Source organism: Adiantum capillus-veneris, chromosome 29 (genome assembly GCF_014529385.1).
Source record: "Adiantum capillus-veneris isolate H3 chromosome 29, ASM1452938v2, whole genome shotgun sequence".
Lineage (NCBI taxonomy): Eukaryota > Viridiplantae > Streptophyta > Polypodiopsida > Polypodiales > Pteridaceae > Adiantum > Adiantum capillus-veneris.
The window spans coordinates 41,496,627-41,568,715 of record NC_140959.1 but is presented as its reverse complement, the minus strand read 5'-3'; the positions used below and the strand labels follow the sequence as shown (position 1 = coordinate 41,568,715).

The 72,089-nt window shown below is 42.6% G+C and overlaps 1 protein-coding gene, 1 long non-coding RNA gene and 2 pseudogenes across 2 annotated transcripts; 1 reads left to right on the top strand and 3 right to left on the bottom strand.

Moving 5' to 3' along the window:
• Positions 1-32,079: 32,079 nt before the first annotated feature.
• LOC147419090 (omega-hydroxypalmitate O-feruloyl transferase-like) lies at positions 32,080-32,962 on the bottom strand (annotated as a pseudogene).
• Positions 32,963-43,212: 10,250 nt separating this feature from the next.
• LOC147419088 (uncharacterized) lies at positions 43,213-48,688 on the bottom strand. The gene is made up of 3 exons (XR_015187097.1): positions 48,600-48,688; positions 48,478-48,496; positions 43,213-43,280 (listed from the first exon to the last, which is right to left on the bottom strand). It is a non-coding gene; the product is annotated as an uncharacterized LOC147419088 (long non-coding RNA).
• Positions 46,911-48,251, top strand: LOC147419089 (secreted RxLR effector protein 161-like; annotated as a pseudogene).
• A 453-nt stretch (positions 48,689-49,141) lies between the features above and the next one.
• LOC147419087 (omega-hydroxypalmitate O-feruloyl transferase-like) lies at positions 49,142-51,042 on the bottom strand. The gene is made up of 2 exons (XM_086505494.1): positions 50,571-51,042; positions 49,142-50,464 (listed from the first exon to the last, which is right to left on the bottom strand). The coding sequence occupies exons 1-2, from the start codon at positions 51,018-51,020 to the stop codon at positions 49,523-49,525; spliced, it is 1,392 nt and encodes a 463-aa protein (XP_086361620.1). The 5' UTR covers positions 51,021-51,042; the 3' UTR covers positions 49,142-49,522.
• Positions 51,043-72,089: the final 21,047 nt, after the last annotated feature.

Here is a 72,089-nt window from a genome sequence, read left to right as displayed (position 1 = left end):
ACAACAAGTGCAAATGGCCGATGGACACAGATCATGGTTGGATGGTAAAAGTGGCAAACAATTCATCTGGTGAATTGTATGCAGCATGTCCAGGTGTGAAGGTGACAATAGGTGATGTAAAGATTGACCAAAACTTCATTGTACAGGATACATCTTCATATCATCTCATCCTTGGACAACCCTACATTGTGGGAGTTTGAATGGAAACAAAGGAAATGGACGATGGTTCAACATATGCTAGGATACGCAATAAACATGGTAAACGACCTGTCCAATTTCTCACAGTTTGTGTAAACCATGAAAGAAATCGTGACAACCTTAGAGAACATCCTCTACCAAAGGTAAGCAAAGAGTTTCATGATCATAGAGAAATGATGGGTTTTTGCCAAGTACCATTGTAAAGCAAGATTGCAGTGGTACAGAAAGAAAAAGGGTCTCGCCTGATCCAAAAATAGGTGAAATTTTTTCAACGGTCTCCTTGGTAACAAGGAATGGATCAGTATGTTTTACAAAACTTGAAGATTTGAAGAGATGTGAGAGGCAATATGTGCATAATGTACAAATAGGCATGAAAAAGAGTGGGTTTCTAGAGCCTACTGAAAATGTTTTGGGTTTGTGTGAACAAGTTTCTTTTGTAGATACTATGGGTGATCTTGATGCTATAATGGGGTCTAGTTTGCATGTTGAAAATGAAGTAGATACTATGGGTGATCTTGATGCTATAATGGGGTCTAGTTTGCATGTTGAAAATGAAGTTGTGAAAGTTTACTCTATGGAAATGTATGAAGTAATAGAAGCCTTTAAATAAAACCAAACAGTTGGCCCAGAAGTCCATGTTGAAACTAAATACAAGAGTGTAGCAAAGAAGGTAAAACCAGTAGCTTCACCCTTACCACCCAACAACAGGGAAAAGATTGAGCGAGCTTCTTTGCAACCAAGTTTAGGGAATCCTAAAAAGATCGGGCATACCTTCACAAAGGAGTCTTTTCAAGAGTTGCAGATTGGTTGCGAGGAGTTTCTAACACAGGAGGAGACAAAGTGCTTCAAAGAAATGCTTTCAAAGCATGGTAAGGCTTTTGCATTTCAGCCACATGAGATAGGATGTGTTGATTCTTTTGTTGTAACTCCTATGGTAATTTTCACAATACCTCATGTGCCTTGGAATCTCTGGCCTATTCCGGTTCCAAAGGCTCATTTGCCAAAGTTAGTAGAGCTACTGAATGAGAAGATCAAAATGGGAATTTTGGAGCCTTCTTGTGCTCCATACTCAAACAGGTGGTTTACGGTTCCAAAGAAGAATGGTTCTCTACACTTCATCCAAGATATGCAACCATTGAACAAGGTGCAATTAGAAATGTAGGTACGGGTCCAATTGTGGATGAGTTTGCAGAAGCGTTTGCAGGGAGGACAATCTACTCAATGGGGGGTCTCTACTAGGGTATGATCAATTTCAGCTTGCAATCGAAAACACAGACTTGACAACCATGAGGACACCTTTGGGTTTGGTAAGTATGTGTACCTTGCCACCACAGGGAGCAACCAACTTGGTTGCACATATGATGAATGGGATGAATAAGGTCTTACGTGACTTTATTCCTCAAATCACAATGCCTTTCATTGATGATTTGCCTATCAAACAATGTGAAGAAAGTGACAAAGATGAAGCTTTGGATCTCAGGGGATGTTGCAGGTTTGTGGTAAATCACATAAATGATTGTGATAAAAAAATTTCTAGGTTGGAGGAAGTGAATCTTACTTTGTCAGGGAAAAAATCTATGTTTGGTGTCAATGAAGTGCTCATTGTGGGGCACGTGTGCGGGCCATATGGTAGGAAACCTTGTCCAACAAAGGTAGATGCCATCCAAAGAATAAAAGAAACATGCACTAGCATCACTGAGGTTAGAAGGTTTCTGGGAGCGTGTGTCTTTTATGTTATTTGGATTCCACATTATGCTCATGTAGCTGATCCACTTTATCAACTGCTTAGAAAGAATCAAAAGTTTAAATGGACACAAGCACATGTAAAAGCCATGAGAAAGCTAAAAGAGTTTCTTCAGTCATCACCAACTTTGAGAAAGGTAGACTATGAGTGTGAAAGGCCAGTAATTGTGACAGTAGACACCATTCCTACAGGGATTAGATGGGCAATAGGGCAAGATGACAAAGAAGGACACAGGTATGTGGTAAGATTTGGAGCAAAGGTATTAAGTGCTCGCCAAAGAAACTATCCACAGATAAAGACAAAGTTATGGGGTATGGTTACAGCCTTGAAAAGTTGTAAAGAGTACCTAATTGGTGCATGTGTGGTTGTAGAAACAGATTGTCTACCACTTCTTGGGATGATTACAAGCTGCTCAACGCCAGACATTGCTATGTTGCGGTGGATTGCCTACATTAAGTCCTTAAATCCCGAGTTTAAACACATGGCAGGAAAAGACAATATAGTGGCAGATATGCTATCAATGGCAAGGTATGAAGATGAGTCACAAATGATTGACGAGGGAGATGATGTAGGCACAAAGTTCTATTCTATCTCTCATGTCAAAGGTAACAATGTTTGCATGACTAATCTACTTGAATCATTCTTGAAAGAGCTTTATGAAGGTGATTGGCTTCATATTGGAAGCTATTTGAGTACTCTAGCAAAACAGGATGATTGGCCTGAACAAGAATTTAGGAGGATACACAGGAAAGCATATGGGTACTTTTTGAGGGATGGTTACTTGTGGAAGCATCCTAAACAAGAGGGTGCTACACCACAACGGGTTATATGTAAAAAAAAGACTCAAGTAAAGCTCATGCAAGAGTTTCATGAGAGTCTATGGGCTGGACACAGGGGTGTGTGGGAAACCTTCTCCAAGTTGAAAGAAAAATATTGGTGGAAGGGTATGTATAAAGATGTATCTCAGTTTGTAGAGTCATGTGTAACTTGTCAAATGTATTCAAATGTTCGACATCGTGATGGATTAGACCCTACATATCCACTAGCCATGCACTATAAATGGGTTGTGGATCTAGTCACAATGCCTTTAGGACTCTGGCAGATGAGATATTGGTTCTTGCACGAGAGAACCTAACTAATCAGGTTGAAGGAAGAGCATTAAGAGCTAAAACCACAGAAGCTGTGTGAAAATTCCTTCTTGATGAGGTGATTTGCCGTTATGGTTGTGTGGGAAAGATCACTGCAGATAGAGGTGAGCTGGATGTTGAGGAAGCAAGGGAGTTCTTTTCCACATTAAGAATCAAGCTTTCTCTTACCACAGCTTACAACCCTGAAGTCAATGGAAAGAGTGAAAGAGGGCATCCTTCTATCATCAAAGCTTTGGCTAAGGCTTGCAAAGGAAGAGTTGGTGAGTAGCCAAAAATGTTACCATATGCTTTATGGGCTAATTGTACAACACATAGCTCAGTAACTGGCTACATGCCTGCGGAGCTAATGTATGATCAAAAGCCAGTGATGCCAATTGAAGATACAATTCCCACATGGAACGTACTACCTTGGCAAGAGGGGCTTAGCAGGGAAGATCTCCTTGCATTGCGCATAAGGCAACTAGAGAGAAGACCTGGAGACATTGAGGCTGCAAAAGAACGACTCAAAAATGCAAGATTGAAAAACAAGGACTACTTTGATAAGCGACATCGGCTCAGGAGCAAAGCAATTGACAAAGGTGACTGGGTTTTAGTATATGATAGTAGCCTTGATAACCAGCACACAATCATGCCTAAGTTCTCAAAAAGATGGTTTGGATCGTATGTTGTAAAGCATGTGAATTAAAATGCTACTTACAGCTTGTCTGAACTAGATGGTACAGAAGTAAAGATTCTCATTGCAGGAAAAAGGATCAAAATGTTTAAGAAAAGAGGAGACAATGATCCAGAAGATGTTGATGAGGAAGAAGAGCAAACCACAGGTAAAGATCAAAGTGAAGATGAAACTTTGGAATCATCCAGTGAAGAAGAAAGCAAGGAAACTGTACAAGACGGCTGATCTTTCAAAGAAATAATGTGGCACATACCGGAGGATGTGCAGGTTTAGAGGGGGTGGATGTCGTGCTGTGACACGTACATAGTGGGAACGCATGCTACAAGATCTATTTTGTAATTTTTTAGATACATAATAATATTTCCTATAATGTACATATGCATATTTAAGTATAATAATAAGCCTTCTATCTCATCCTATTATTTTTCTCAAGGGTAACCTATTCTTACTTTACCATCAAAAAATACTATGGGAAAAGCGTCAATAGCTCCGCCTCTCTAACTTGGGGCAAAAAGCATTGATTCTTTATTTCTACTATCTCATTATCATCTCACACCCTAGGTAGATCCTATATCTAGGGTAAAATCCAATATATATATATTCTATGTATTTTTCATATTTTTCTTAGATTTCTTTTTAAATGGCTACTAGGAGGGAATCAAATCCTAGTGGGACACTAGGTGGCATGATTTCAAAGATACACTTATTTTAACACATTATTGCAAGCATGATTACAAAACTTTGTCAAGGAGAAATGTCATGATTTCATATGGCATCAGGTGTCCTTTGGAATCAAATGAAAGTCTAGGCTAAGGGGACCACAGGAAGACTTTTGCTGCTAGAAATGGACCCTATTTTGATGTTTTTTTTACACAAGGTTCCAATCCGAATTGGAAAATTCATATAAAAAGGAAGTCTTAGGTAATGAGCTGAAGTCTCTGCCCATATTTTTACTTTTTTATTTGGAGCCACGGTTAAGGAGATATGATCAAAATACTGGACCCTGGTCTGTCCACATCATGCAAGGACAACACATTTCCAACTTTTCCAATTTTTGTTCACACTGGCTCCTCTCTTCTTGTGTAAACCCTTCGGGGTTCCCTTCACCTATAAAAGGGGACCTCTTCTTTCTTGAAAAAAACTCAAGCATTCAAGCCATTGATGAGAGGAATTCATGAAGGAGTGAGTAGTAATGCCAAATTGTACTTAGCCATTAACATAAGCCTAAACCTACACTTTCTCCTAGAGGAAGACTAGCCATTCTTGCATGCTATCCTTGGAAGATCAACTCTAATCAAAGAAGATCGTGGACTTGGCGTATCAATCAAAGTTGAATTCTCCCCTCTTCTTCTCTCTCCATCAATAATGGTGCCGAAGGGTTTGTCAAGTAAGATGTGTTCTACATTGATGTTTTCTTGACTTCTTGTTTTTTTCTTTTTCATCTCTAATCCAACATATATGTATATCTAATCTCATCTTCTTAACCAAACTTATCTCTCTCATTCTTAGTAATTCATCCTCTCTACAAATTCTAGGTTCTCCTTGCTACAAGTACATCTCTCCCCGCAGTATCCTTATTGCCTACGGGCAAGAATAGGGCTTGGGAGGGAAACTTCTCATCTCTTCACTTCTCTCATATCTACATTTCTCACATACTATCCTAAATGAATAACCCACATGATGGTAATTTCTATCGCTTTCACTCTGTACGATCTATTAGAATTAACGTATGGATTAGCCGTAAAATACACTTTCAACAACGTATAGTATTTCTCTTTGGTTTAGAAAGGCTCAATGAAATACTTCTATCACCAGATCCCATCATACTATCTCTCATAGACTATAACTTTTCTTTTGACGTAAGTGTAGTTATTTTGCTATGAACCAAGAGGATTTGTACACATAATTAATCCCAATCACTAGACAAAATATATATATTATGGTAAGCACAAAACTACAATTCCAAAGAACAATTCGTAGCCTATTTGGTCAACCAAGATTGAATGCTATTAACTCATCTATTAACCCTTTCATATTACCCATGATACGATATGACCATAGCCTTGATGTTTTCATCTTTGTGTTGTTTTGACACTCTCTTTTGTGTTCTTTCTTTGTGTGTGTGAGTGCAAGAGAGAAAGAGTGGGGCTTCTTTGATTGCACTTCCTTCCAAACCCTAGTCTTCATGGCATCTATGGTTTAACTCCTTCATATAGTTTTTTCTTGAGTTCTCTCACAAACTCTCACAGCCATAAGCCCGGTGCTTTCCTGGCAAGACCGCAAATTTCTCGACAATGCTACGTGAGCACCGGTGGTCGGAATCGAGTGCAGAGAAGTGCAGCGAGTTGCCCCCAACGAGAGCTACGCGCCGATACCTACATTGCGCGCGTACGGTCCGGTTTTGCGAGCTCCTTCTACGACCTTTATCTGGTGATTGGGTGAGCATACGTTGTCTGATTTTTCATTGCAGCATATCCACTCGTTCACATTGAGGAGAGCTACACATTAGGCACTTTAGATTTCAGAAATGAAGAACTGCAGATTTCGGCCAGACATCCTAGGTGATTTTCCATCGGGTGTTTTGGGTTGGGATTTTGGTTCATAGACCTTAGGGAGAGCGACGTATTAGTATTAGTAGGGTCTCCTTCAAGTTCTATGGTGTTTCGAGATTGTTTGATGGGTGTTAGACTCTAGAAAGCGTTGTAGGATGTTTCCTCTTATGCACTCTTGAAGGCTGTTACTTAGACAATTGGTAGAGACCTCTGTAGAAGTTAGTTAGAAGTCGGTCGAGTGTAGGTTGACACCTTATGCTTGCTTCCATGCGCCTGTGGGTCGAGCTTCGTCCTTAGCTGACATTATATGTTAGATGATTTCTCGCTGTGCTGACGTCCATCGCGGCGTATCCATCCAACATAGGGGGTCAGGGACCTCAGCCAGTGACTTGGATTAGACTAGTGTGGATTGGGGATCCATATGATGGCTAGGGCTAGCAGCCGGTCTACACATAGAGTGGAAGGGCGGTGAATCCAATATCATTGTCTCCTAGGTCTTATATTGGTATCAGAGCCATGGAGGAGAAGGGAGAGCTATGGAGGAGGGTAAACCTGCTTTGCATGGCTTTGCATGTGCTCTCTCTCTCTCTCTCTCTCTCTCTCTCTCTCTCTCTCTCTCTCTCTCTCTCTCTCTCTCTCTCTCTCTCTCTCTCTCTCTCTCTCTCTCTCTCTCTCTCTCTCGTATGAAGAGGCATGGCTACTCAAGTTTCTTCTCTCCCTCAAACTCATCGAGGTCTTCAAGGCAACACACGCGGGAACCAAGGCTAGGACAGGCTGAGTCTGCTCGTCTAGTAGCCGGCATCGTGGGCAACAACCCTTGTCGAAGGGGGAGGTCTAGATTTGACCTCAATGAAATCACACGCAGGTGATACCTACGGGGTCGCAGAGCCGGTGGGAGCACTTTTCGTCAAATGGCCGAAGCCTGGAATGCAAAGCAAAAATCACTGGGTCTCCATCTCTTTTCGGCACTGCAGACAAGTTTCACCATCATTTTTTCTTGCTTGGTTTTCCACTTAGGGGCCCTAGGCCGCCCACAGTCAAAGGGTGGTCACCCTTCAAATAACTTAAGGGGGATACACACCCCCATTCAAAGAGCGAAGTCGCGGATAGTCGGCATGTCCAAGAATCATGGCGGCTTGAACACACAACTCATGCAAGGCATGCCCAAGTGGGGCGCAGAAAATTGAACACCAGCCAGAAGCCCCGTATGATTCACGATTGGCCATGGTAAGGCCAACATCAACACAGGACTGGCGAAGCACGGCTTCGAATACACCATATTCCAACTGCGCTTAATTTTTTTTTCTACACGAACGGAAACAAGGTAACCTCTTCTATTTTTTTTTTAATCAAGTTGATTACCCTCATAGTTTATGCAGGGTGGCACAATTGCCTAGCAGTAATGGTCAGCCAAGATGTGACTGGTATTGCAATGACCCAGGCTCCGTACCAGGGTGCTAATGAGCAAGGCTTGTGTAGTCCAATGTTGTGTTACTGCTTTCATACTATTTGCAATTTTTCCTCGGTCCTAAATTTGCGGTCCTACATTTGATTTTTGGGTCGACAAGATTTGTCGGCAAGTGTACTCAATGAGGTACGCAATTAATTTTTGTTTATTGAAAATCTGCTTGTAAGCTATGATATGCAACAGACATGCATCCACTTTAGGAACGCAAATCACAAGCATGGCTTGTGAAAATTACTATAAGCACCAAAAACTTGATTGGGTTAAATATTGGAATCAAACATGGCTTAAGTACCAATCGCCTTGCTCCGCAGCACGGCTTCTCAGGAGTTCAATTTTGATGCACAAGCATAGCAAATTTGCAATGTTCTGGAATCTCAAGGAGATTGGCACATTCTATTGCTTGACTCGATGAAAGGGACATGCTACTCATCATGGCCGACTTCTTCTCACTGTTTCTAGAAGTTGACAGCGGATGCTTGCTCCACAGTACTGGCTAATTTTAGTAACGATGATCACGTTATGATATTTGTCATGATATTTGTATGTCAACAGCTGCATAAGTTGTCTATCAAGAAAGCTTTCTTTTTTGTGAGACAAGGCTTCAATTTATGCATTTGCATTGAGACTCCCCATGTTTGGCCTATGCTATGAGCATACAAACTTGGGAGGATTTGTCAACATGTTTGCAAGTTATTTTATTACGATAGCTCCCACTCGTGCAATAGATATGTCTATGAGCCATTTTTAAGCGATTTTTCTTCCATGGACTCTCGGGCCAACTAATTACAGCAACAACCAGGTTAGCCAATTTTACGCTCTTCTTATTTTCCATGTTTACATCGTTGATTGGAAACTATTTCTTTTGTGAAAATCAAAGTGCTTTGAGAATTTTACATGAAGCAAGGCTTCTCCCTTGTGCCAAGGTACTGCCCAAGGACTTGGCATCAAGAACAGTGGCACACAAGTTTGAAAAAACTGGCAAAATAGGGAATGTCACCTCACAGAATCCCTACCAGTTTAGATTGTGCAAGGTACTGATGGTTTTGGTCCTCACGTTTGAGGCCATAACTTTTGCCAAGGGCTTAAAATTTTGTATGCACGGCATGCTAGCTAGGTAGACTCCATTCTACCGCTTCATGAAACATGCTTCCGCTATAACACCAGACACTTTTTCAAGGACACGATAAGTTCTGGATTGTTTAACATGCTTGTTTGTTGCTGTCAACACATAACAACACTAAAAGGAACCTAAAATTTGGACTTCATTCCTAGGCAAAGTGCCAATGCTAAGTCATTCTCATACAATCACGACCCCTGCACGGTAGGTAGGTCAAGATGTGTTTGTGTTTTTTACCCTCTCTTGATGAGAGAGTCATACCAGAAAACTGTGGAATGCTTATAGGATAAGCTACAAGTCAGGCATAAGATGCATAACACACAGATTAGGCACACACTCTAGAAATTTAAGGAAAGTTCCTCAGCCCAGCATGCTCTTCTTATCTCTCTTTCTTTTTTCTCTTTAAGAATAATGAAAACTTTTTAAGAAGCTTTTGATACATGTTTTGCTCGTGAGTCAGCCTGAGCCAAGGTGCTCTAACTCTCAGCTAGTAAGTGGCCAAGATGCCACTCTAATTAGTCTTCATCGGTTTCTCGATTGAACATTAATTTGTTAGTGGCATAAGGGCTAAGAGACATTGTCAGACCTAGGGTAAGGCCCAATGCTGGTATTTCTTGGGTGATTGTTCTCCAGCTTGAACAGATCTATCCCATGGAGTTCCCATTTATGTTAATGGCCAAGCAAGAGTCTTGCCATTACAAATCTTTTGGCTGTTCTGTACGCTATACATGTTTTTAGTGTGACACTCGAATTGAGTTTCTGATAATCTTACACTCACATGAGCTGATCTCTACCACAAAGTATAGATGCAGCAATCAGTCAAGACAGCATGGCTGTCCATAAGAGCTAGGCATCTCCCTTGTGTAGATCTCTTGGTCTCTCTATAGCACTACGAGTGTCTATGGCAGCATAGTTTTGGGATAAGGCCTAGCCGGTGATTTACGTCTTTGATCTATTCCCGTTGTATTTTCAAGGAAAGAAGTCCGCAATAAACTACCAAGCAGTAGCAGACAAATTCAACTTTTTAAGTTGATTCCAATCATTCTCTACACGGTTGACTATGTTGGTTACCTTTACCTGCTCGTGGAGCGGTTTCTACAAAGGGTCTTACCAAGGGGTTGGACTACATAAATTCTAACCAATGGGTTTGAGTTGCGAAGGCAACACCCAGGGTTTCTAGTGGAATGTTTCTTGGTTTTTTCTCAAGTGGGCAACATGCTCCTCTGCATTTGAATACGGGTAAGTGACCATTAAGTTCAAATCTCCAAGTACGCCTCTATTGATTTGGTGTTACTCCATTTTTAAGTATGCTTTTCTTGGTTTCTTCAAGTCGTATAAATCTGCTTGAATATTTCTGAGCCATGCCAAGGGTATGTCGGAACAAAGTAATTTGGGCTGTAGTGTCCAATATACATTATGTTGTTATGAACCCACTTGTCGGGTTTGATTTGGCACATGTTGTTGTTGAGCTTATATGTGAAGCTACTCAATATATGGCTTCTCTATATATGGCATCCAGGTCCCCTCTATATATACATCGTCTCATGTGTGTAGTGTACACACTTTGGGGTTCTATTTCTCTGCTCTCTCTCTCTCTCAACATGGTATCAGAGCAGTACGTTTTTGTTTTTTATTTTTCTGCTAACTGAAAACAATTCTATAGAAACTACCGATTCGAAGCATCGGAATCGATGTGGCCTACAAATTTGCAGAAGAAAGTTTTTTCAAATTCTGCACCGATTTTGAGTTATCGTTCGCGGACTGCGTACATATCTGAAAAGAAAATTTCGTTTTTTGTTTTTTATTTTTTTGTTAATTGAAAACGATTTTATCAATGTGGTCTACAACTTTGCAGACAAAAGTTTTTTGAAATTATGCACCAATTTTGAGTTATCGTCCGCGGACTGCGTTCATACCTGAAAAGTAACTTTCATTTTCTGTTTTTGATTTTTCTCTTAATTGAAAACGATTTTTTAGAAACTACCCGTGGGAGGCACCGGAATTGATGTTGTCTACAACTTTGGAGAAGAAAATTTTTTCAAATTTTGCACCGATTTTGACTTATCATTCGTAGACTTCGTACATGCCTGAAAAGAAACTTCTCTTTTTGTTTTTGATTTTTCTCCTGATTGAAAACGATTTTGCAGAAGCTAGCCTCTACAGGCATCGAAATCCATGTGGTCTACAACTTTGCAGTAGAAACTTTTTCCAAATTTTGCACCGATTTTGAGTTATCATTGGCGGACTGCGTACATGTTTGAAAAGCAACTTTCGCTTTTTGTTTTTTCGATAACGATTTTGCAGAAACAATCCTCGAAGGCACTGAAATCGATGTGGTCTATAACTTTGCAGAAGAAAGTTTTTTTCAAATTCTGTACTGATTTTGAGTTATCGTTGGCGGACAGCGTACATGCCTGAAAAGCAACTTTTATTTTTTGTTTTTTGATTTTTCTCCTAATTGAGAACAATTTTGCAGAAACTATTCACTGGAGCCATCGGAATCGATGTGGTCTACAACTTCACAGAAGAAAGTTTCTCTAATTTCTGCAGCGATTTTGGGTTATCGTATCGGATTGCGAATATGTTTGAAAAGAAAAATTTTACTTTTTGCTTTTGATTTTTCTCATAATTGAAAACTTCTCAATTATATTTTTTCTTCATCTATTTGTCACTGACGTAACTTTGCTGCAGAAGCCAGTTACATATCGTTCGGATTCAGTCGAGCCGTTGATGATCGTCCAAATTCTATCGAGCTACTGTTGGTACATGATCTTTTGTTATATGATATACTCGTTCATTGATTCTCGTATAATTATTCTTCTAGAGATATAGTTTACATCATTTTATTGATAATTTCCCGTTGATAGCATAGTGATTTTGATGGTACCATGATGATGTTTTGTTAGTACTTTGGTCATGGTGATTTTCGTTGATACCATGATGATATTTCATTGATACCATGGTTATTCTCGGTGATACCATGATGATATTTCATTGATACCATGGTTATTCTCGGTGATGCCATGATGATATTTCATTGATACCATGGTTATTCTCGGTGATGCCATGATGATATTTCGTTGATTCCATGGTGATTTTCGTTGAGCCCATGATGATGTTTCGTTGATACCATGGTTATTCTCGGTGATACCATGATATTGTTTCGTTGATACCATGGTTATTCTCGGTGATGCCATGATGTTGTTTCATTGATACAATGATTATTCTTGCTGATATCATGATGTTGTTTCGTTGATACCATGGTTATTTTCGGTGATACCATGATGTTTTTTCATTGATACCATGGTTATTCTCAGTGATATCATGATGTTGTTTCGTTGATACCATGGTTATTCTCGATAATACCATGATGTTGTTTCATTGAAACAATGATTATTCTATGAGCTTTTCGTTGATACCATGATGATTTATTCATTTTTATTGATACAATGATGATATTTTGTTAATACTCTGATGATACTCATTGATATCACTACGTTGATAAATGTCGTTTTATGTAGTATATACACATGTCATTTGCATCACGTATCATGCATCTTGTACTTTTTATATTCATACTTTATATCCACTTATGTTGTCGTGCGTATATATGTCGTCAAAAGAGTGGCATCGCGAACCATCTCTTATGGCATTGTGAACCTAATTATTTCACTATAACGATGCTAATAATTTTCATGACTATGTTTTTTGAGTTTATGATCTATGTAGGATTGATTAAAGAATTGATTTCATGAAGACAAACTTGGTGACAATTAAAGATTTATGAATACATGTTTGGTGATGCCATATTGATGACAACATGAAGATATGTTTGGTGATGTGTAGTGATGACAAGCTACACAACAGATTCACGGAGACACTTCTGATTACGAGCTAAACGATAGCCTTTACACCTCTTTATTGAACCTTTGTATTCATTATTGTATTTGATAGGATAGGAGTAATGTAACTCCTCATAAAAAATTCATTGTAAAAGGAGTGATGTAGCTCCTCATAAAATATTCATTATAAAAGGAGTGATGTAGCTCCTCATGAACATTTGTATATTCAATGATTTTTATAATATAATGGTGGGTGTATATAGAGATATGGGTTTTTCCCTTGATCCCCCAAGGGTTTTTTCATCCACAGTTAGGGACCCTTATTTGAGCGGGGGTGTTGAGCTCATATGTGAAGCTACTCAATATATGGCTTCTCTATATATGGCACCCAGGTCCCCTCTATATATACATCGTCTCATGTGTGTATTCTACACACTTTTGGGGTTCTATTTCTGTGCTCTCTGTGAAGGAGTACGAGTGGAAGTGTGACGCGAGAGAGAGTGCGAGAAGAAGAGCACGACGATATGGTGAACTCGCTCTACTGTAATGTGTACATCATAGTGAGTTCTTATTAGGTTTTAACAAAAGAATATGTGTACATACCTGGCGGCCCGCCCACTTACCTGGGCGACCACATTGGGCTTTATACCCCAACAACCTCCCACTTAGAGTCCAATGTGGTACTTTAAGTGTGAGAGAAGCTACTATACAAGCTAATATACAAGAGATGTAGAGAAGTGATGTACTACCCTACACCTAACTGCTTGCGAAAATGTGCAAAGCTCTCTGAGGGAAGTCCTTTTGTAAGTAGATCTGCAGGATTTTCTATGGTGTGAACTTTGACAAGCTGAAGTTGCTTATCCTCGAGCATTTCCCTGATGAAATAATACTTCACATCCACATGCTTTGTGTTTGAGTGATAAATTGGATTGCGAGCCAATTGTATAGAACTTTGACTATCACAATATAACACAGGCATCTCTTCTTTGATTCCCAAATCTGTTACTAGTCGATTAAGCCAAATTGATTCTTTGCATGCCTCTGATGCTGCAACATATTCAGCCTCTATAGTAGACTGAGTAACACAATCTTGTAATCTAGAACGCCATGATATTGCTCCACTAGCCAATGTAAAGACATACCCTGACATAGACCTTCGGTTGTCTAAGTCACCTGCATAATCTGAGTCTGTAAAACCCTTTACGCTTAGCTCCTGAATCCCATAGCATATACGCATACTCTTTGTAGCTTTCAGGTATCTCAATATTCCTTTCACTGCCTCCCAATGTTTCTTGCCTGGGTTTGACATGTATCGACTTACTACTCCCACTGCAAATGCAATTTCTGGGCGAGTAGAAATCATTGCATACATCAAACTACCCACTGTAGATGCATATGGAATCTTATCCATTTCAACCTATTCTTCCTCAAACACAGGACAATCTTGTTTGCTAAGTTTCACATATGGTGGCAATGGAACACTCAATGCCTTTCCCTTCTCCATATTGAAACGTTGCAACACCTTGTCAATATACTCTGTTTGAGATAACTAAATCAACTTCTTTGATCTGTCTCTCTTAATGCGCATACCAAGTATATGACTTGCCTCACCCATGTCTTTCATGTCCAAACGATTTTTCCATCTTTGACTTCAAAGCTGAAATTTCTTCCAAGTGCTTGCCAGTAATCAACATGTCATCCACATACAAAATAAGGATCAGCCAACTGCCATCCTTAGCCTTCTTTGTATATAGACAGTGATCATACTCACTACGTTTGTAGCCTTGAGAAAGCATAAACTTGTGGAACTTATGGTACCATGCCCTCGGTGATTGTTTTAAGCCATAAAGACTCTTTAACAACTGGCATACCAAATCTTCCTTGCCTTTCTCAACACACCCTTCTGGCTGCTACATGTAAATTTCCACATCTAAATCACCATGCAAGAACGTTGTCTTGACATCCATTTGGTGCAACACCAAATCTAATATGGCAACCAATGCAAGAAAGCATCTCAATGTAGTCATCTTGACCACCGGAGAGAAGACTTCATCAAAGTCAATGCCTTGTTCTTGCTTAAAGCCCTTGGAAACAAGCATTGCTTTGTACTTTGGCTGACTATCATGAGCGGTGATCTTATACCTGTAAACCCATTTACAAGGTAGAGCCTTTTTGCCCTGTGGTAATTTAACTAGCTTCCATGTTTGGTTTTTATGCAGAGCTGTCATCTCTAACTGCATGGCCAATTGCCAATTCCTAGAGTCCTTCATTTGCACTGCTTCCTTGTAACACGAAGGCTCATTGCAATCAGTCAACATGACATAGTTCATAGATGGAACAAACCTATCAGGAGGTCGCGTGATACGTCTAGATCTACGCAAAATAGGTGGCTCACGCTCAGCCACAACCTGTGGTTCCACTCTATCATGTCCTTGCTCCTCTTGAGCCCTAACATTTTGTCTTGCACGTGCAGGTCCATCCTCTTGGAAGACAACTCTTCTAATCTCCTCCACCCTCTCTGGTTTAGAATGATATTTGGCTTCATTAAGTGAACATCATTGCTGCGGATAACCTTTTTGGATTCGGGATCCCAAAGTCTGTACCCCATCTCACCAGAATTACCATAGCCTAGAAAGATGCACTTTCTACTCTTTGGCTCAAGTTTGTTCCTAAATTCCTTTGGAACGTGAGTATATGCCTCACAGCCAAAGACTCTAAGATGCTTGTATGAGGGCACCTTTCCTGACCATACCATCTCTGCCACTGAATCCTTCTGCAAAACCTTGCTAGGAGATCTATTTATAAGATGAACAGCTGTTGATACAGCTTCGGCCCAAAACCCATTTGGCAGTTGTGCATTAGACAACATACTTCTGACCTTATCTTGTATGGTCCTATTCATCCTCTCAGCAACACCATTTTGAGGAGGATTGTAAGGAGCAGTAAGTTCACATTTTATACCTTTTGACTCACAAAAGTCCTGAAAGGCCTTTGAAACATACTCTCCACCATTGTCAGTGCGTAAGCATTTAAGCTTCTTGACACTCTGATTCTCCACAAGTGTCACAAACGTTTTGAAAACACTAAACGCTTCATCCTTGTGATTGAGAAACTAAACCCATACTTTCGTCGAGTAATCATCTATAAATGTCATAAAGTAAGAAGCTCCCCCTAGAGATAGGTTAGGCATAGGTCCACACAAATCACTATGAACAAGTGCCAACTGTGTATCTCTTCTACTGCTTCTATGATTATGTGGCTGCTGTGTTTGCTTACCATACAGACAATGTTCACAGAATTCAAAATCATTAAATGAAAATCCAGGCAAATAACCAGAATGAGACAAGATTTCCATTCCCTTCTTGGACATAAGTCCTAACCGGCTATGCCACAAAGAAACGTTCGGCTGCTCGGTTACATTGATTACATTTTTAGAGACATTTGATACATAAATCATGTAAAGTCCTCCAGACTTTACTCCATGTGCTACTATCATAGAACCCTTGGATATCCTCCAGATGTTCTATCCAAAAGTGGTGACGTAGCCAGCATCATCAAGTAAACGTGTGTTGATCAAGCTCTTTGTAATTGCGGGAACATGTCTCACATTCTTCAACGTGAAAGAAGAGCCATTCTGAAACTTCAATTGAACATCTCCAACACCTAAGATCTCACATGTCTGCCCATTGCCTAGCCGAACATGATTTTTAGTGGTCAGATAAGAGGTAAACCACTCCTTGTTTGGAGACACATGAAGTGATGCCCTTGAGTCTATAATCCACTCACTCAGTGCATTTCCATTAGATGTTGTAAGAAGAGCTGAGTCCATTGTATTCTTCAAGAAGTAGATGTCTCTTGACACTAGACTGTCATCCTCTGCAACAGTGTTTGTCACATTTATTTCTTGAATTATCACTGAGGACTTGTTCTTCTCACATGGTCTTCAGCTTTCTCTTTGCCTTTTTCTGCTTTCCATTCTCTGCAGTCTCTTTTCATGTGACCCTTCTTGCCACAATGGTAGCATTCTATGTCACTCTTGCCTTTAGCACTGCGGGACTTGCTACGAGACTGATTCCTCTTTCCACCTTTGTACTTTTCTTTGGTCCTTCCCCTGACAACTAAGGCTATTCCTTTGCCTTTGTCCATCGTCTTTCTGTTGGTTTCTTCAGTAAGCAGACTGCCTTCTACACCTGCTATGTTCAAACCATCTGGAGGTGCAGAATTACTCAAAGTTGTGCGAAAAGTGTCCCAACTTTCCGGCAATGTGATCAACAGGAACATAGCTCTAACAGGTTCATCAAACTTGACACCTTGAGCTGACAACTGACTGTAGATGGTGTTGAATTCATTCAGATGATTGGACATAGGTGTCCCTTCTTTCATCTTCAAGTCAACAAGCTTCTTAAGCCAGTATACATGTGAAGCTGCATTCAGATTCTCATAAAGATCACTCAGCTTTGTCCATGCTTCATAAGCCGTCGACATCTCGTCTGCTACATTGATGTAAACGCTTTCTGCCAAAGTCAACATAATGGTAGAAAGTGCCAATTCATCCATTTCGCTCCATTCATCTTCGTCCATATCTTCTGGTTTTATCCCCTTGAGCTTTATAGGTTTTATCTGCTTCTTTTGTACCAACACGTGCCAAATCTTCTTCTTCCACAATGGGAAATTGGTTCCATCCAGCTTCTTGATATTGTAAAGAGCAGTGTCTTGTGATCCAGCCATAACTACGCTTCACAGTAGTTTACTTTCCTGGGAAAAGTTCGGCAGAGTTTCCCCTGTAAACTAATCTCTGAACCAATATCAACCTGTCAAATGAACCAAGAAAGCTTCAGATTCTGCAGAACTTTTGGCAAAGTCTCCTTTGTAAAATGGCTTTGGTGTACTCAAAAAACAGACCAAAAACAACTCAAAAAACCACTGTCTCTCTAACACAGTAAGCTGTGGGTAAACCTGTCCTGCACCTGTACTGTCTCTCACTGTCCTGTCACAGTCTTGTAAGCATAGACTGCGACAATGCCTCAACGGCAGTAAAGCAAAGATGCAATCCCAACTGTCTAACTCACAGTCAATACATCCTAGCTGCCTATCTAAGGGTGCTCGAGGGATCGCTCCAAGACCAGTATCACCGAAAGGATCTCAACATTCGAGAATCCCCTAGCTCAATAAAACCTCACTCGACCCTCAACAAAGGCTACAATAAATCTGACAATACATAGACTTCCCACAAAGTCATACATCCACAAATTTCCCACTATATGCTGTAACCGTTGCGACGGTTGTTTGCTGCGTGACTCACAGCCAGCAAACCCTCAACAGACATACATCATCTCTGACAGTACATCCCATGTGGAAGTACCTGCAATGTCAGGATGAAATCTAGAATATCAAGCAGCAAACACAAGCTACCTGATGAACTAGTGGATGTCGCCTACAGTCTGTGTGTACATGCATCCGTGTCGTATGTGACACGCCTCCAAGAACTGTGAGCCGTCCTTCGATGTGTAGATAGCCACAAATCAGGACTCTGGGAGTGCCGATATCCTCAGCACTTGTAGTCGTAGGCCGAAACCCCAAATTTGCAGAGTCGGATCTGCACCCGCCAAGACCACGTAGTCGAAAATGGCCCGCGCAGAGCTTTGTCGAAGCCGAACGGTGGCCGAGATGACCTCAGAATGAAATTCTGAGAACACCGAGGCCTTCGGGCTCACCCATAGGATTTGGGGCCGTGTCTTCGCCTGTCGAATCTCACTCCAATCTGAGCAGGTGACTCTGGCTACCTGCAAATGCTGCCCCGAGCCTCGATCTGAGCTCTGATACCAGTTGAAGGAGTACGAGTGGAAGTGCAACGTGAGAGAGAGTGTGAGAAGAAGAGCATGACGATATGGTGAACTCGCTCTACTGTAATGTGTAGAGCATAGTGAGTTCTTATTAGGTTTTAACAAAAGAATATGTGTACATACCTGGCGGCCCGCCCACTTACCTGGGCGACCACATTGGGCTTTATACCCCAACACTCTCTCTCTCTCTCTCTCTCTCTCTCTCTCTCTCTCTCTCTCTCTCTCTCTCTCTCTCTCTCTCTCTCTCAACAGTTGTCACATGGGATACAACATGGTCTCGGAACTCAAGGAGTTCAGTTTGGCCAATGTGCAACAATGATAATGAGGGCCCCTCTCACTCTTGTTGTAGAGTGTTTTGTAGTTACCTCCACACACAAGTACATCTTGTACTTGATGGATGTCACTTTTTCGGCCATCCTTATTTGAGACATATTCCACACGTGGAGAATATGAGTCTCTGCAACTGACACTGTCGCCAAATTCCTAATGATGTGTCGCGACGAGGTCCCTACGTGCTGCTCGCATCTGTTTATTCGACCATTTGGAGCACACCGTATCAGGAACAATTTCATTGGCCAGAAATAGTCGAGTACTAAGTACAGACTTGTTCCGATTAGAAGTGTTGTGCAACCACCTTAACGGAGGGTTGTTTCTACATATAGCCAAGTACGCTATATTCATGAGAATGTCTCATGGTTGGTACCTACGTGTGTCTCGGTTGTCACATTCTGTTACGGTCCAAATTTTGTTGCCATGCTTTTCCGTGTGTACCGTGGAAAGTCTCATCATGGAATTGCAATTCGGATATGTTTGTGTTAAATGCATGCACACTAGGTGTTATGGGCCCTAGTGTTAATACAAATTTATTTGGAGCGGAAGGCGAATTCATGGACTTTGTTCTTCTTTTGCACTACCTGTGAAATCTCTCTTGCAGATTTAGTATGAGTTTACACCCTGCCATACAAGGTATTGGCTTAGGATAGATATCTGCGGTTCGATGGTCTAAACTCTATGAGCTTACTCCAGTTCAACCCGCTTTCAACCTAGTTGGTTGTCTCCGCTCCATATCAAATAGATGGTTGGATACTCAATGGTTGAGTCCTAGTTTATCATCAGTTGTGTAAGATTGTCTATAAGTGATTGGGGAAAAGCACCTCACTCTTATTGTTGTTATTTTTTGCTAAAGGATCTGCTACGAGCATACGTTAGCACAACGCATTTTGAATGAGCGATTCTCTCCCTATTCTAGAATTTTCTTACATAAGGTTTTCAACTTTGAACACCTGTTGTGGTGGGGTTGAATATTGTTTCCATAGTTTCATAAGTCAAGGACTTAATAGGAATGCTGACAAAGTATGTTGGCAGGTAATCTTAATTAGGGGTGAACATGTAGTTCTATGTGTTCCAAAATGTTCAGAAGTGTGACATAAAGACATACCCTATTCTACTTCTTAGTTTCTATGATCTTTTTAAGACACTCACGCAAGTTGGAAATATGGCTCACAACTTCATGGAAAGTTGTGCCAAGGTTTTCTTGCCTTATTCCAGTACCTTCAGAAGATTTGAAAACTAGTTATGCCTTTGGATAACTCTTCATTGTGGTTACTCCTTTACAGTACTCGAGTGAGCTAAAAATGGAGTTACCATTTAGACCCAAGTGCTTGCAAAAGGACAACAATGTTGAAAATCAAAGATGTTGCTCTTGGTTTCATTGAACCTCCTCACTGAATCAAGTATCAGTTGGCTCGCGTATGGGATGCTAACATGGAAAAAATTAGTGTTCTTACGAAGATACTACCACTTGAGTTTTCGAGGACGAAAACGCTTCTCCAAGGGGAAGTAATGTCTGGACAAGGATCCTAAGCCTAGGGGGTCAAGGACCTGAGCCAAGGACTCGGACTGGACCAGTGTGGACTGGGGATCCATATGATGGCTAGGGCTAGGAGCCGGTTTATACATAGGGTGGTAGGGCGGTGGATCTGGTATAATAGTCTCCTAGGTCTTATATTTGGAGCGAGTGCATTACACCTGTGGGGGTATACACAGATCAAATAGTCTCTTTTACTTTGCGTTCTTGGGCTCCTGTCAAAATCCATGGCGCTTTAGGGAGTTTTATCAATCCATTGGATGCTGTCTGCGATCAATATTGTTCTATACGATCCACATTTCTAAGGTCAACCCTGGCTCCCAAAGTATCTTTCTTGCTGGTCAGATGGTCCCATAGCAGATTACCCACATTCTTAAATGTGTGCATTCGATTGACCAAGTGATTGATCATGAGTCGGGGCCAATATGGTAACTTGTACCATAGAGAGAGTCTCTTCATCCCTGGGGACAAACCGTCATCACACATCTCCTTCTTCTCTAACCATGCTTGTTCATACATCCTCGGTGGCTCTCTTCCCAAAAATCTGTTGGAATTAGGGTTGCAGAGAAACACACACAACTTGGAGAAGACGATGGAAGCTCAAGGCACACAATAGAGAGTGTATAACTTAGTGTGCAATGGAAATATAGATAGCCCTAGAGTGATGGGCGTATATACAATGCTCGGGGGAAAAAAACCTCCTAAAGAGGGAAAAAATGCCCCGGCAGTCCTAGTGTGTTCACACACATCACTACCACATGTATATGCTAACAAATCCCCCCTGGAGTGATGCGGTGAACGAGAGCTGTCACATGAGTAAAGGGAAGTGCCATGCCCTGAGGACATGATCATCCCACAAAGGGGAGTAAGACCAAAGCTTTGCAGAAAGCTTCAAGCTTCTGACGAGACAATGCCTTTTTGAAAAGATCTGGAAGGTTGTCCTGTGTTGCCACATAAGCCAAGCTAGTCTCTCCTACTGAGAGCCTCTCCCTGACATAGTGGTAATGCACCTCAATGTGATTTGTGCGAGCATGAAAAATTGGGTTCCTCGCAACTGCCAATGCGCTCTGATTGTCAATGTAGATAGTGTTGGCAGTGTGTCCAACACCCAAATCAGCCATAAGGCGTCAGAGCCATACACACTCAACTGTAGCTGTGAAGACTGCCCTGTACTCAGCCTCACAACTCGAAGTGGACACAGTAGGTTGCTTCTTGCTCAACCATGATATACATGAACTGCCAAGCATGAAACAAAAACCACTTGTGGACACTCGCGTGTCAAAACAACCAGCCCAATCTGAGTCCGAAAAAGCATGTAAGTCTGGCGACAATGATCCCCCCTTGGGATAAAACAAGCCAAGATGTAAAGTGCCACTAAGGTAGCGGAAAATCCTCTTGACAGCCTGCCAATGCTTAAACCCTGGGCTATGCATAAATCTGCTGACCTATGAGACTGTAAACTGAATATCTGGCCTCGTGTTGCATACATAAATGAGGCAGCCAACAGTATTTTGGTAAAGAGTGACATCAGTAAGATTGCCAGCATCATGTAGAATCAACTTCAAACCTGTTTCCATGGGAGTGGCAATAGGTTTGCAATCCTCAAGTCCAAACTTACATAGCAATGTCTCTATGTAACTTTTCTGACACAAGGCAATACCACCATCACACTGCTTAAACTGTATACCCAAGTAATGATGCAACAACCCCAAATCTTTCATCTTGAAAGTAGCATTCAAATCAGCCTTAAATTCAAAAATATGTCTCTCATTTGGTCCAGTGATCAACATATCATCAACATAAAGAACCACAATGAGAAGTACATCACCCTCACGCTTTACATACAATGTGCTTTCTGTTGGACTGTTACGAAAGCCTTGTTTGACCAAATGAGAGTCAGCTTTCTCATACCAAGCAAGAGGAGATTGCTTCAACCCGTACAAAGCCTTGTTACATTTGCACACTTTGTCCTCTTGTTCTTTTATGACAAAACCGCGAGGCTGCGTTACATAAACTTCCTCAAATATGTCACCATTCAAGAAAGCAGTAACAATGTCTGATTGATGTACATCGCAACCAAAATGAGCTACCAATTCACATAGAAAACGCACAGTAGCATACGACAAGTGGGAGCAAAAGTCTCTTCATAATCTATGCCCTTTTGTTGTGCATGACGCTTTGCAACAAGTAGAGCCTTATGGCGATCGATCTCACCATCCGGCTTGCGTTTCAACTTGTAAACCCACTTCATACCAATAGCCTTTTTTCCAGGAGGCAAATCACATAACGTCCATGTGTCATTTTCTATAAGTGCATCATATTCTGATTGCATGGCAGCCATCCAATTTTCTGAATTTTGTGCTTCATCAAAAGACAGAGGCTCCTCAACATCATGTAAGCTAGACACAGCCAAAGCATAACAATCTGATGCATAAGATGCATGGCAAGAGCCTGAACGAGTACCACTAGATAAATGTGCATCCAATTTACTATCACGTAAATTGTGCACCAGCCATTTTGGCATACCTCTAGCCTTCTCATTTTCAGCCCTTTCCTCATCAAGTACATCATGTACATCTGCATCAGTAATAGGCTGATCTAGAACATTTTTAGAAACCCCCATAGGCTGTACATTTTCCTCATTGGACCTTACATTCGTATTTCCACCACTGAAAAGAGGCAACAAAGTTTCATAAATGTCCTGTGAGCTTACATTACTGTCTCTAGTACATGACAGCAAGGGCTGAACAGAATCTTCCATCTTCCACTACATCGTGAGAAACCAAAATACGTTTTGTTTTGCGGATGATACAACCTGCAACCTTTTCTTTCAGCACTATAACCAACAAAAATACATTTGACAGCCTTATCATCCAATTTTTTGTGTTGCACTTGTGGCACCAAAGCATATGCCAAACAACCAAAAACACGCATGTACTCAATAGAAGGCTTTCTATCATGCCATGCTTCATATGGAGTAATAGACCGCAAAGCTTTCGTAGGACACCTGTTAAGTATATAAGTGGCACACATGATGGCCTCAAGCCAAAAAGAATGCGACAAAGCTTGACTTTTGACCATACATCGTGCCATTTCCGTCAGTGACTTCTTTTTCCTCTCAGCAACACCATTTTGCTAAGGTGTATAAGGCACTGTACATTGGTTTTTTATCCCACGACTAGCCAGAAATGCATTAAATTATGCATGCCTAGAGTAATCATCAATGAAAGTCACGAAGTACAGGTAATTGCCCAAGGACGGAGTTTGCATGGGCCCACAAACATCACTATGCACAAGCTGCAACCTGCATGTGGCCCGAACTGAACCATCCTTTGGAAACTTAGAATGCTGCATCTTACCCAAAATACATCCTTCATAGACATGTTTGATAGGTGCTTCAAGAGGCGGCAAAGAAGCAACCATATCAAATTTCTGAAAACGCAGCAAACTGGCAAAATTCAGATGACCAAAACGTGCATGCCAAAGTTTTGCATCTGAAATACCCTTGAATCTACGACAGCATTTGCAAAATTTTGTCCACACTTGTCATACAAAGTGAGCTTATACAGCCCACGGCACAAAAGGCCACATGCAACAATTTCATCACCAAAACTGAGATCATGAACTGTACATCTGTCATCCACAAATTTCACTACAAGTCCAAGGCTGGCAAGTGCGGATACAGACAAGAGATTCTTCTTGATTCCAGGTACATAAAGTGCATCAACAAGTGTGAGAGAACTTCCATTTGCAGTAGTAAGCACAATCTTTCCAACTCCCTGAACTGGATAAGAGGCATTGTTGGCACAAGTGACTGAATTGCCATGAGGGACAAACTCAAGAGAGGTAAACAATTCACGATGTGAGGTAATGTGCTTTGTAGCACCACTGTCGAAATACCACACATGTGAATCTGTAGCAACTGACAAGCCTACATCATGGATAGCAGGATTGTAAGTTCACTTTGCACTAAAATCCCATTCTGCATCAACATCAGCATTACAGTATCCTTTTATAGAAGACTCAACAATGGCTGCATTTGTACTGGAACCAGCATTTGCAATGGAACCACCCTCTTTTCTTCTTAGCCTCTTTTGCCTTCAACTTAGGACACTGCTTCATCATGTGATCATTAGCTTTACAATAATGGCAACGCATCTTCTTTTTGCCCTTATCACCAGAATTTCCAGACGAAGTGTTGCCAGCAGAAGCATCAGGAACAGTATTTTTGCCGCTCGCAGCAGAACCATAAGAAGTGGTTGCATTGTTGTTACTACCCTTTCTTTGAGAAGCAATAAAAGCCTATTCAACTACACGCTCCCTAGTCCTGTTTTTTCTGGAAAGTGACTCTTGCAACAGCAATGTGCATAATGCATCAAACTTGACAACTTCAGGATTTTCTGGGGTCATAAGTCTCCAAGTACTAGCAAAAGTCTGGTAAGAATCTGGTAAGGCATCAAGAACAGTCTGCACAAGGAAATTGTCTGAAATGACTTCACCTGCAGAAATAAGTTTCTCATTGATATCCTTGACACTAGCAAGGAAAGTGTCCATATCATCTTCCTCATGCATAATCTTTGACTCCAGCTCTTTACGCAGCAAAGAAATTTTAGCCTCATTGCAACTTGCATATGGAATCTTAAATCCGAAACCTAAATGTAATCTAACTTAAATCTAACATAGCTAGCTAATCTTAAATCTTGCCCTAATTTTAAATCTAACATAATTTTAATCTAACGTAAATCTAAATCTAACCTAATCTTAAACTCAACATAAACATAAATCTAAATGTAATCTAACCTAATCTCTCTCTCTTTGTTTTCTCCCCTTACCTCTCTCTTTTGCCTTCTCCCTCCTCTCTCTCTTTGGTTTTTTATTTCTCTCTCTCTCTCTCTCTCTCTCTCTCTCTCTCTCTCTCTCTCTCTCTCTCTCTCTCTCTTCTCTCCCTCTCTTTCTCTTTCTATTTGTTTTCTCCTCTCTCTCTCTCTCTCTCTCAATGTGTGTGTGTATGCATTCTTTGTTTATGCATGTGTGTGTGTGTATGTGTTTTTTGTTTATGCATGTTCTCTCTCTCTCTCTCTCTCTCTCTCTCTCTCTCTCTCTTTCAAAGACACAATGTGTGTGTGTGTGTGTGTGTGTGTGTGTGTGTGTGTGTGTGAGAGAGAGAGAGAGAGAGAGAGAGAGAGGGAGGAGGGGAAGGGAACATGAGAGAGAGGAGAAGGAAGGAGCAGACTTGGCTCTCCTTCCTCTCTTTGTGTGTGTGTGTGGAAGAAAGAGAGAGAGAGAGAGAGAGAGGGGGGGGGGGGGGGACGGGTTACCTCTTTCGCTTGAGCACCGAAAACTCAGATCTGAGATCTTAACTTTTGACGCTCTCGGTTTAATTTTTACCTATGTCGATGTCGCTATGAGCGTCGCTATGGGTGTCACTATGCAACAAATAGAATAGCGATGCCCATAGCGATGTCGTGGATTTTCACTTTTGAGTGTCGCACTGCGAGCGTCGCTAATGTGAAGTACCTCTTGTAGTGAAATCACATGAAAACCACAGGTGATCATTCAAGAAATTCTCCTTGTAGTCTTCATAAATAAATAAACTTCTTGTTGTTTACCATCATTGAGAGATCAAAGTGTTTGCACCTCCTCTCTCTCTCTCTCTCTCTCTATCTATCTATCTATATATATATATATATATACATTATTATATATATATATATAGCATAAAGGAGAGCCCTTCAATGATAAAGCTATGGAATATTTACAATGATTGGGTGCTAAATGCTTCACGGCTATGGCTTAGCCATTCCAAGGTCCAAGCAAGTGAATGAGGGTCGGCATGGGAGATTTATCTTGAGGGTGAAACAGATTAATTAACTTATGGGAAATCGGGATGAGATTTTTTTTTAAAGCTCAATGGAGATCAAGATATGGTTTAAGGGAGGGCAAGAGAGTAACTAGCTATGCAAGTCGAGGGAGAGCGTATGAGAAGCTAATAATAACGGATGTGAGATGAGAGATGGCCATGACGGAGCCTGAATAAGGTTATGGGCTATCAACTTGAGTATAAGAGAGAGAAACGATGGCTATGGGAGTCTTCAGATAATGTTATGAGAGTCTATTCCTATTTTAAGGTGGACATGTCAGTGTACTTGCCATACCTCTCATCTTATCTACCTCTCCCTTGATTTGGTGCCCAACAACTCACAATAATAACGTGGAGAGAGAGATGGCCATGGGAGCCTGAATAAGGTTATGGGCTATCAACCTTGAGTATAAGAGAGAGAAACGGTGGCTATGGGAGCTTCAGATAATGTTATGAGGAGTTATCCTATTTTCTAGGTGGACATGCACTACTGCCATGCAACATCTTATCTTTGCATGGTGCCCAACACCACACATGTAGCCTTCATGGATCACGATCCATGTTTGACAGCATTTTGGCATGAAACTTGGTCAAGAGAATTCTTATGCCCTATAGAGACCAATTCTCACCTCCTTTTGGATTTGGATCTCTAAAAGTTAAAAGTCCCCAAGTTTTGGTCAAATTCCAACGTGTTTGTGTCTTTTCCCAATTTCTTGATTTTTAATGTGTTTTTAGTGTGGATTTTTCTACAAAATTGTTTGATTACTAACTAGGAACCCCCCTAGACCCAATGGTATTAGTTTCTATTCAAACAGTCATAGAGGTACGTAGATTGTGATTCATGTTTGTCCACCAAACTGGATGAAAATTCCTATATTTCTTCCCTTGGGTTGAGTTATCCCTTTTCTCCACAAAGTTTTGGGTTTTTTATCAATTTTTAAGCTCTGACCATCAAATTTTCCAGTTTCCAAAGATATGGTCTCACTTACCAAAATATGGTTTTACACAGTTTTCCCCCTGGACTATTCAACCCAGTTTGATGGTAAAGGTTGCTACTTAGCCTACTCCTAAGTGATGAAATGAATCTAAGAACAAATAAAACAATGTAAAATTGAAAGTGAAATGGATGATGGAACAATACTTTCAAAGCAACAAGAAAAATGTAGAATAAAATGCTTTTCGTATCTCCCTCACAACTCCCTATGCCCCTCAAGAGTAGATATAGCAAGTCCCCAACTTTAGCCTCTACCAAGCACCAAACCCTGTGTCTAGCTACGTGACTGCTAAAGTGTAAACAGAGTGGATAGCAAAATCTAAAGACAAGAAACCTACGGCTATGACTAGGTCACCTCACCACCTAAAGATCACTATCCCTGGAAACGGTGCCAATGTTAGCGGGTTTCCACGATCGAACGTCTGCATAATTGTTGTCTGGCACTAACATAATGTCAATCCTCAGGGAAGCGACTCGGATAGGGCATGGAGACTCTTTGAGGGTGTCAACTTCAAGAAGTGATACTACAGAACGAAGTTATCTAAACTACTAGCAAATCTATCACTCTTTACTCCGACAATTTGCCTATGTCCTGTCTCATAGCTCTATGTTGTCACACTATTTCGGCACTCAAACGAAGTCAAAATGCAATGAAACTTTAGGAGGAGGTCTAAGAGGTTGAGAAACACAATCTTACCAAATCGGGTCACATTTTGATAAGGTACCAAAATCATGCTTCATCATCACCAAGATCCTTTAAACTGCAACAAAACTATCTAGAAAGGTTTCCCTATAGTCTAGGAACACTCTCCTATCGTCAAAACATCCAAAAACAACCATTTATGCACTCAAAAGAGCAGATTTAGCTCGCAAGTGGCCGTCACGAACCACGGTGAAATTGAGAATGGTTACACTTAAATTAAAGAGCACAAGAAAAAGAACACAATGCAATTGTCAGAAACAAATTTGGATTACCAGAGCTTGAGAAAAATTGATTACCACTCAGATCTCTTAAATTGATTACCTACAAGGCTCAAATCTCATAATCAGGCATTACCACTTAGATTTACAAAAGTTGGGGTCAGTAATCACTCGGTTCAAAATTCAGAGTTTCTCTTATTTACAACCTTTTCTCACAAAAACAATGGGGAGTTCAAAATTGATGGCTTTATGAAGAGGTGACTCTAGAAGGGTGCCCATTTGGTTCATCTTCCAACAATAGCAAAGTATTCAAGTTATCCAGTCTATGTATTGTCATCCCTAGCACTAGTCCAACTTTCTTGGACAAAGCTTTCCCAAACACCACTATCAAAGGTGACCCTTCGTTCGTCTCTCCGTGCACTCTAAAATGTTGTCCATTGTTGGAAGATTCTAACAAGGATTCCATTTTATTTCACAATTTATTTCATCACTCTTGTAAATGCAATGGTAATTCCAATTGATAGTGACATCTCTTCCAAAACACGTATGTGCCACTCGTATGTAATTTTGAAGCCACAAATATAATTTCTAATGATATGCAACAAATTTAGCTTTTGTACCATAAAATCTAGAGCTAAGGTATAAAAGGTAACATTATAAGGTTTTTTGTACACAATCAGTATTATGAATGAATGAGTAGATAAGGTTTTCTCTATATGTCGTGTGTCTTCTCTTCTCTATTGTGAATTTCAATATCTCACACTACACTGCATGGTTGTTGCATTGGAATTGCTAGGGCACCATTGTGTTTATCTCTTCAAGCTCTACGTACGGATATATACTTACATTGCAAGCGTTACGCAAAAATCTAGTATCGACATCTACGACCTCCTAGGTGACATTTCTCTCTATTTGAGTGTCATTTTGAGATTTTGTCGATTGCCTAGTAGGCACATTTGAAATCCAAAAAGTCGACCTACATCTGAGTGCCAAGAGAAAAATACGTTTTTCTCACGATGCCATATTAGAAGTCTGATAGACTAGTTTTGCTTTATATATTCTCAGGGAGACACCTATTAAGTTTGGAGTCAATTGGAGTTGATTTTCTCGAGAATTTTCATGTGATTAAGTGAGAGAAGTGAAGGATATGATCGGTAATTCCAATAGATAGGATGCACCCCTCGAGTGTCAAAGTGGAGTGTGATGTGTTGAGACAAGAGATTGACCATCTCTTGGTATGCCTTTAGCCCTACACGAGTCACTTACTTCCCAGAATTGACATTTCGTATTGCTTTTGTCTCTTCTAGGAATGTGATAGGTGTTGACCCTTGTGGGCCTTGAGACATTCACCCTATTGTCGAGGATCGAGTACCTAGACTAGAGTGAACACAGTCCAATCCAATAGAATTGCCTTAAGCAGACCTTTAGGTCAGATATGTTAGGAGAGCAGATGAGGGTTTCCGTGGTCTTTGTTTTGTGTGATTGTGGTGATAATCTCGCTACAAAAGTGTTAGACAATTAAAAAAAGTGTTTTAGATAGGTTTGGAGCTTAGAGCAAAACTTCACTGACGGATAGACTGGTGAAGCTTGCACTAGTTGAGAAAAATGCAAGAAAACAAAAGGAAATTCAGAGTTTCGATGGAGAGTTATTTGTCAAGCATCGTGAACCTATTTTCAATTGATTCCTTTTGTTTTAGGTGTTGGGTAAGTAGACAAGTTTGACAAGTAGTCTCAACATCTAATTGGATCTGCATGCCATTGAAAGGATCTTTTACAAAAGCAGTGTAAGCTCAGAAAGGGATAGTGCATCCAAAAGTAGGTGATTCTCGTAGAGCGTCTACTAGGAAACATGTAAGATAGCACGTGTGAACAAAATAAGGAATTAATAATTAGGTACATTTATAAAAAAATGTATTTACATTAAGAAGAAAGTGAAAATTTTCATACGTAAAAAATTGCACACATAAGGGTACATATAATACTTGAAAATATAGAGTTAAGGGATTATTTAAATACCTTTTGGTCGCATGTGCTATCTGCAATTTTCATATAGTGGATTCCTTGGGGTGATTTTGAGCTCAATTTGCATGAACAAGAGTGTGTGAATGCTCAACGATGGTCAAAAATTCTCAAAAATCCTTTAATCAGCATTTGTGAGAGACGTGTGAAGCTAAGAGACAATTTTTTGCATGATACCTCACCAGTATCTTTGATTAGTGTCTTTAAGTATATGTGTGGAGTTTGGGTGTAAAGTAACCAACGTAAGGTCTTAGGTGAGAAAGAGCCAAAAAGGAGGTTGTCAAGAATACTAACTGCTTATTAGTACCTCCCTACAATGTCAAAACAAGATACAGACTGATAGTAGAGAGTAAAAGAGGGCTTCAAAGACCTTAGACGGTGAAATCAGTGCATTTTGGGAGGTTTCCTAGGAAAAAAAGTGTGATTTTCTCTCTCATTTTAGCCCTGAAGCTTAGATCGAATCTGGAAGGTTGAGGTCATGCAATCCCCTTGAATTAAGAGGGCTATTCATCAAGCTCAAAAGGGATTTTTGAAATTGAGCTTGTGGTCATTTCACTTGCTCAATTAAGGTGAAAATTGACACATATACTCTTGAAGAAGGGTGGAACACTCTTGAATTGACCAAAGCTTTAAAAACTGATCAAAAGCAGAAGTCAAACTAAAAATTGTGATTGTCTCCTCAACTTCTGGTAGAAAAAGACTTTTTGGCTAAGTTTGACATCAGTATTTTGTCTTACAGTGTACGTGAATCACACTCGTAGGATTGAATGTGAAATCTGACATGTTTCCACACAGGGAGGGAAAAAATCACGATTTTCTCCTCAAAACCTAGCTACTATCTCATGTTTGAAGAGCCAATATTAGTACTAAAGGAATTCCTCAAGGTAGGGAACACACTCATATAATCAAATCTAGACTCATTATTCTCGTATCCATGAGATGAAATCAAGTTCGATCTAGAAGATAGACTAAAGGAAGGTCCAAAGACCCCTGAGACCATCGAAAGAGTCAAAACCTTGAAATTCTTGTAAGAGTAGGTTTTTAGTGTGATGGAATTGATATTTTGGTATTTATTGCAACTGACATTTGGAAAAGGCTTAATCGAGCTAGGCCTATGTGAACGGAAATATATATTATGTAAATACGTGCAAGAGGGAAATGCACACTCTTGCACGCGGGGGGGGTGGATTGCACCCAGTGTCTGCGTTGTTCTTCTCCCCTCTCCTCTCTTCTCTCTCGCCATGTTGGCGTAGCACCCCGCTCAGGAGGTGCAATGGAATTGATATTTTGGTATTTATTGCAACTGACAGGTGGAAAAGGCTTGACCACCTGTCAACTGCAGTAAATACCAAGATATCAATTCCATTACAGTGTGGATTGGGTAGAAGGTCTCTGAGATAGCTCGAGGAAAAAAATTACCTCAAAGGACCTTAGGCAGGAGAAAATTACGATTTTCTCTCGCAGAGTGTTAGAGAAAATTTTGTTGACCAATTTTGGTTCCACCCTCTAAAGTGAGACGTGTAGAGCATAACTAGGTCTGGAGATAATTGAAGTTGTGCATGAAGTCTTATATGATAGAAAGAGATTAGAGAGAGAGAGAGAGAGAGAGAGGAAAAGGCTACCTTCCCCCTACCTGAGGGTGCATCATATTTTTCTTTACCTAAGGAATTAAATTCTTCTACGATCTCTCAAAAAAAAGAATCTCGACATCGACTATCAACCCCGTAATCATTACGCTCACATGGGAAAACACGATATTTATTACAAAGCACTAGGTTAGATATTTGCAACGCTATTAAAATGGCACCCAATTGCAGAGCTAGTGGGCCCTCATCAAACTGTGAAGCGCAACCCAAGGGCGCCTCGAGGAGGAGGACTTGCAACTAGCTTTTCGATTGAACGGAACTGAATTAACGAAGAGAAATTTCACTCAATAGAGACGTTAATGTATACTTCGAGGCGCACTTCGCCAGCTAGCCGCTCGACATGATGTCATTGCAAGTTAATTAGCGTGTGTGTGAGCCATTACACATTCCACTCGCGGCGGCCATGGCGCGGAGAGGAGGCTTGGCAGAAAGCCTCCCATCTCTTTGGAGGTGAGGCGGACGATAAGCTCGAGCTTGCAATCGTCGACGTTGCCGCCTCGAAGAGGAGGACGTGGAGGAGGAGGAGACGCCAAGCTGAAGACCCCGGAACCACGCATGGTTGCAGGCCGGATCGCTTTCAACTCTCCCCAGCCAAAGTTTGCATCATAAAAGCCGATTGTTCGAAGATCGACAATTTCCGTGACCACCACACTAGGATGGTGGAGCTCGGCATGATTATCCCACACATACACCATCTCCTCCGCATCATAGCTCTCAAGCTCTTACTGGATTTTGGTAGGGTTGGTGTACAATAGAACATCCTTATGAATGCGGCTTGCGGTTGCTCCCAAGCTCTTCTTATTCAACTCTACTGTTGACACAGGACCCACCCGCGCGTAAATCACCCCTGGGCCGAAGGAGGTTGTCGGAAGCTTGGGAGCCAGGTGCGCCCTTATGTTCACCCTGAATCGAAGCGCCACGCGTGCATCCTGGTCTTGCTGAGTCATCGTATCTGCCCTCGTGCGAGCCTTCCACAGGTGGGCGGCTAAACACTCGAAGGACGTAAACGGGACCCCATCAGCTGCCTGCACCTTCAATTTCTCCACCGTGTTTGCAGTGACGGGCACCATCCTTTAAACGAGGCTTTCGTAACAGTCCAACAGAAAGCACATTGTATGTAAAGCGTGAGGATGATGTATTTCTCATTGTGGTTCTTTATGTTGATGATTTGCTGATCACTGGACCAAATGAGAGACATATTGCTGAATTTAAGGCTGATTTGAATGCTACTTTCAAGATGAAAGATTTGGGGCTGTTGCATCATTACTTGGGTATACAGTTTAAGCAGTGTGATGGTGGTATTGCCTTGTGTCAGAAAAGTTACATAGAGACATTGCTATGTAAGTTTGGACTTGAGGATTGCAAACCTATTGCCACTCCCATGGAAACAGGTTTGAAGTTGAGTCTACATGATGCTGGCGATCCTGCTGATGTCACTCTTTACCAAACTGCTGTTGGCTGCCTCATTTATGTATGCAACACGAGGCCAGATATTCAGTTTGCAGTCTCGCAGGTCAGCAGATTTATGCATAGCCCAGGGTCTAAGCATTGGCAGGCTGTCAAGAGGATTTTCCGCTACCTTAGTGGCACTTTACATCTTGGCTTGTTTTATCCCAAGGGGGGATCATTGCCGCCAGACTTACATGCTTTTTCGGACTCAGATTGGGCTGGTTGTTTTGACACGCGAGTGTCCACAAGTGGTTTTTGTTTCATGCTTGGCAGTTCATGTATATCATGGTTGAGCAAGAAGCAACCTACTGTGGCCACTTCGAGTTGTGAGGCTGAGTACAGGGCAGTCTTCACAGCTACGGTTGAGTGTGTATGGCTCAGACGCCTTATGGCTGACTTGGGTGTTGGACAGGACACTGCCAACACTATCTACACTGACAGTCAGAGCGCATTGGCAGTTGCGAGGAACCCAGTTTTTCATGCTCGCACAAAGCACATTGAGGTGCATTACCACTATGTCAGGGAGAGGCTCTCAGCAGGAGAGATCAGCTTCGCTTATGTGCCAACACAGGACAACCTTGCAGATCTTTTCACAAAGGCATTGTCTCGTGAGAAGCTTGAAGCGTTCCGCAAAGCTTTGGGCTTACTCCCCTTTGTGGACTGATCCTGTCCTCAGGGCATGGCACTTCCCTTTACTCATGTGCCAGCTCTCGTTCACCGCATCACTCCAGGGGGGATTTGTTACCATATACATGTGGTAGTGATGTGTGTGAACACACTAGGACCGCCGGGGCATTTTTTCTCTCTTTAGGAGGTTTTTTCCCCCGTGCATTGTATATACGCCCATCACTCTAGGGCTATCTATCTTTCCATTGCACACTAAGTAATACACTCTCTATTGTGTGCCTTGAGCTTCCTTCGTCTTCTCCAAGCTGTGTGTGTTTCTCTGCAACCCTAATTCCAACAACTGAGGGAAGGACTTAAAAAACACATGCGACAAGCAAGAGATCACCTGCACAGACATAACCGGATCTTCGGGGCGAAGCCGGCTATCGATGCGAGTGAGCCGCGCAAGATAGTCCTGCACTCGAAAACCCTCTCCTTGGAGCTGCCCAAAATCCACATCCAAACAGTAGGCCTCAACCCCAGCATCATTGCAATCTAGGACTATAAGGAGTGTGTCACCCGAGTTGACATTATCATCACTTGTATGAGGTACAAGACGTCTAGCGGCAGGGTAGAAGTGGACCAAGAGCATGGAGAGGCTTTTTTGAGGCTCTGGACAATGGCCTTAAAGTCATGATGGCCCGACTGGGTGCTGTAGAAATGGACAGTGCGGGCATAGCCAAACTCACTCCAGTAGAGATCCACACCGTTTAAGACCAGGGTATGGCGCTCTAGTCTCCACAATAATATGGATCTTCGCCATACTCCTACCTCAGTTCTACCTCAGCTCTATCTACTTATGCACCACCCACCTATATATATAAAGGATACAAGGTAGGGCTGCAAGTTAATTAGCGTGCGTGTGAGCCATTACACATTCCACTCGGCGGCCATGGCGCGGAGAGAAGGCTCGGCAGAAAGCCTCCCAGCTCTTTGGAGGTGAGGCGGACGATGAGCTCGAGCTTGCAATCGTCAGAGGAGATGCCAAGCTGAAGACCCCCAGCCAAAATCTGCATCATAAAAGCCGATTGTTCGAAGATCGACAATTTCCGTGACCACTACACTAGGATGGTGGAGCTCGGCCTGATTATCCCCTGCATCATACCTGATACCTCTCACAAGGAGCTTTGGACGTGTTTCTAGATAGTAAGTTAGAGTACATGCTCAATAATTCCTAGCTAGAAGTAGGAGTTTTCACATTTAATCTAGCAAGTAAGCTAGCAATTTTCTAATTCATCTAGCAAATCACCAACATCTATATAGTAACTTGCTCTTGGACGTTCTGATCTAGTAAGTTCATCTGGTAAATCATAAACTCCTATGTAGAAACCTGTTCTTGGACGTCTTTATCTAGTAAGTTCATCTAGTAATTCATGAACTCCTACATAGTAGCTAGCTCTTTGGAATCCTCATATAGTAGTTTATAAACTCCTATATAGCAAAGGGTGTTTCATCTAGTAATTTTTCACTTACTATGGATCAAGTAATTGACTCTTAATGTAGTAAGTTTGTCTACCCCTAATTTCATTTTAGTAAAAATTCATTAAGCATAGTTAAACAACTGATTATTGACACACATCATGGTTACTCGTTTGATCATCAACTAAGTTTCTTAGTTGATATATTATTTTTCTAATATAAATAAGGAAACAAAATAAAGTCTCATAGTTGTAGACGAAGCTATAAAAGGGAAGGGGTATATCTCACACACTCTATCATTGATTTGCAAGTACCACAACTGCACACACTGTCCTTAGAGAGGAAAGATATTACAGGATGATGGAGATTATTGTAATTTTTTTTAACAATATATGTTAAATTCTTCCAAATAGTATCAATGATAAATTTCTAAACACAAACTAGATCACAATCTAAAAAACAGAAAACATCCAATGCAAATGTAAATTGGATACCTTAGAAGTATAGTCCACGTTGTGTTGATTATTCAAAAGTCTCATTAACTTCTCAAAATATGTCCATAAGCTTGGACCACAAGCGTCAAGTTATAACTTTATTAAATCAAAATACTTACATCTTCCATATTATGCTGGAATACAAGGTCAAAATATCAATCTGGAGATGTATTTAAAACCTAGATTTCTTCAAAGTTTTCAACAAGCTTAGTTGATCTTCTTTTGTGGTACAAAAAAGAACAATTGGGTAAGAGTTTCGAATGAGTCAAAGCTCTCAAACCATGGTTGTTGAGAGAATTTTTGTTTATCTAGAAATAGATATAAGTGTCACCATTTACTTGAGTAAATGGTAACCCTTGGGTAAGAGTTTATAATGAGTCAAAGCTCTCAAACCATAGTTGTTGAGAGTATGTTTGTTTATCTAGAAATAGATATAAGTGTTACCATTTACTTGAGTACAGATGTAAGTAAAGTTCATCCAGATAAGTGATAATTTTTCTTAGAAATATTTAAAATAAAATCAGTGGAAGTATATGAAATTAAAACCACTACATCATTTATATATCTATGACCCCCAATGCACCATATATAGCTTCATAGACCTTAATTAATTCTAGTTGTATCCAAATGCATTGAGTTGCATCATATTACAATATATAGATCCTTTTAGACTAATCTATCAGGCTTTACTACACACAATTATAGCTACTTAGGGTTTAGCATTTGACTTAATTGCTTTAAAATGCAGACAATTGAGGCCTCATGGACAATGCTATGGTTCAAATTCTCTTTAAATTGAATTCAAGTGATCTAATTGAATTCATTTTTTTTGGTTTGATTCAATCATTTCTACCACAACACTCTCTCTAACACATCACATTGAGGACCCTGCTTTTCGACCGGTTTGAAAATACTACTTGTGAATGTCCACATTTGTACAATGCATGCCCTTTGTAGAATTGTGGAGAAATCGGTCTACTTATATATCGGGTTTTCTTGGAAAATCAAGAACTCAGCAGAGCGACAAGTGGCCCTGCAGTGCTTTGAATTGGTACTGTCGGATATGGGGCTTCATGGTGGCAATGTGAAAATGATGAAAAGAGATCAACTGCTGAGAAGGATGTCCCATGCAAACCATCCATCGGTGGGGTGAAGGCACGCAGGTTTTTATCTAAACCCCAAGGAATACGAGATCCAAAGCTAACAAAACATGGAAAAATATATAACACATCTTATGTTAGCAAGGTAGAGTATCAGAGCTGGAAAAAGCTACATATTGTAGTCAAAGATCAAGAACCAACTACTCGTAACGCGAAGGCTGAGTTTTGGCGATCAATAGACATCCTATTTTTGATGTGCGACAAAGATGACTGTGCACAAGGTGATATGAACAAGTTCAAGGAGAATCGCAACCTTCTCAAAAAATCATTCAAGACAGCATAGACAGACACCCAGATTACTCACTACATGGTATTATTGTGTATTTGATTCTCTTTTATGTGTAACTATGTGAGTGTAAAACGTTCTAAGTAATCTGTTTTCATATCAGCAGGTACAGCAGGCAACATCATCTGAGCATGCTTCTCGGTGAAGTTACTGACATCCAAGGGTAGTTTGATTTCTGTTGTTTTCACAGAGAGCATCTTACTTCTTTGTATTTCAGTTGCCTCAACCTCAAGGTCGACTGTATCTTCAACCTCCTCGACTTCTTGTATATGTATTGTCTCCTCACATTGACTAACAAGGATGGAGAGATTGTGAAGGTTCGGATCACCACCAATCTTGCCCTTTGTTGAGGTACAAAGCTCCACACTTGTCACTTACATTCATCTACTTGCATGAAGCAAGAGAAGGCAGGATGATCATTGCCAATAAGGTTGGGCTAGTCTACTCATAAAGAGTGATAGTCCTTGTCTTGTCAATTCAATTGCTATTGGTTTTGTGTTTTCTATTGTACGTAGTGACCTTATTATGTTATATTTTGAACCTCCATCTCCATTGTGTGCTCTCTTAATTGTGTGCATGTTTGCTTGCAAGAGATCAAGCTCTATCATTATCAATCTCTTTATATGGAATCAAAGACTAATTGTGGCTAAGGGGTTATAAGCAGCAAAAGCAAAAGCGGTCAGATGTTAATTTCTTAAATGAAAATATTTCATATTAAGTGGGAACCTCAAGGAATCCTACATATGAAAATAAAAAGAGGAAGCCTTTTGCAAATGCAAATAAACATTTTATATCTCTCGCTCCTATGTATCCAATTTGACAACCCTATAAGGTATCCACCTCTAAGTCTTGTATAAGATAGAAGGTAAAAAGCCTTCGCAGCTTGGTAAGGTAGTTTATGAATGAGAGACATACATTAGAGGCACTAGATCCATGGCTTTTGCAACCAGATCATGGAGACAAGCAATGTGAAATCTTATAGTTCTCGCTAATCACCATCTTGCCTAGGAAAAGTTTAGAGCTCTCTTTTCTACCTCATTGCTTAACTAATCTCTCTCTCAAAAGGGGAAAGAAGGACACTTGTCCAAATGCTACCCCTATTTCTTATGGATCTATCTCAACACGGGCCAAGGTTAAAGGGGTCCAAATGAGAGATGGTCCGTCAAAGAGTAAGGCTAGCTAATGGAGAAGGAGATGGAGCTCTTGCACTTTGAGCTTCACACACACACACTCATTGTGTGAAGTGCAAAGTGCAAGAGTTCCATCTCCTTTTCCAAGCTTGTTTAGAAGTTGAGAGCCTACACCAACACTCTTGGCTATGGAATGCAAATCCAACCAAGAGCCATGCTTCAATGCTTAAGCTTGTCATCTTCTCCATCTTTATTACTATGCTATTATGCTATCCTAAGCAAGAAGAGTGATGATAAGTGAGGAACTATTTCTTTCTCCTATGAATGTTTCTTACTCCTGTTCCCTACCCTCATTCCCTGCTAGCTCTCTCAACTGTTGTCAATTTCGCTAATTCTCTCTCTCTCTCTCTCTCTCTCTCTCTCTCTCTCTCTCTCTCTCTCTCTCTCTCTCTCTTTTACAAGTATTGTTCATGCCAATATAACTAGGAATGATGTTCATTTTGCTACCATCAAGTACTCTCCCTATGCTCTTTAAGAATAATTTTAAGGAAATGCTCACTAATGTTACTTTAATTCTGCTACAATCAATGCTATTAGCCATATTCCGTTACATGAAGCACCCTAGTTCGAAATTTCCTCTTGAAAAAACCCATAAGAAGGAGCTGTGCGTGGTTGCAAAAATGATTATTCAAAACACTCGCCTAGAGTTAAGACGTTAAACAAGACCGGACTAGGGTGAGTGGGAAGAGGATAGCCAATTTGTCAAGAAACCCAAAAACATTAGCGCTAGTGAGAAACTTTGTTAGTTTGCGATAGTGACTCCACGAGTCACGAGCGCCATGAGCCTCTATTCTCAAGCATCGATTGCCCCATGAGATGCATAGGGAAGGATGTATTGATGGCATATATACATGCTACTTCTAAATATTAGCTATGAAACATGGTCGGGCAAGGGCCGCGTACCATCAGTGAGAAAGAGACACACGTAGGCATCACCATTGCCACCTAATTGATGGACCACATGTTTTGGAAAAAATGGAGAGATCTCATAGCAACAAGCTAGGAACCTCTTCCTCGGGTGACCCACCCTAGGACTCGAGTCTTCAAGGGTAAGAGCCCTAGCCAAATGAGCACCAGGTGAGCACAAGGTATCTGTCCCTCTAGCAGGGACCCAACCAAGCATGACTAGCTGCTAACGGTTTGTACCAATGCTTGAGTTTGGAAATTACCTCTAAATTGAAAACTTGAAGGTGACAAAACCTAAAGAGTTTGAAGAAATTTAGTGTAAAACCTTCCAAATATGGTGAATTTACCGTTATTTTCTTTTGTGCACAGGTTTTCTAACTTTTATTATTTCAAGCGGTGGTTTCTACACTAATTGAGTGTCCTAGTTCGCGGCCGCTTTGTGAACACGCTCTTGTGTTTCTTCCTGTTTCATTGCCCTATTTTTTTTGTATGTCTCGGCTCTGCGTGCAAACACGCTGAGGATATGCAGAGGATGACGATGCGAGAGGCAACACCCGATATAGCAAGGTAAGGTCGCTCTAAAGCTCGAGAGCAAGTTCCCTGTCCTGGGAAGGGCCATTGATGCGTGGTGTTCACAAGCAAGGCCCGAGGCAGGTTCTATAAACTACAGCAATGTGCGTGCAAACATGCTGAGGAATATGCAGAGGAGGACGATGCGAGAGGCCACCCGATATAGCAAGGTAAGGTCGCTCTGAAGCTCGAGAGCAGGTTCCCTGTGCTGGGAAGGGCCATTGATGCATGGCGTTCACAAGCAAGGCCCGAGGCACGTTCTGTAAACAACAACAATGGACCCTACATGGATGTAATGAGCAGATTGCAGCGACATGCGAGAGACTTGGGCCTTGCGTGTGTGTTTATTGTGTTTATTGGCGTGCCACTCTTCTGATTGACAATATGGGTATTATCACCAACATCACTTATATTAGCAGGTCTCATCGGTCGAGCACAGTTGAGGACAACCCAAGGATGATGCAATACTTGGTTGAGGGTGACGCGTTGCTCAGGATCATTGCAGAGCATGCCTTTGAGGAGGTCCTGAGCTAAGCACAAAGGATGGACCCATCCAAAGAGAGCCTGTCGGCGTTATATAGGATGGCAGCATGGAAGTTCTCATCCAAGGAGTCATCAGCAAGGTGTTGGATGAAGCTAGGCATCGTGCCAGTGAGCATGAGGTGCAGGACGACCCCGAGGCTCCGGATATCGACACGATCGTCGTAGCATCTTTGGATAAGCTCAGGTGCATGGAAGGGCGAGGTTCCGACGCGGGCATCATCGAGCCTCTATAAGGGATCCTCCATGGATGCAGCATGCCCAAAGTCTGCCATCAGCACCTGATGTAGCTCATATGGTGCTGCTGCTGCACCAGCAGCTTGTTCAGTCGCTCTGCTTCGAAGGGGTCCGGCAGGAGAAGCACGTTCCCGGGCTTGATGTTGCGGTGGACAATTCCCCGAGCATGGCAGCCGATAAGGGCTCGGGCCAGGCTCGCCACAATGTGGGCAGCCTCCCTTTCATTGAGGATGGGGCAAGCATCGAGCGCATGGGGAGACAGAGATGGAAGCAATCTAGAGTGTTGCAGCAGAATCTCAAACGGTGGGCTCTATATCAAATGTGGACTTACTGAAATGTATTCGCAATATGAGCAGAGCTAAACGAGGGGGACAAGTGCAGGTACTAATTAGCTTGAGCAATTATTCTTAGATGTTTTGGTCTGATTGTGCCCACAACAAAGCATTGTTTGATGGTGAGTGTAGATTGCTTGAGGGAGTATTGAGTACTTTGTATTGTCCAAAATAGTTTGCAAGTACAAAATATCTAAATCTGTGATGTATTTGCATACAAATTAGGGTGATTAACACATACCTTAGATATTCTTGTTAGGCATGAATGCTTGCATGTGATGATGGAAATTTGAAGTCTTTGAAGGTGAAAGATGGAGTTTCATTGTATATAGACCTGTGTTTATTCATGTATTGACCTGAGTTTATTCATGTATAGACCTGTGATGATGGAAATTTGAAGGCTTTGAAGGTGAAGCATGGAGTTTCATTGTGTATAGACCTGTGTTTATTCATGCCTAACGTTCATGTCTATATACAATCAATATTCTAAGCTTCTCATTGATTGTATATAGACGTGAGTTTATTTGAATTTGGAAATTCTTAGATTAGAAATGTAACTAATTTCAAGAAGTCTAAAACTGTCATCTTTCCTCTATTTTTTAAAAAATATGTTTTTAAAGTTTCTCTGAACTTCGCACACACTATATCTACTGATCCAAAAGCGGCAACCAGAATAGAGTGACAGCTTCTACTAGTCTACTCGTGCTCCAGATGAAGACAAAAGTTGTGTTATTTTTTTTCGTGATTTTTAGTTTGGCTTGCAAATAAGTTTAAAGAAGAATCGGTAAATTTGTGGACAATATTGCCTATCAATGATCAATGTTAAGCCAAAACAGAATTTTAGTTGTTGATGAGATATTGGCGCAATGTTTTTTTACTGTTTCTGTTTTTAGTTTTTGTTGTGTTGTCCAATGTCCTTCTGCAAGGCGCTGTGCATGCATACCTGCAGCAAGAGGCCTGACGGAACTGCAGTTTGCCAGGGTTTAAGGCTAACTGATCAGTTGCTCTGTTTTTGTTAGCATGTCTCACACAATCAACAGGGGATGGCTGGACCGTGGACGAGCTAATATATATATATGCGCCAAGTAAACAACAATCATCTTACTGCACCTATTGTAATTGGCCTATGATGCTCAATGCTACTGAGCTCCAACAATATAACCCTTTTGTTTTGTATAGTGTGATCAACATTACTGATGCATGTAGGGGCTTGTCAATCTTATCAAGCCTGACAACCAGCGTGCACCGGAGCTATTGGTTGTAGACTTCATTTGTAGCCTCTTTTCCCACTAAGGGTGTGGACATTACAAGGCTCATGTTGTCGGAAGCAGACCTGGTGCATGCCCTTATCAGCCTGGTTAAAAAACACAGGAATGAGGCGGTGGTAGAGGTGGCCTCAGGGGAGGAGCCGACCCCTTACCCTTCCTCCTTGCCAAGCGGCACATCCACATTCTCGCCACCAACAATGACGGAGTTTGTGGTGGTGGGTGTACGGGGGGTAGTGTAGTGTGAAGTGAACATTTTGCCTAGTGGAGGCGGATGTGATGGGGACACTGGCAGAGGTGGTGAGTGGCGAGGGGGGCATCTCAAAGCAAGCGGCGCTCATGGCGTGGGCGACTCGTGCAAGAAGAGTCAAACTAGTAAGAAGAGAACTCCTAGTTGTGTTCCTCCATTTTCTTGCTATATGGTCAAATAAAAGTACTATATAGATAGAATGTTGTGACTATAACCATATAGGAGTATTCTCATTATTACATGTTTGCACTCTTACTACATACGTGTATTTGATCTAGTAAGTTTCCTAGCAATTATATTTTTTTTACTATATAGAAATGTGTCCAAAGCTCCTTGTGTCTCAAGCTCTTGCTGGATTTTGGTAGGGTTGGTGTACAATAGAACGGCCTCATGAATGCGGCTTGCGGTTGCTCCCAAGCTCTCCTTATTCAGCTCTCCTGCTGACACGGGACCCACCCGCGCATGAATCACCCCTGGGCCGAAGGAGGTTGCCGGAAGCTTGGGAACGAGGCGCGCCCTTATATTCACCCTGAATCGAAGCGCCACGCGTGCATATTCACATGTAGTGCCAACAAATGCCTCTCCCAATCACATTGCATATATGTCCCAAGAACCGCATGCTACCTGAGGCGAAATAAGTTAATAATTAAACCGCATAATTTCTGGCTCCCAGGATCTTCCCTGGACGAGCAGTTACAACTGTAACTGACAGGCTGGTACATCTCTCATTCTTGAGTCTCTGTGTGTGCACACTCGAGTCTCTGTGTGTGCGTGCCTGTTTGACAACGTGGTATCACAGTAGAGTACACCCAACACCCACCACCCTTCTCTTCACCTAGTGCGCACGCTGCCCTTGCTTGTGGGTGCTCGTTGATCCGGACAGCCAGCATGTCACAGCAAGACCCGGGTAACCTTGCTGCTCAAAGGAGCAGCACTCTCGGATATAGTGAGCGGAATCACTGTCCAGCCCGTCCCTAATAGTCCTAATAGCGCTGATTGGACGGCCAAGGATTTGCAAGCCCAGGCTGAACTCATGTTGCACCTGGCTTATCGACGTCAGGTCCAAATGGTTAGGCGTTGCCAAACCGCAGCCGAAATTTGGACCTTTCTACGTGCTGCCTACCATCGCGAGGACCTGATCACTCGTGTTACGACCCTCAAGAAACTACTTCTTGCTGTGCTTTCTGAACAGCAGGAAATCTCCACGTTTCTTGATAAATGGCGCACCGTATTGGATAATGCCCTCCTCTTAGGCCTTCAATTGGATGAAAGCCTCCAAGCCTTCAAGAAGATGCCATGCGAGGCAGTTCGAGTGCACCTGCACCAGCCATACCCTCCACACAATTTGTTCAGCGTCAATCAAATTTCAGAAGGAGGGGCTCTCGCTGCTTCAACAACACAAGAAACCCAGCCAATAACCCCACTCCTGCAAAAATCTGCAGCCATTGTGGACGCCATGGCCATCATGTTCATGAATGCCAAACCAAACGGCGCGAACAACAACGGAACGACCGTCGTCCACGACCTCAACTACAACACATTGAAGTACCTGCCCTCAGCCAGTATGGTATATGAATCTCTTCAACTTTTTACTTCCCACATTAACTCCATTGGTTTGCTTGCTTCTTCAGTTGCTGCAACAGAGTGGCTACTTGACATCGGTGCAACACACCATATGACACCACACAGTCATTGTCTTCGCGACCTCGCACGCCCGGTTCAAGTCTACCTTGGAGATAATCATAGCCTCAATATAGTAGGGCACGGCCATCTGCATGTCTCCTTACCCAGTGGAGCTCCCGTAATCATACGTGACATCTACCACATACCAGCCCTCAGCCGCAACATCCTTTCAGTTACTGCAGCCACATCTACAGGGTCCTCTATTGAGTTTTTCCATGACTCCTGTTTCATTCACTTTAAACTCCCTACTGGCCAATACGAAATCCTCAAACTCCCTCAAAAGAATCGATTGTATCCGATTCCAATCACCCAATCTGCCCATGATGCTGTGGTAGCTTCGACTTCAACTGTCTCCCTACACCTAACCAAAGCAACATCGACCCTTATGTGGCATTACAGGCTTGGGTATATCAATGGTCCCACACTCCACCGCATGGCGAAGAACAAAGTATGCTCAAGTCTCCCATCGAACCTGTCACCTATTGATCTATGTGAAGGTTGTCTTTTGGGTAAAGCGAGTCACAAGCCCTTCCCTCGATCTCAGACGCGGTCTTCTCAGCTGAATCAATTGGTCCACAGTGATTTATGTGGACCCATGGAGTCAACCTCCCTTGCAGGTTCTGTGTACTTTCTAACATTTATTGATGATTTCAGCAGGTACACTACAATATATTTCTTGAAGCAAAAGTCACAAGTTCTCTCAAGCTTCAAAGAGTACTGCAGGTTGGTAGTGCGACAGCATGATCTACCCGTGCAGGCTCTTCGCTCGGACAATGGAGGAGAGTATGTTACCAATGCATTTAAAAACTTTGGCATGGATGAGGGCATACAACAACAATTCACTGTCCCCTACACACCTCAGCAAAAATGGGGTCGCCGAAAGGAAGAATTGAACCTTAGTTGCAGCTTCACGTGCCATGCTACTCGCGGCATGCCTATCAAAGGCATACTGGGAGGAAGCAATTGCCACTGCCGGCTACCTTCAAAATTGCATACCACATGCAATTGATCCCTAGTATACCCCATACTACCATTGGTTTGGTAAAATTCCAGATCTGCAGCACCTCCGAGTCTTCGGGTGTTTAGCCTACCATGTCAAGGCCCTTTCCCTGCACCACAAACTCGACCCAACCAGCACAAGGATGGTGTTCATGGGCTATGGAGATCGCCTTGGAGTGAAAGCTTACAGGTTGTATGACCCTCAGCTGAAAAAATTTCAGTTTGCTCACTCTGTCTATTTTGATGAATCTTCCATGATCAGTCCACAGGAGGGAGATGCATCTCCTCCCATGCTCACACTACCATCTGGACCCAACACATCAGATCCTCTTATCTCAAGTGTTCCACGGATCGAATGGGAGGAAGCAGATGTTTGGAAACCTTTACCTCGGCCCCATCCCCCTCCTATACCACAGACACCTCCTTCTCCAATTCCAATTGGCACTCCTCTGCCTAAAGGTGCACCTCCTTGGTCTCTTGGGAAAAATACCAAGTCCGTCCTCTTTCCAAAATCTCCAAACCCCTTGTTCCCTGGTCATAATAAACCAGCAGATGTCACAAGGCAATTGTTGATGCCCTCCACAACTCGCCAGCCTCCCCCTCATGTGGCAGATAACCCCATTATTCAGGTTCCTTTGGCGAATGATACATCTTCTCAATCTGCTCTTTCTCCACGGATTTCAAGTCCTCCATCAGACACCAGGGACTTAAGCCCATATGTACCAGTGGAGCCGATCCACCAGCGCCCCTTGCGTGGTCCAAACCCAACCTCTCACCCTTCCAAGTCTTCAAAGGTTCGATCTCTCATGGAGATCTATGAGAAGACAAACCACTCATTGCTCCTGGATCGTTCAGCTGATCAGCCCTCTGGTAATTCCAATACAGCTGAAGTACTCTACCTCCAGGTGCTCCATGCTTCCTCAGACGATCTTGACGCACTTCTCTCTGTTGCTAAATCCATTGATGAAATCTCTTTGGATGAGGCTTTGTCAGGTCCTGAGGCCACATTTTGGCAGCAAGCAATGGAGTCAGAGTACCAATCCCTCATGGATAATGGCACATGGCAGCTGGTCCCTGCTCCACTAGACAGAAAATTGGTGACCTGCAAATGGTTGCTTCGCAAAAAGCTCAATGCTGACGGCACAGTCTCACGCTACAAAACTCGACTTGTGGCGCGAAGATTTACCCAGGTCCCTGGCATGGATTTCACTGAAACGTTTTCTGCTGTGCTTCGCATCACCTCTTTTCGAGTTCTGATTGCAATAGCTGCTCTCTTTGGCGTCCACCTTCATCAAATGGATGTCCGCACTGCCTTTTTAAATGGAGATTTAGAGGAGGAGATCTACATGGAGCAGCCCCAAATGTATATCTCAATGCAACACTCCAATTATGTATGCAGGCTACTCAAGGCCCGTTATGGATTGAAACAATCCCCCAGGCAATGGTATCAAAGGTTCCATCAGTGCATGATCACTCTTGGATATGCACATTTTCAATCTGATGCCAATGTGTATGGCCGTCACTCTGCTGGTGTATTACTGTTTCTCGCCATCTACGTGGATGATATTTTGATGCTCTCTAATTCTGAATCAGCTCTTGAAACAGCAAAGGGTGAACTCCACTCTTCCTTCTCCATGACTGACATGGGGCCCCTCCACTACTGCCTTAGGATTCAAGTCTTGTAGGATCCTTCAAAGGGCTTCATCCGGATTAGCCAAGAGTCTTACATTCAATCCCTACTTAAGAAGTACAATATGTCTGCATGCAAGGGAGTGGAGACTCCTCTCCCAACTTCGCTCAAGCTGAAACAATCGGAATCTGTGTTAGGATTTGAAGGGCAACCTATTCTTTCAAAAGATGGGTTGTAGAAAAATGCACCCTTCCCTATAGAAGGGTCTATTTTTAGTTTGCCCTTCCAATGAGAAAATTTTGCATAATTTACAAGGCAAGATACTATATTGTGTCAATGAGTATAACCAATATACATATATATATTGTAAATGAGCATTAATATATATAAAATGTTTTTTAATTAGCCTTTCCATTGGCATGTATTCTATTTTTTCACCCTTCTCTATAGAAGGATAATTTTTGAACAAGCCCTTCCAATGACAGACTCAAAAAAACTTTGGCCTTCATACGACCGACAAAATGCCTTAAGAAGGGCAGATGGGCATCAACTCCTATCACTGATCGGAATCATCTTCAGTCTTAGCTGCTGCTGATATGGAGTCTTTTCCATATTCCAACATTCTTGGCGGAGTGTGTTACCTAGTAACTTGTACTAGGTCTGACATTTGTTTCGCAGCAAACCTTTTATCTCGCTACATGAAAACTCCAGGTCTAATCCACATCCAACACCTAAAGCGTCTCATGCGCTATCTTCAGCATACGAAGGATTACGACATTTACTATTATGCCCTTCAGCCTCTGCCAACACCCTTCCTTGTTGGCTACTCTGATGCATATTGGGGGGGTGATCAAGATACTCTTCAATCCACCTCAGGATATGCCTTTCTTCTGGCTGGAGGTGCAATCTCCTGGCAAAGCAAGAAACAGGAAAGAGTCACCTTGTCATCGACAGAAGCTGAATATGTTGCAATGATTCTTGCCTTGAAAGAAGGCATTTGCCTTAAACACTTCTCAATGGAGACTACACTCTTCCCGAATCAGCCACTAGTACTTCATTGCGACAATATGTCTGCTATAATGCTTGCAAGGAATCTCTAACACTCAGAAAAGACAAAGCATATAACGATGAAGCTTCAATTCATCAAGGAGCTCATTCAAGAAGGCAGCATCGAGCTCTCCCATGTTCGTACAGAACAACAGTGGGTGGATTTCCTCACGAAGTCCATTCCAAAGGCAAAGCATCTTGAAAGCTGTCAACAGCTCGGCTTAAAATCACTGTGATGGGAATTATCAACTTAGGGGGGTGTGTGGCGAAATAAGTTAATAATTAAGCCACTTAATTTCTGGCTCCCAAGATCTTCCCTGGACGAGTAGTTACAACTGTAACTGACGGGCAATGTCCGTCCCCAATTTGTATTTAAACTGCCCTTGGCAAGCATAACAAACATCTCTCATTCTTGCCTCACACTCGAGTCTCTGTGTGTGCGTGCCTGTTTAACAACACTACCGAGCCTCATATTGAACAACTGCAAAAAAAACAGTGGCCCATGTAAGTCCAGCATTCATTTGCACCAACAAATTTCTTGCAGCATTGCTGGCATTATCAAACTAAACCCTCATGGCACTTACTGCGCCGAGTCCGTTTCTTGTAAAGAATACGGTAACCACATTCTCGACACTGTATCACATCCCCGGGCTTCAATGCATTATCAGCCCCGCAGTCTGAATTCAGCCTAAAAAAGAGAGATAGCAAGGTAACTCAGAACAGCCCGCTTTTAAAAGAATGTATAAGGAGATAGTTGAACAATGAATAAGGAGATATTAAGTATCGCAGGCAAAATGCATTTGATACACCATTACCACAAAGATAAGATACTTGAAACTGCGGCAAAGGCACCTCGCATTTTAACAAAGGTTCTGTAACTTGGCATGAACGCGTCCTGGGATGCTTTAATGAACTGTTTTCCAGCCAACTTTTGTAATATTTTGTTAGGCTAACGACAAGCTTTCTAGGTCTTGTTCATGTTGTGCGATGAAATACATTGACCAATTTTTGAACTGTCGGTGCAAAAACCATACTAAGAAATTTAAGCTAAGTTTTCAATCGAGAATTACACCATAATTTGACGCTGCAACCACAGAAAATTCAAAAAAGCCTGTACTTCCGAAAAAAATTATACTTTGCACTGCTTTTAACACCAGATCTCTTCTCCATGCATTCTGAGAAGTCATTCACCATTCACAGAAAGAAGCCATCAACTACACAAATCTACATAGACTAACCCAAAGTTGCACAAATGCTTCTAGAATAGGGAAAACACGATATCCATTACAAAGCACTAGGTTAGATATTTGCTATGGTATTAAAATGGCACCCCCAATGTAGCCCCTCGAAATTGAATAGCTAGTGGGCCCTCATCAAACGCAACCCAAGGGCCCATACCCGAGCCTCGAGGAGAAGGACTTGCAACGGAACGAAGAGAAATTTCACTCGATAGAGACGTTACTGTATACTTCGAGGCACGCTTTGACATGATGTCGCTGCAAGCTAATTAGCGTGTGTGTGAGCCATTACACATTCCACTCGGCGGCCATGGCTCGGAGAGAAGGCTCGGCAGAAAGCCTCCCATCTCTTTGGAGGTGAGGCGGACGATGAGCTCGAGCTTGCAATCGTCGACGCTGCCCCCTACAAGAGGAGGACGTGGAGGAGGAGGAGATGCCAAGCTGAAGACCCCGGAACCACGCATGGTTGCAGGCCGGATCGCTTTCAGCTCTCCCCAGCCAAAGTCTGCATCATAAAAGCCGATTGTTCGAAGATCGACAATTTCCGTGACCACCACACTAGGATGGTGGACCTCAGCCTGATTATCCCACACATACACCATCTCCCCTGCATCATACCTCTCAAGCTCTTGCTGGATTTTGGTAGGGTTGGTGTACAATAGAACGGCCTCATGAATGCGGCTTGCGGTTGCTCCCAAGCTCTCCTTATTCAGCTCTCCTGCTGACACGGGACCCACCCGCGCGTGAATCACCCCTGGGCCGAAGGAGGTTGCCGGAAGCTTGGGCGACAGGCGCGCTCTTATATTCACCCTGAATCGAAGCGCCACGCGTGCATCCTGGTCCTGCGTCTCTGCCCTCGTGCGAGCCTTCCACACGTGGGCGGCTAGACACTCGAAGGACGTAAATGGGCCCCCATCAGCTGCCTCCACCTTCAATTTCTCCACCGTGTTTGCAGTGACGGGCACCATGCTCACCTGCAGATCTTCATGGGGTGCTATTGCAGGGCGGCCGCGTGTCCTTAGACGTGGCAACTGCCGTGGGGACACACTGTCCAGCTGACGGCGCAGGTGGTGAGGTGGAGCGGACAGTTCAGCCACTCCGTTGCAGAGCTCGGCCCAGCTCTTCATCATGCTCGCGAAGGAGAAGCCATCAAAAAGCGCGTGATCACTCGAGCACCCTATCGCTACGCCACCGCCCAGAAAGCTCGTCACCTGCAAGACAGACTTATATACGTTATGACGTAGAGCACGCAACGATAGTGAGCAGTTATAACTGAGGGAAGGACTTAAAAAACACGTACGACAAGCAAGAGATCACCTGCACAGACATAACCGGATCTTCGGGGCGAAGCCGGCTATCGGTGCGAGTGAGCCGCGCAAAAAAGTCCTGCACTCGAAAACCCTCTCCTTGGAGCTGCCCAAAATCCACATCCAAACAGCAGGCCTCTATGAACTCAACCCCAGCATCATTGCAATCTAGGACGATAAGGGGTGGGTCACCGGAGTTGACATTATCATCACTTGTATGAGGTACAAGACGTCCAGCGACGGGGTAGAAGTGGACCAAGAGCATGGAGAGGCTTTTTTTGAGGCTCTGGACAATGGCCTTAAAGTCATGATGGCCCGGCTTGGTGCTGTAGAAATGGACAGTGCGGGCATAGCCAAACTCACTCCAGTAGAGATCCACACCGTTTAAGACCAGGGTATGGCGCTTGGTTGGGGTGACAGGCTTCACCAAACTAGTCTCCACAATATGGATCTTCGCCATACTCCTACCTCAGCTGTACCTCAGCTCTATCTACTTATGCACCACCCACCTATATATATAGGCTCGGGATATCGCTTCTTTTGAATTGAATATCGCGAGGACCAGCTTTCACGTGGGATACGTTGGTATAATCTGCATGCAGGGGGGACGTGGATTGATGGGGAAATCTTGGTTACGGTGCATGATAGGAGAGTATTTTTCAGACTGCACGTTCTCGCGCACGCATTCCCTCTGATCCTGGTTATGGTGCATGATAGGAAAGTATTATTTAGACTGCACGTTCTCGCGCACGCATTCCCTCCTGAGTCCTTTTAGTCCACCTTCATGCGGTTCACACTTGAAGCCAAAATCTGCCGCTGCATTTCCCACGAATTGCAGGAGGTAATGTTTTGACGCCATTGGCTGCTGCAGGGTGGGGTCGTGTGCGAGTTAATGTTTTAACGGAATGGGCGCTGTATAGTGCTCACTGCTTGGCAATGTTGGCATAATAGCTCCTCGTCCGACGGGTAGGTAGAGGCCGCCCGATTCTGTGGCGGGTCCGGAAAACAGTCTGAACCATGTCAACCCATATATAGTTACGAGCCTCCTAGAGTAAAGATTTTTCCTATTTTTATGAAGATCGCGAGGATCTTTCACGTGGTATACGTAACACGTTGGTAATAATGGTGAGACTTATCAGCAGTAGTTTTTGCCCTCGATCTTCAACTTCGGCAGGAAAAGAAATGGAGCAATCGCCATCATGCCCTTGCCATCGCTGCGCTTAGAGCTCCGCCCGCCATGCTATGTCTCTTTGAGCTTTCATCTCGCTTCCCGGCTCTCGAACGACACAAAACTCATCCACAATCATGTTTCACGTGAGGACCTTTCACGTGGGATACGTTGGCATAATCTGCATGCAGGCCGAACGTGGATTGAGGGGGAAATCGAGGGGAAACTTGGTTATGGTGCATGATAGGAGAGTATTATTCTCTTTTGGTTATATTTGGGCCTCCTAGGCCTCGTGGCAAAGCAAGGCATGTCGGTTGTCGATCGAATGTAGCCGTTAGGTCATCGTTGACCAAAAAGACAACACGCGGAGCACACATGCAGTCTCAAACCCCCGACCTCGCGTCCCAGAAGCACTGTCCTAACCACTGCACTACGTGTGTGCATTTGAACAGGATGTGGCGCATGCTGTACATATCTTTAAAATGTCTGCTGCCCCCTCAAAAAGCGACGTGATCGGCTGGGCCAGTCACGCCCACCTACACGTGGCCTACCGGGCCGATATTTAACCAAAGCCAGTATTATTTAGAGTGCACGTTCTCGCGCACGCATTTCCTCGGATCCTGGTTATGGTGCATGATAGGAGAGTATTATTCAGACTGCACGTTCTCGCGCACGCATTCCCTCCCGAGTCCTTTTAATCCACCTTCATGCGATTTTTTTGTTAGAAAATTTCAGAAAAGTAGTAAATTAGATTAAAAAGAGAAGAAAAATTGAAAGAGTTACAAATTCCAATAATAGGGGTTCGGGACCCAAGGCTAAAGAGGGGAGTGCGAGATGTTACAAATTACTAGAGGCCATTAATAACCTCTGGGGAGAGTACAATGAAAATAGAATAGAGACCCATTGTTGCCAACTGGATTGGATCCTCTGAAGACCCTATACAATGTGTCTGAAGAAGCTTCAACCATCCTAGAAAGGGCTTTTTGATTTATGGCCTGAATATCATGATGTAGGGAGAAGTAAGGGTGTTCTTTAACACCCTGGAAAAGAGCTGAATTCCTTGAGAGCCAGACATTCCAAAGATAAGAATCCCTCCACAAGTTCCAAAGAGCTATGCCCAAATTTTTATAGATGCCTAGAAGCAAATTTTGTGCCGTAATGGAGCTGGGTGAACAATTTGAAGACTTTGTTGTAAATAGGCCAGGCTTTTCTGGTTACAAGGGCAGTAATAAAAGAAATGTTCAATAGTTTCCACTTGAGATTGACATCTGGGACAGAGTCGAGGAAGGTTTAAGAGCTTTCTAGCAATATCTCCGACCCACAAACTGTTGTGAAGGATTAACCATAGTAGTTGTAATTATGGAGCCTGGTTTACCCCTTGTAATCTTCTGTGGTAAAAGTGCACATTTGTAAGGCCCCCATTATAAGGAGAAGCCATCGTGCGTGAAGGAAAATCACTTGCTGGAAACCATAATTTTCACTGCCAAAATTCAGGGGCAACTTTAGGGATTTTTTTTTCACTCGTCGGAATATTCCTTTTTGCCGAAATATTATGGCCGGCCGGCGGCCGGAAAGTGGGTGGGAAACAACCGTTGGTTGGCCGGTGGGACCGGTGGCCGGTGGTCGGAAGTCAATGGCCGGTGGTCGGTGGCCGAATTCAAAAGCGGACTTGTCTTCTCAAGGGTGGCCACACATGGGCGGATTGGAGGGTCTGATTTGTACTTATCTACACAAGGGCGGCTACACATGGCTGCCTCTCATGAGAGAGGGCAACCCTTTTGGCCTATAAAAGGAGGCCATTTCTAGACACATTTTATAGTGTGAAGTTGATGCAACAAGGTGAGTGTGAGATGGTGAGAGTGAAGCAAGGCGGGAGCTCCATTAAAGATATAATCCCTTTGTAAACTACTTCTTGTTTTGAAGTACTAAAGCCATTGAGTGGCTGCTTTCCCGTGGACGTAGCCCACATTGGGTGAACCACGTATATCATGTGTACTCTCTCTCTCTCTCTCTCTACTCTATAATCTCGTGTATGTAAATATGTCTCTCTCTATTAAGTAATCTACTCAATTATCTATTTAGCTACGTCTTATTTACTAACAATTGGTATCAAAGCAAGGTTTTCTCGTAGCTAAATTATCTCAAGGAAAGGATTCCTTGAATTGAGTGGGAGTTATGGCGGAGGAAGGGAAGCTCAAGATTGAGAAGTTCAACGGCAAAAAATACCAACATTGGAAGATGCAGATTGAAGACTATCTCTACCAGAAGGACCTCTATTTGCCACTAGACGTTCTTGCAAAGAAGCCCGCAACGATGGCAGATGAAGCATGGATTGTCCTTGATCGAAAGTCCCTGGGAACAATCCGGTTAAGCTTGGCGTCAATGGTGGCCTTCAATGTTTCGGAGATGAAGACCATAGAGGACTTGATGAAATCACTTGACGACTTCTACGAGAAACCATCGGCATCCAATAAGGTATTTCTTATGAAGCGCTTATTCAATCTAAAGATGGCAGAGAAGGATTCAGTTGCAGAACACCTAAATGACTTTAGCACAAATATAAGTCAACTTCGATCGGTGAAAATCAATTTCGATGACGAAGTGCGAGCTCTCCTTATACTATCATCTCTACCGGATAGTTGGGACAGCCTTGTGATGGCTGTAAGTAATTCTATTTCTGGCACAAATACTCTTAAGTTTGATGATGTTGTGGGTGTTCTCCTAAGCAAAGAAATACGAAGGAGAAGCACAAGAGAATCATCAAGTGCTGCACTGTTAGTGGAAACAAGAGGAAGGCCTAAGGAGAGGTTCAAAAACCAAAAGGGTCGTGATCGCTCAAGGCGGAGCAAGTCACGCACAAAGTCAGTTCTTGAATGTTGGAACTGCAGCAAGAAGGGCCACGTCAAAAAGGATTGTTGGTCCAAGAAGAAGAAGGAGACAGAGTCCCAAGACAACAAGCCAACATCGGAGGCCCATGTGGCAGGTAAAGTAGAGCAAGATGCTCTAATTCTCTCATTAGACAATGTGTCTAATTCCTGGATAGTAGATTCCGGGGCTTCATTCCATGCGACACCACACAAGCAACATTTCCAAGACTACACCAAAGATAATTTTGGGTATGTATACTTGGGAGATGATGAAGCTTGTGAGATTGTCGGCAAAGGTACAGTTTCAAACTGATAACGGAAATGAATGGAAGCTTAAAGATATTAGGCATGTTCCTTCTCTTCGCAAAAATTTGATCTCTACACAACAATTGGACGATGAAGGTCACAACATTACATTCGGAAACAAACGGTGGATAGAAGCCTAAGATCAAAGCTAGATGCAAAGTCCAAAAAGTGTTTCTTCATTGGCTATAGAGAAGGTGACTTTGGGTATCGCCTATGGAATCCTGAAGATGGTAAAATCTTAAGGAGTAGGGATGTAATTTTTAACGAAAAAAATATGTACAAAGATTACTTGGAAAGAAAACAAACAAAAGAAACAGGTGATGAGTACATGGAGCTTGAGGACGGTGAAGACTCAAGGACTACAAACGGTGACAATGTGCAACAACGTCAACCAAATGAGGAGCCTCAACCTATTCTCCGAAGATCTACAAGAGCAAGTAGACCTCCAGAAAGGTTTATTCCTTCCTTCAATCATCTCTTGATCTCAGATTCTGGAGAGCCAGAATCATACGAAGAAGCTCTGCAACATGAATCCAAAGAAGAATGGACGAAGAGCATGCAAGTGGAGATGGACTCACTACATCGCAACCAAACATGGGAGTTGGTTGAGTTGCCTAAAGGTAAGCGGGCACTTCAAAACAAATGGGTGTACAAGCTGAAGGAAGAAGAAGGTGGGAAGAAAAGGTACAAGTCTAGGCTTGTGGTAAAAGGGTTTTCTCAAAAGAAAGGTATTGACTTCAATGAAATATTTTCTCCTGTTGTAAAAATGAACTCAATTAGGTTTGTATTAAGACTTGTGGCTGCTCATGATCTAAATCTCGAGCAAATGGATGTAAATACGGCATTCCCTCACGGTGACTTAGAGGAGGAAATCTACATGCTTCAACCAAAGCGGTATGAAGTAAAAGGTAAGGAGAAAATGGTTTGCAGATTAAAGAAGAGCTTGTATGGCTTAAATCAAGCATCAAGACAATGGTACTTGAAGTTTGATCGATGGATGTTGAATCATGGATTCACAAGATGCAACTCGGATCACTGCATCTACACGAAGAATTTGGGAGATGGGAAATTCATCATCCTAATGTTGTATGTTGATGACATGTTGATTGCAAGTACTAACATGCAGAACATCAAAGACCTAAAAGAGGAGCTGTCTAAATCTTTTTCAATGAAAATTTAGGTGTTGCAAAGAGGATACTTGGTATGAAAATATCAAGGGACAGGACGAATGTTAACCCTCACGGCACACGGACACCCCATCACCTACGATGGACGCGTATTATGTATTTGGTAGAGTCAGGTACCGGGCTTGTCGATCCAATAGGGAAAGGTAGAGTGATCGCCAATGAGAGGCGCACTTTAACTTGGACATTCAAGGGATTAGTTGGCTAAGCATGGGCGCCCAAGTGTGAATGGGGTGAGCTCCTATAAAAGCCAACTAAACCTAATTTTTACTCATTCTCTCATTTATGCAATTGAAGAGTGCTCTTGCTCCATCTCCATCTTCTTCTTCTTCACCTCCTTGTGTGTGTGTGTGTGTGTGAGAGAGAGAGAGAGAGAGAGAGAGAGGGAGAGTGTGTGTGCGATCGAGCATTACGAAGGCACGACGGCGGCGAAGCGGTTGAGCGCGGCACGACTGCAGCTTCTTCTTCATCGCGGCGAGGAATCCACCACGAAGGCGAGCGTAGAGCGGTGAGTGACACACCCTTTGTATTCTTGAGCTTGCTAGTTTAGGCTTGTTGTGTGCTTGGAGCCGTTTGTGGCTCGCATACGGTGTATTGGCAAGTCCCTTGCTTCGACAGTGCGGCAAGGAGTGCACATTTTTGGCACCGTTGCCGGGGATATGCCCTACACTAAGCTCGGTTAGCACTTTACGCTTCCTTGTGGTGCAATTTCTATCATAGGAAAGGCAGGGAAGGAGTGTGTGGAGATTTCTGTTTTTTTGCGTTTTCTGCATTTGCTGTCAAGTTTCAATTTCTGCTATTGTCTGCGTTTTTTGAATTTCTGTAATTTCTGCATTTTCAAGTTCGGCGTTTTCAATTTCTGTAATTTTTTGCATTTCTGCGTTTTTTTAATTTTCTGCAATTTCTGCATTTTCTGCAATTTCTGCGTTTTTTCTGCAATTTCTGCATTTCTGCGTTTTCAATTTCTGCGTATCTGCGGTTTTTCAATTTCTGCGTTTTCTGAAATTTCTGCATATCTGCGTTTTCAATTTCTGTATTTTCTGCACAAAAAAAAAATCGGAAATTAAAAACGCGAGTGAGCGGGCGGCCAAATTTTTCGAAAATAAAAAACGTGACTCTTAAAACGGACGGGTTGGTTTGTATAAAAGATAGATCGGGATCGGGATCATTTTCCCAAGCCCAAGCCCAAGCCCAGGCCTAAGTCCTCAGTCTTATGATATATACTAGACTCACTCTTATAAAACCGCAGATACGCAGAAATTGAAAATGCAGAAATGCAGAAATTGCAGAAAAAACGCAGAAATTGCAGAAAAAACGCAGAAATTGCAGAAAATACAGAAATTGCAGAAAATTAAAAAAACGCAGAAATGCAGAAAATTGCAGAAATTAAAAACGCGAGTGAGCGGGCGGCCAAATTTTTCGAAAATAAAAAACGTGACTCTTAAAACGGACGGGTTGGTTTGTATAAAAGATAGATCGGGATCGGAATCATTTTCCCAAGCCCAAGCCCAAGCCCAGGCCCAGGCCCAGGCCTCAGTCCTATGATATATACTAGACTCACTCTTATATATATACCCTACTCCCTCAAGAGAGAATGAGAGCATGTGGGACAAGTCCTCCACTCTCCTCCTTTCTCTTCCCACTTGCACCCTTAGACTTTCTAGTTTGGGCCTAGTTCCCTACTGGAAATTGACAGTTTTAGGGATTCCGAGAGCATAGAGTGACCAAACGGAGGGCTGTAAAGCACGGCACGACCCTCTGACCGATACGCTCGTTTCGAGCTATCACACGGCCCATTCCATGACACGCTCTAAAAAATCTAGCAAAAAAACAAACAAAAAACACGCTAAAAACTAGTCACAAGACCTCCTAGAGCAGCTTTTTGACACCTTAGGGTATCAGAAGCACATGCACTTACGCTCTGGGTGGGTGCTAGAACACGAGCACATTGGTAGTGCCTCTGTTCATACGGACACCCATTACCCATCCACGATAAGCTCTAGACCCTCAGCAGGGACACAAGGTAGCACCACCCAAGACCCTAAAATAGCCGCTAGTGATTCCTCCTCCGACTCAGAAATCATGGAAGCATACCCTACCCAAAACACTGAGAGAGAAGGCCATGCACCTCCCGAATCTCCACAGCCTAGTACTAGTATGTTTAGCCGTTTCATGGAAACATTAGGTAGAGCTACTCGCTCGGAACCTGATGCAAATGAAGCACACGAAGGGGGTGGGGAAGTGGAATCTCCTTTCACATCGCACGTGGACCCCACACCCCCAAAGAGTGTCCATGTGGATATCCTACCAACTTCTTACCAAGAAGGCCCTGTTGAGCTGCCTCCTTCAGAAGTTCCCTCTAGAGTACCGTTGGTGACAAGTAAAACCACGGGGAGCAACATTGCTTCTACCTCACAAGAAACCGTTAACACGTCGAATCTAGAAGGATTGTTCATTAATGATCATTGGACATACGACCTCCACACTGAGGTGTTGACGGATCTACACTCTGGCCACGCCTACCATGTAGGATGGATAGAGATTGTACAATCCACCTCTAGTGCCACGAGCATCGAAGATCAACAAAAAATGATATGTAATGTTATCCATGGCATTATTCAATCAGAAAGGAAAAACCGAGGGGTAAATATACTCTCAGCTGGCCCCATGATATTTCTGGATACGAGCAAGGCTCAACAGCCTACTCTATCACAAATGGAGACTCCTCTAATGAGCCCCATGGACCCATCTTACGTCATTTCACCTGGGGTCTCTATGCAATCTGAGCCTCCGAGCGAAAACTTTAGTTTCCCTAACTTGGCTCAACCCTCTATCAAGGAAAACACAGTGCTTACTCCAGGGATAAGCCTGACAGAGAATGTACCGATGACATCTACGGTTAGCGCAGTGCCACTACCTAGTGTCGTAGTACCTAATATGGGGCCTCGACCGTATGTGCCTCTAGCCCCTTATGCACACATGACCCCCACACCTCCAATAGTACCACTTGCTTATGCTCCTCGAGTGCCGCTCCCTAGCTCTTATCCGAGTGGACCTATGCCCGGTTATGTTCCATATCCTGCATCATCTACACATATGCCAATACCGGTACCCGTTCCTCTCCCACATATGATTCCAAGAGTACCTCCACCGGCCCTGCCTCCTCACATAGGTGACTTGGCAGCGTTTGCTCAAACCATAGGTCGATCTATCGCGGAAAATATGCGTCACGTATCTGATAGAGAGCCTAGAAGTAAGGCAGTACAAATTGCCAAACTCACGCAAAAATTCAATGGGGACGAAGATGCTAGAAAACACATTGAAGTGTTTGAACAAGTATGTGATTCCTTAGGGGAACGCAACGAACTACATAAGTGCAATGCCTTAAGCTTGATGTTAAGTGGGAAGGCTGGAGATTGGTATAGGACCCTAAGGGTGGACGAGAAAACAATCTACCCTACCCTTCGAAGGTTGTTTCTAAAGGAGTACATACGAGAAGGTGTGCTTTGGGGTGTAGCATCTCAGCTACAGAAGGCCGAACGTAAGGAAGGAGAGTCAGTAAGGGACTTCATTAGTCGTCTAAAGCACTTAAACTCTCGCTGCCCTGTAAATGAGCGCTTCAACAATAACCAACTACTTGATCGATTCATTCGAGGGTTGAGGAATGAAGGAATCTATAATGGACTAGTGATTAGAGGTATCACAACCTGGGAAGATGTCACTGCCAATGCAATCCAACTAGAGGACAACTTGATGATAGCAGGCATGAGGGTGTCTACCGACACGAGATCCACTAGCTCACAAGCCATTGAGTATGAACCCATGACTGCAAAGCCCATTGCCAATGAGCCAAAGGTATTTGAGACATTCTTGACAGACCTCACCAAGGCAATCCAAGAGTCTCTTAAGGATAATCGACCCCCTCAAAATAGTCACATGTATCCAAGAAGGGAGCAACAATGGTGTTCCATTTGCTTAGGTCCACATAGCACTAGTGAGTGCCCTACGTTTAGAGTAAAATTTAATGGAACTTGCAACGCATGTGGTAGGTATGGTCACCAAGCTAAGGATTGCTTAATGATCAAACGTATGATGGCAAATAGACCACCTGTAGCCTGGAAGGATGCGCCTCGACCTCCTGTATTGATGCCTACTCCACCTGTTGAGCAACTACCGCAACACATGGTCCCTAGATCTCAAAATGTTGTACAAGCTACACCGCTACCACCTCCTGTGCTAGGACCGCAGCTCCCGCATCCAAGAGTCGCCCCTATGAACCAAGTGGGTTGCGAGCCATCAAATGCTTATGCAGATGGCTGTGAGGAGGAAATAGACACTAGTATTGCCTACGGATTTGATACCTTGGAAGAATGTCCTATATACTACATGGAAGATTGTTGGGGACAAGTCAAGCCGGTTTATCAAGCTGCTGCTCTCGCATCCAGAGGTCAAAATATCAACACCCAGGCTAGGAGGCCACCTCTTCAATGCTACGAGTGTGGTGGACCACATCGAGCAGCGGAGTGCCCTATTAGGCTGCAAAAGAATGCTGCACAGATGCAAATGAATCAAGGGAGCACGTCTGCAATGCCAATACTCACATGTAATCATTGTGGCATAGATCACTTGATTGCCCAATGCCCCTATAACCCAAATGCGCCTAAAATCACACCCCTGAATTTGGTCGAAATTGCTAGTGTGACATCGCCAATACCACCCGTCGCACCCGCTTATGCGATTACACGGTCCATGCTTCAAGGGCCAGGCCATATCCTCAAAGAGAGAGATACCGCGTCAGTTATCCAAGCAAAGAAAAAGAAGACACGAAGGAAGAAGTCGCAGAATACAGAAAATTCAAAGCCAAGTTTCAAAACAAACATAGGAACAGGAGATGACCCCGTGTATATGAATGACCTCGAGGATGATTCAGATTTAATCGATACAATGGAGACTAGAACCAATACCACAAAGGGAAAGACCGACAAAGAAAACCGTAACATGGAACCAAATGAAAACCGAATAAGAGAAAATCATAAAGATCCTCTGAAAACACCACAAGTGTTTCCAAATCCAATCCAAGACCCCCAAGATAAACCGCAGGGGCAAAAAGGGAAGAATCGTAAAAAGAAGATTGGGACGTACCCAAACCCAGTAGACGAGATTGAGCAGGTGAAACATCTAAGAGGTTTAGTGGAGGAGACTCAAAGGAAACTAGAACCAGAACCCACGCAGGTCAAAATTCATGACACAGTGTTTCCCACGCAAGTTCATCCACCCCACATGAACCATAGACCGTTAGCCATATCTAGTATCATCCAAGAAGGGAGTGAGGACAGGACATCAGAAAGTGAGCATACACCCTTCTTGTTGGAAAGGATGTTTAACGAAGGAATACCTGATTCCATTGAGAAATATGAGATTCCATCCTCACCAGTTCCTAGTCAAGGACCTACACCCTGCAAAACACCAATGAATGTTGCCAAACTAGTGGACTTCATGTCTTCTGAGGTCCGAACCACGATCATAGCAAAGCTGTATGGAGATCCTGAGTTATTCCTTGCACTTCGAGCATTCCTTAATGGAGAGCTACGAACGGGATTACCGCAGTTTGCGCAACCAAATAGGCCTGACTCGATTATGATTGATGAGGAAAATCATGGGCAATCACTTGACTTAGATGGACACGAGTCTGTGATCGAGGTACCCATTAACGAATTAGGGCAGTATTTTGAAGGCGACGAGTCTAATGCGACCCTATCTATCACTACCAAGGGATTAACTATAAAGGGAATTCTTGATGGTGGTGCGGGAGTTAGCATCGTTACAAAAGATTGTTGGGAATCCATGGGAAAACCCCGCCTCAGTGTTACTAACATTGTGGTAAAGATGGCAAATGGTACCATAGCCAAACCTATGGGGATGCTCAAGGATCTTAAGATCAAAGTTCTAGGACACAAGGTACGACATACGTTCATTGTAATGGATTTCTCTAAACACCTTATGTCATATGAAATGATTTTAGGACGACCATTCATGAGGGAAGCACAAATGGTTCACGATTGGTCTAAAAATCATGTCTATTTGCAATTCCAAGACTCTGTCCTTAGAGTGGATTTGGTGACTGGTAAGGTACACCCCTTAGGGAGTAAAACCATTATTGATCATCGCTCTGACACCACAGTTCACTCGGCCCCACTACAATATTGTTACACTTGTAAGAAGGATATAGACATTGGCCAAGATTCTCCTTATATGGATATCCTACCTGGTATGACGGAATCAGACAATGTAGACTGGGTCCACCTAGCATCAACCATAGACACTTGGGGAAATAGGGGGACGACCTGGGTAACACCTGAGGGGGATGAAATGCATGTACCCTTAAATATGCTACAAGCAATGCATATCGCTTCCGACAAGACTCATCCTAATGTAACGAAGAAAACATACAGGTGGGTCCCTAAAGCTTCTTTAGTGACCATAGCTAGTGCTAAAAAACAGAAGCCTTGTAAGAAACGTACCACTTGCTCCAAGAAAAGTAAGAAAATGTTGCGATGGATCCCTAAACGACTCTTGGAAGCCCAAGGCTACTATCAAGGAAATGATCAAATCTGGGTGCCAAAACGTAGATTGTGCTCTTACCTATCACCTGACCCAAGTGAGCCCAATCCCGTAGCTCCAAAACGAATCAATGATCGTGGAAAGGAAAAAATCACAGAATACTACACACCCGCTCCCGAGTTAGTTTGGGTACCAAAGAAAGAACGATTTGTTCCACCTAGCTCAGGAAGGGGGGAGTCCCATGAAGATTCTAGCTCCTCATGTAATACATCCATAGAGGTAAAAGCTTCTACACAGCCTCCATCTATAGTAGTGGACCTCCATGAAGCTACAAAAGAATCCACACCTCCCAGTGTTCAAGAATCACCTGATGAACCACTTCAAGTTCGATCCTGGGAGAGTACCTTACCACCCTTGCAACTAGATGAAACGCATAGGGCGGTCGAAAACTATTGGTTAAAATCCTCACCCATTACCAACTGGAACAATTGGTTTCAAAGGGTGACAAGCTCATTTCAAACGGTATGATCTACCCAAGGAAGGGGGGAGTGTTTGTGGACAATCCATTATTCACTTGTTTCCCTCTCAACCTTTTTCCCTGACCTCTCAATCTCCGATCTTAGGGAATGTACATATAAAGCTTTATACTCACAAAAAAAAAAAAAAAAAAGAGCAAGAGCAATTAGCAAACGAGTATGCACATTAAAGTCAAAACATTGACTCAGACCTATACATGTCACATCTGGTACAGTGAAACAGAAACCTATGCCATAAAACACCTTTGATCCTCATCACTTGAGTGATGGAGGGTAGGTAAGATTAGTACGATAGGAGTGTTTCTGTTTTAGAGTTGAGTGATTAGCAAAGATCTCTTTTCCCACTAATGTGCCTCCTGGAGGTATTCCTTTTGTTTCCTAGTGTGTACAGGAACGTGTTGCTATTGATAGGATTGGACCTTCATGGAACCTTTCTCTCGTTCACACTTCAAATCAAGCGCGACCATCGACACAAACAGGTGTTTCTTGTCCATTAGCATTGCCCTTATCTTTTTTGCATCCATGATTGTCTGCTTTGATTGTGATTGGTAGCATAATATTCAGCGCATTGGCTTAGTATCAAACATTTAATTCAATGCAATCTTTTGTCATAATCACTTGTTTAGGTGTAAAAATCAAGCAGTCCGACTAAGCTAGTTTGACCAAGCTAGGTATTAGAAATCTTCTCTTAATACCATGGGGAATGCCTTCCTAGTAAGCAATGGTTACTTAGGTTCTTAATCCGATTTAGGCAGCATTGTATGAAATGTACTAGGGCTTTCTAGTGGGCTTAACCCTATTGACCTTTAGCGTAAGTATTATAAAGGGAGTTTACTAATGTGATGAGCCTGGGGAGTGTAACAATGTTATATGACCCCCCAAAGTTACAAAATTTAAATGCTGAAAATGAACAAGCAAAAAATCAAAGTGCCACAATGTAAAATTTTAAGCTGGAAGAGAAATCTCAGCTTGAATTGGTACTTCACTCACATGTATCGCCTATGGTACTAGAGCCCTAGAGGTTCCCAGTGTGGGCGCTTTTCCTTGAAAAGCAAAAAACCCAAGGCATACAAAATAAGCACACACATCATAATTGAATCAATGTGAAAAGACCTTGGGGGGTCCAAGAAAAAGTAATCAGTCAGGCGATGATTTCATGAGAAATTCCTTTTATGGTAGCTTAACTACAAGGTTTTCTAGATATAGCCTCTAGTCAGCCCTCGAACATGAATACTTGGCTCTCGCGAGTAAACAACTTAATTGACCACAGAAAGTTAAGAAGCTTACCCATGGTATTAATATTCGATCTCTAGTGCTTTTCGACCGTCAAATTAGCGACCCCAGACTTGTTTAATTTTCTACCTTTACATCTGTTTATGCATTTGATTACATTGAAATTTAATGTTCATTGCTAACAAATTCTTTGAAATTCTTTTACCAATCAATGTGTCTACCTAAAACTGCATATGCTTTTTAAGAGAATGCCATTACTGTGCCAATGTTGTTTGATTTTGCAGCGACTGAAGAAGGCTAAGGACATTCATCTCAAATGCTCTTCCACCTCGACGAACCAGCTTCAACACAATAGCTTCCGAGGACGGAATCTACATCAGGAACGGGGGCATGTTAACCCTCACGGCACACGGACACCCCATCACCTACGATGGACGCGTATTATGTATTTGGTAGAGTCAGGTACCGGGCTTGTCGGTCCAATAGGGAAAGGTAGAGTGATCGCCAATGAGAGGCGCACTTTAACTTGGACATTCAAGGGATTAGTTGGCTAAGCATGGGCGCCCAAGTGTGAATGGGGTGAGCTCTTATAAAAGCCAACTAAACCTAATTTTTACTCATTCTCTCATTTGTGCAATTGAAGAGTGCTCTTGCTCCATCTCCATCTTCTTCTTCTTCACCTCCTTGTGTGTGTGTGTGTGAGAGAGAGAGAGAGGGAGAGTGTGTGTGCGATCGAGCATTATGAAGGCACGACGGCGGCGAAGCGGTTGAGCGCGGCACGACTGCAGCTTCTTCTTCATCGCAGCGAGGAATCCACCACGAAGGCGAGCGTAGAGCGGTGAGTGACACACCCTTTGTATTCTTGAGCTTGCTAGTTTAGGCTTGTTGTGTGCTTGGAGCCGTTTGTGGCTCGCATACGGTGTATTGGCAAGTCTCTTGCTTCGACAGTGCGGCAAGGAGCACACAACGAAGAAGACAATAAAGCTATCTCAAGAAGATTACATCAAGAAGGTACTAGAAAGGTTTGCAATGCAAAATGCAAAACAAATTTCTACACCTTTGGCTGGTCATTTTAAATTAACGAAGGATATGTGTCCAAAGACACAAGAGGAGATAGCCTATTTGTTTAAAGTTCCATATGCTGCAGCGGTAGGTTCTCTAATGTATGCTATGGTCTGAACAAGGCGAGACATTGCACATGCAGTGGGAGTTGCGAGTAGGTTCATGGACAACCCAGGTAAAGAGCATTGGCAAGCTGTGAAGTGGATACTTAGGTATCTAAAAGGGACAACAACAAATGCTTTGTATTTTGGTGGAACTGATATTTTTCTAGAAGGGTATGCTGATGCAGATATAGCAGGTGACAAAGATACTCGAAGGAGCACTACTGGCTATGTGTTCACGGTTGGAGGCAAAACAGTAAGCTGGGCTTCAAAGCTGCAGAAAGTGGTTTCACTTTCTACCACGGAAGCAGAGTATGTAGCAATGAGGGAGGCAAGCAAAGAAATTATGTGGCTTCACAGATTCTTAGAAGAGCTTGGATTCAAATAAGGCAATTGTGTCTTGTACAGTGATAGCCAAAGCGCTATCCATCTTGCGAAGAACTTAGCCTTTCATTCAAGGAAAAAGCACATTGAGGTGAGATATCACTTCATACGCACTCTTTTGGAAGAGGGATGGCTAAAGCTAGGAAAGGTGCATACAAGTGAAAATCCTGCAGACATGTTTACAAAGGTGGTCAACAAGGAGAAGCTGAGCTTTTGCTCATCTTCAATCGGCATTCAAGGATAAGAAGCCAGAATGAAAAGCAGTCACAGGTTTGGTTTGGAGATCACTCTCCAAGTGGGAGATTGTTAAGTATGGAGCCTCATTTACCCCTTGTAATCTTCTGTGGTAAAAGCGCACATTTGTAAGGCCCCCATTATGAGGAGAAGCCATCGTGCGTGAAGGAAAATCACTCGCCGGAAACCATAATTTTCACGGCCAAAATTCAGGGGCAACTTGAGGGGACATAGCCCACATTGGGTGAACCACGTATATCGTGTGTACTCTCTCTCTCTCTATCTCAATCTACTCTATAATCTCGTGTATGTAAATCTGTCTCTCTCTATTAAGTAATCTACTCAAAAGACCATATTAGGTTATTTGGTAAAAATATCATATTATGGGGATCTCCAAATCGACTAAATTCATGTAATTTGGGAATTTTCCACTTAAAGTGGGAAAAACTAAGGTGTGTGGTTAGTAAATAAAGTAAAAATTTCATAGGATTGTGGTGTTGATAAACACCAAAAGTCAAGAGGATGTACAACACATGAATTTGAATAATAACTACGAATTACATAAAACAAAGGAAGATACAAAAAAGATTTTTTTTACAAATTGACTAGTATAGTCACAATAGAAGCTCCACATAATTCTACTCCACATTTGATACCATATTTGAACTTTGATCCAAGTGTGGTTGATGTGCACGAGTGAGGCCTTCTTTGGCTTTTAGAGCATGCCTTTCTGGAATCTTTATTCTAAAAAATGGTCCTTCTTTGTTGGGTCTCCAGGACCAAACAATTGCATCTACAGTTTCCCACACTTGTGGGTCCTTATAGTTGACAGCCCAATAACCCTTCCAACAATTACTGTAAGCTTGAGTATCTGTCATCCCACTTTTTCTCGCGCAAGGTGCCCAATATTGAATCAAGAGTTTTCTGTAGTTTGGTGATGTAGGCTCATTATCAATGTCAGATAAAGCCATTGCAAGCCACACTGGATAGATTTCTGTGTCACTCGGAACAAGCATAAGAAAGTCACCTTGGTGCACATCGGACATAGGGTCAAAATCTTTCCTTGGCCTATCTCGTTGAGGCCCACAAAAATGATCGTTCAACTCTTCAAGGCCTAGGAATCTTTCTGCTCCTTGTTGCAAATTCATTGTAGTGCTTTGTAGGTGAGAATATTCTTGAGTTTTTGGCCAAAACATTTCATACAAGACTCTCTCTGATATGATTGCTTTTCCAATCTCTTCAATTACCTTACTCCAATAATCTATCACGGGTCTATAATATCGCGGAATACTTGAACCATTCCCTAATTTTTTCCAAAATTTTATATAGTTCTTTAGCCCCAAAATGACTTCTTCGTGGGCCTTGACATACTCGGCCATTTGTACTAGAGGTGGATCTCCATGTGGTAACATTGGCTTGCCTTCTGTGTCTGTTTTCCAAAGGCGAATACTTCCACTCCAACTTGATACACCTACATGTGCCTTATATTGCATCATTGGTGTCTCATCTTGCATAAAGAACCTGAACTGAAGCGGTTTGGAATGTCCAACAAGTATGTCTTGTCCATCACAATATTGCTTGAAATCGGGGATCTTTGTGAGAGAAAATGGAGCTGGAGATGAAGATGAGCTGTTTCGTAATGTATCCATCAAATGTGGAAAAGTATAGGTTTGTGTAACTCTCAACTTCTCTGAAAACCTACTAAACATGGCGTCTATGTCCTCATGTGTATGCCCAACCATTAAAAATCCCAGTTGGATGGTTTTGAAAACACCCCTTGCAACAAGCATTGACAAATAGGCAAATAAGTATTGATTTTTGTTTTCCCCTGCACAATTATCCAATTGTAGCAACAAGTTCTCTGGCAACCTGCGAAATGTTGACCCCAATTCCTCTTCTGCAAATTCTGACTGCACAATGGGCTCTTTTCCATCACTCAAGTTATTGTAGTCCAAAGCATCCCTTGAGTTCAAAGCATGTAGTAGTGAAATATTACTCCTTGGAAGTCCATTTGTTACTAGATCACCGAGAGGATGCTTACCAAGAGGATGCTTATCTATCCTCTCTAGGTTATGTAAACAATTAACAATTGAGCCAATTGTAAGATTTGGATCAGCTAGCCACAAACCATTCAAGACAAAGTGTCCGTAATGACCTTCTCCATGTCCATGAGTGATCATGCCAATCAATGCCACCTGCAGATTATATCTTGAATCCACACCCTTAGGAACAATGCGTAATCTAGGAATGGCAGTCTTCTTTTGATCCATCTTATCATGGATTATGCATACATATTTTTGTGGTTGAGTTTCTGAATACGTACTCCATGCATAATATAGGCTTCTGCAACTCTTTTGTTGTGCCATGTGAACTTATCTCTCCCTCAAGAGAAGAGCTCTCTCTTCAAGAGAAGGTTTAGCTTCTAACCTTGCCTTGATTGAGCTACAAATATTGCACTTATAGAACTCACTCGTCTTTGTTAAAGTGACATGTGGGTACTCTTTGTTCCAAATTCTACCAAAAGAAGATTGGGATAGCTTCTTCTCATAGCCCATTTGGTCAAGTGTCGTGTTGATTTCACATAAAATATCCACTTGTTTGTATGTTGATGGAAACACCAATTGAGTCTCTCTTGAGCCATCTAGCAATGTTCTACTTCTACGTGGCATTTTCTCAGAGTTGTTTTCCACAAACTCATTTAGTAGTGCTCTTGCTAAACTAGTATGTTGAAGTCTCCTTCTCAATGTACACGTGTTCCCATGTACATATTGGCGCACACCATTTTCAAAGTTCTCCTTGTATCGATAAAATGATGTCTTTGGTATTCCATGTAGCTCATACCATGCTCTACAACAAACAATAGAGCCATTTAGCCTGAATTGGTATCGTGACTTCTCACCTTTCTGATAACATATAGAAAGAACATCATGAACATAATTAGTGCGTAATTTTTGAGACTCTCCCCAAAATTGTTGTCGTAAACTTGTCACCATATCACGATCTGCAAACTGACAACATTTTTGTGCACAACAATCAATGCATGATACCCTTTGAATTGATTTTCTTGAAAGGTAAAAAGTCGAAGCTGGTGCTGGTTTTGATTTCTGAGTCTTGTTCATGAAAGTGTATCGTCTCTTCCTTGACAATTGGACAACATTACTCCCATCAAGTTTTTTTCCAACATTGTCATCGTTGGATACATCCTCATATGTAGCATGCATGCCATCAACAGGAACAAAGCGTTGTAATGGGCTCCCATTCAACATTGTTGTCTGCTTGATGGGCCACTTTAGCAAAGTGATGCTACCCACTTCAACCACATCATCAATGCTTGCATTTTCTCTTTCAATACCCACACCCACACAATCATGACCAAGTTCCTGAAAGTTGACATAATCATGTGGAAATACATATAAGATGGTCCCTTCATTCATGGTTTGTATCATTTGTAAAGAATGAGGATGCAAGAGAGCTACACAAGACAAGCACAAAGCACACAAAGATGGAAAGCTTCTTCTTCTTCTTCACAGAAAAGAGAGTACAAAATGACTAAGTGCTAAAGCTGAAAAGTAGCACATATGTACATGCGGTCACTAAGTGTGAACTCGCTAGAAGCGTACTAGGCTGGCACTATAAGTGTAGTCCAGCTGTAGAATCACTGACAGAGATCCTCCGTGTCGGTCACCTAACGCGCCAGTGAGTAAATGCCGTAAGCGGCCAAGACCCGTAGTGGATGCCAGCTCGAGGTGTAGAGCTCGACATCTCAACACTCCCCCTCGAGCTCTGCATGTCGCAGAGTCCAAGCATAGTCCGGAAACGTCGAAGCTTCTCAGCTCCGAGGGCCTTGGTAAAGATATCCGCTATCTGCTCCTCTGTGCTGACGTAGACCAAGTCGATGTCGCCCGCCAACACTCGCTCTCGAACGTAGTGGTAATGGACCTCTATGTGTTTGGTCCTGGCATGGAACACTGGGTTCCTAGCCAACTGTATGCTGCTGAGGTTGTCACAATGGATGAAAATATGCTGGTCCACCTGCACTCCCAAGTCCTCAAGTAATGTGCGTAGCCAAGCTACCTCGCACGCCGCAACTGCTGCACCTCTGTACTCGGCCTCTGTGCTCGATAAAGCAACCGTAGGCTGCTTTCTGCTGCTCCAAGTAGCAGCAGCACTCCCAAAAGAGAACATGAAGCCACTCGTAGATCTCCTATCAACAATGCTACCTGCCCAATCTGCATCTGTATACCCATACAATGCTAATGGTGCATCTGCTGCATAGAACAATGCGTAGTCAAGAGTACCTTGCACATACCTAAGTGTGCGTCGTACTCCATCCAAATGTGGCTTCCTCGGAAGTTGCATGAACTGACTCTCCAAGCCTGCTGTGTAGCTCAAGTCTAGCCTCGTGATAGTCAAGTAGATTAGACTACCCACAATCTTCCTGTACATGTTGACATCCTCAACAACATCACCCTTCTCTGCACTCAGCTTTGCATTCACATCCAAGGGAATAGAAATTGGCTTACAATCAGCCATACCATACTTTGACAACATGTCCAAGGCATACTGTCTCTGTGATAGCCATACACCCTCTGGAGTCCTGATCACTTCAATGCCAAGAAAGTAGCGCAACTCGCCTAAATCTTTCATTTCAAACTCCTGTTTGAGAAGACCCTTCACATGGTCAATCTCCATAGCATTGTTACCAACAATAATAAGGTCATCTACATATATGGTAATGACCACAATCCCCACATCACTCTCACGTACATAGAGTGAATGATCAGCATGAGCTCTCCTAAAACCAATACTGACAAGATACTTGGCAATCCTGTCATACCATGCTCTAGAGCCCTGCTTCAAACCATACAAAGCTTTGAGAAGTCTGCATACATAATCTGGGTAACCTGGATCGACATAACCAGGTGGCTGATCCATATACACTTCCTCTTGCAACTCACCATTCAAGAAGGCATTCTTTACATCCATTTGATGCATAATCCATCCTCTAGATGCAGCCACTGCTATGACAGCTCTCACTGTCGTCATCTTTGCCACTGGAGCAAAGGTCTCCTCATAGTCTATGCCATACGTCTGTGCATAACCCTTTGCGACCAGCCTTGCCTTGTGACGCTCAATGTTACCATCAGCCTTATGCTTGGTTTTATACACCCATTTACAGCCAATAGCTTTCTTGCCACTTGGCAATGGCACCAACTCCCATGTGTCATTTGCTTCCAATGCAGCCATCTCTTCATTCATTGCATCATCCCAATGCACATTTCCAACTGCATCCTCAAAACATGTGGGCTCCACATCCTGTATCACCTTAGCCATGTAGGCTTGGTGATGCGCTAGATACCCATCATAAGTCAATTTCTGAACTGGATTTCTGACTCTATTAGATCTGCGCGGTCCTGGGTCACTCCTTTGCCCTCTAGCATCTTCTTGTACTTTCCTTACACCAGGTGTCCTGACAGCCGGAATTCCAAATTCCTCATCAAGACTTTGTTAAGAACCATCTGAATCCATGTCTACATGTGAAAAACCTGATGATGCATCAACCATAAAGGGAGGTTCATCAACATTTTCCTTTCCTTTTCGTGATACATTCCCTGTACCTGTTGGTGGAGTAACCTGCGTACGTAGTCTACCATTCCATGGTTTCTCAACAGAGCCACGAGAAGAGGACTCTTGTGGTCCACTCAAAACCTGTGACTGTGGCCTCACTTTTGGTACAACCACATCATCTTTTACATCAGCCCCAATAGTGCCATGTGCATTACTGTACCAGCTGCTCATCTCATCAAAGACTACATCTCTGCTCACTCGTAATTCTCGTGTAGTAGGATTGTAGCACCTGTACCCCTTTTGTTCAAGGGAATATCCCACAAGA

What these genes read in the sequence shown, in the direction of transcription:
- LOC147419087 (XM_086505494.1), bottom strand. Translation starts at nt 51,020, where the DNA reads ATGGCGAAGATCCATATTGTGGAGACTAGTTTGGTGAAGCCTGTCACC. An exon ending in ATCCGGTTATGTCTGTGCAG is followed by an intron (nt 50,465 to 50,570) that starts GTGATCTCTTGC and finishes TCTGTCTTGCAG; the next exon opens with GTGACGAGCTTTCTGGGCGG.